General features: G+C 30.4%; 4 protein-coding genes and 1 non-coding gene across 8 annotated transcripts; 4 read left to right on the forward strand and 1 right to left on the reverse strand.

Moving 5' to 3' along the window:
* Nucleotides 1–19,844: 19,844 nt before the first annotated feature.
* LOC130960945 (protein WHAT'S THIS FACTOR 1 homolog, chloroplastic-like) lies at nt 19,845–26,572 on the forward strand. 4 transcript variants are annotated; one of them, XM_057886501.1, is made up of 6 exons: nt 19,845–20,130; nt 20,679–20,784; nt 22,450–22,813; nt 24,615–24,700; nt 24,986–25,625; nt 25,842–26,572. In XM_057886501.1, the coding sequence occupies exons 5-6, from the start codon at nt 25,003–25,005 to the stop codon at nt 26,386–26,388; spliced, it is 1,170 nt and encodes a 389-aa protein (XP_057742484.1). In that variant the 5' UTR covers nt 19,845–20,130; nt 20,679–20,784; nt 22,450–22,813; nt 24,615–24,700; nt 24,986–25,002; the 3' UTR covers nt 26,389–26,572. The 4 variants fall into 4 exon arrangements, with proteins under 4 accessions (XP_057742484.1, XP_057742482.1, XP_057742483.1 ...); XM_057886499.1 differs by having other exon boundaries at nt 20,679–22,813; XM_057886500.1 differs by having other exon boundaries at nt 20,679–22,809.
* A 3,283-nt stretch (nt 26,573–29,855) lies between these two features.
* Nucleotides 29,856–31,767, reverse strand: LOC130960431 (protein VAPYRIN-LIKE-like). The gene has a single exon (XM_057885825.1). It carries the CDS (start codon nt 31,526–31,528, stop codon nt 30,131–30,133), a length of 1,398 nt encoding a protein of 465 aa, XP_057741808.1. The 5' UTR covers nt 31,529–31,767; the 3' UTR covers nt 29,856–30,130.
* Nucleotides 31,768–35,701: 3,934 nt separating this feature from the next.
* Nucleotides 35,702–35,774, forward strand: TRNAA-UGC (transfer RNA alanine (anticodon UGC)). The gene has a single exon. It is a non-coding gene; the product is annotated as a tRNA-Ala (tRNA).
* Nucleotides 35,775–38,226: 2,452 nt separating this feature from the next.
* Nucleotides 38,227–46,175, forward strand: LOC130960948 (serine/threonine-protein phosphatase BSL1). The gene is made up of 21 exons (XM_057886505.1): nt 38,227–38,858; nt 38,949–39,009; nt 39,183–39,261; nt 39,370–39,449; nt 39,537–39,631; nt 39,967–40,066; nt 40,156–40,225; nt 40,433–40,534; nt 41,137–41,218; nt 41,330–41,497; nt 42,122–42,311; nt 42,405–42,603; nt 42,679–42,846; nt 42,982–43,220; nt 44,182–44,266; nt 44,372–44,470; nt 44,553–44,752; nt 44,852–44,927; nt 45,080–45,215; nt 45,291–45,430; nt 45,660–46,175. Exons 1-21 carry the CDS (start codon nt 38,657–38,659, stop codon nt 45,741–45,743), a joined length of 2,655 nt encoding a protein of 884 aa, XP_057742488.1. The 5' UTR covers nt 38,227–38,656; the 3' UTR covers nt 45,744–46,175.
* Nucleotides 46,176–46,671: 496 nt separating this feature from the next.
* Nucleotides 46,672–48,653, forward strand: LOC130960264 (protein SLOW WALKER 1). The gene has a single exon (XM_057885631.1). It carries the CDS (start codon nt 46,755–46,757, stop codon nt 48,378–48,380), a length of 1,626 nt encoding a protein of 541 aa, XP_057741614.1. The 5' UTR covers nt 46,672–46,754; the 3' UTR covers nt 48,381–48,653.
* The last annotated feature ends 8,990 nt before the right edge of the window (nt 48,654–57,643 follow it).

The raw sequence follows: 57,643 nt of genomic DNA on the forward strand, positions 1-57,643 counted from the left end.
TCATGATAACTAAAAATCTTTAAAAGTATAATTATAAAAAAATTAATTTATTTAAAATGAAAGTAATATGATGAAGTGTAATTTACTTATATGTGATTAAAAAATAATTGAATATTATATGTATAGTAAAAAATTGATATTATTGAAGGATAAAATTAAAATTTACTTCTATGTATCATTTTGTCCCCAACGTTTTCGTCCTATTTAAATCCCTAACGTTTCAAAATTGTCTCAAATTTGTTCCGCCGTCAATTCTGTTAACGGATCTCTAATGGCAGGACGGGACAACTTTAAAATTTACCGCAAACGTTAGGGACAAAAACAATGGTAAAAACTCAGGTGCAGTTGACTTCACCTGAAGTTGATACCTGAGAGCCGTTAGATGAAAATTTAGTCAAATCAATCAAATTATCTAACGGTTCTCAGATATCAACTTCATGTGAAATCGACTGCACCTGAGTTTCCACTCAAAAACAATACTTTACTCGTTTTGCTAATATGTATTCCAAATATACTAGTTAAGAATTCCAAAAAAGAAAAGTTTAGGGGCAGTAACTTTATTAAATTCTGACCAGCATGTAACCATCAAAATAAAAATGAGTAATCTCACACCATTGAATGAAATCTTACATTATTAAAAATATCATTGATAACTATTTAATAGCTACAAATTACAAAAATTACTAACCCCTAACACTCCTCTTCCAAAAAAAATAGGTATTAGTCGTATTACTAAGAATGATTAAAAGAAAAAAACCTTTCATATTTTTTTACACTAAGAACATCAAAAAAATCAAAATTTGGTCAACCTTTCATGATGAGAACACAAACACAAATAAAGAAAAATTAAACTCAACAAAGCAATAATAATCACTCTGCACAAATTAAAAATTAAAAATATTATTCATACACTAAAATTAATTACGAATATATTTATATTTTAATATATATTTTATATTAATAATTAATTTTAGTGAATAATTTTAGTGTATATATAACATAATCGATTAAGAATAACATGTTGTTTCTTAATCCCAAGCTCAGTTCTTGAAGGTGAAGTTACCACTCCCTTTAATTAAGGAACAATCAGGTACAACAAATCACACAACCAAACCTATTCAAACCAAAGATGAAAAATAAAAAATAAAAAACTTTTTAAATGGAATTTATCACAATCGTCATACTCTAATGTATAATAGAAAATAAGGAACGGATATTTTTAAATATTGGAAAGTATGCGTGAATTGGAATATATTTTATAATTAAACTTGGAAGTTGACCAATAGTAGGGTTTTTTAAGTAAAATTCAAAGTCATCAAAGTTAACAAGGTTTTTATTTCTAGCCGCTAAATTACTTCTTAAATAATATTAAAATACTTTTATGTACTTAGCTAATGTTAATGTATTTTAAAATAATTAAATTAATGTTAAAAGCTTTTAAATATTAATTTGATGTATATAAACTTTTTCTCCAATGCAAGTATGCAACACACAAATATATTAGTCATTACATATAATGAAAGTAACACGTATTTTATACCAAATTAAGCATAATTTATATCAAGTTAAGTCTAATTATTTCTTCCCATAAGAGTGAAACATATTCACTCTGAAGAGATTTGGATAGTCCTCCGAACAAGATTTCCCAAGCAACCTTAATAGCAAAACAAACTCCCTAAGAGGAAAAAGTCAGGTCTTCTTTTAATTGTAATGATTCAATCTCTGAAAACATGATTGGATCTGAATTGTATTTTACTATTTCTTGATGAATACATATTTTTTTTTTCGATATTGTTCAGTTTGATTGACTATAGATCATAGTTACATAACTAAATTAATAATCAAACTAGTTAAATTATTGATTTACTGATTTAATTAATAAATCATTAGTTAAACTGTTTAAATTATAATTAATAAATATAAACTTTAAAAATATAATTTAAATTTTATATATTATATATTAAAAAAAACAAATATAATAAAAAACAGCTTGGGCTAATGACAACTAAATTGTTATGCAAGCAAAATGATCTAAAGAGGAGGTTTTTTTTTTTAATTGTTGATTTGCATTTCTAATCAATTTGTATCCATTTTGATTAGTTTTAATCGGTTTTTTTTAAATGGTCAGAATGATGGATTAAATTGAAATCCAGTTCTATTTTGCAGCAATTATCGAACCGCCACAAAATATGCACAAATTTGAATCAGTTAAGTTCAGTCACGACGGTTATAAAACTATCGGTAAACATGATGGTAATCGTGGCACTTTTATTTTGCGGCGGTTTTTGACCGCCTGTCGTGAAACACGATTTTAGTGGCGGTTATATCAACGGTCACTACAAGAAAAGAGAACTATTTTAACATGATTTTTTTTAACAACTATAGTTAAGTGTAAAAATTAATATATATTTTTGACAAATATTACAAATGTCAAATTCTCTATATTTTTTTATGAATAATTTGATTATAGAAAATTACTTCTCAATTTTGACATTCATTTTCGTTGAGCTCCGCCAATTTTGGCATCACACTGCTCTCATTTGGGATCATACTACTCATTCTTATCTTCAAAATCTCAGTTTATTCTTCAGTTTTAAGATCTCATCTCATTCTTTGTTAAAAATTTTTGTTGAAAATTTTTTATGGTCAATAAGTGTCAAAATAAATAATATTTTTTACGGTTAATAAGTATCACAAAAAATACATTTTCAAATTTTTCTGACAAATTATTTTTGACGGCCAATATTTATCAAAATAAGATTTAAACTTTTTTTACAATTACTTATATGTTAAAATACTATTTTTGACAAAATTTTTATTAACATATTTTCATAGTTAAAATAGTGTTAAAATTTATTTTTTTGACGAATTTTAATTTTTTTGACACATAATAATCCTAAAAATAGTCTATATTATTGTAGTGAGTTGCTGAAATCGCCGTTAAACCCAATCCACACGCCCATAACCAAGGCGGTTTGGTCAGCCACCGGTGTTTAATTTTGCAGTGATTTAAAAATCGCTGCTAATTAGAAAAAAATCGCCGCTAAATAATGTCTCCGTTGTAGTAATTGGTTTAAAATTTAGTTTATTGATTATTTAGTCAAATCGATCAGTTTAGCTGATTTTTAAAAATTATGTTAAAGACTAATTTTCATAAATTAAAATCTCATTTTAAAAATTTATTACTAATTAATAAATTTAATATGATTGAATTCTTAATATTTATTTAAACAGAAAACGAATGAATTATTCACTCAACCAACCCAAATTAGAACACATAAAATATCTTATGGAAATTAGGCAAATGTAGTTGTATACAATCCTATATTCAACTCGACAATGATGGTGCTACATATTGTATTGATGTATATACCATGCAAGATGCATGCATCATGTTCATTTTATATTAGGTAAATTGCAATAAAGTTAGTTCTCAATGAATTTTATTCACATGTGATATAAATATCTTTTCATTAATATTTGATTGATTCAAAGATTGTTATCCTTTAAAGTAAAGTACGTTTTGCTCCATTCACGAGATTTTTTAAATTTAAATTCATGAGAGTTTTTTATTTTTATTTTTTTAAGACATACAAGCAATAATAGATGGTTTAGAATGATGACTAGTACTTTTCATAATATCTTTTATTATGAAGTATTAAGGTCTAGTACAGTTGAGTAAATAATATAATTAAGTTTTTTTTTTCTGAAAAAAAGTTTAAATAATAAATATTTATATTAAAAATCATTTATAAATATATTATTTTATATTTAATCTTTTAATTCTAAAAATATTTATTTAAAAAAATAATAAAAAAATTATTATAAAAGAAATTATTGTTTTAATTTTTTATAAGTATTTAAATAATTTTTTAAAAAATTACAATTTAATTTTTAAAATTATATCAAATATTAATATTATAACATTTTTTAAATTAAAAATAAAAAATTATTTATTAACTTATCCAAACTAACCAGTAAATTAACGCTACAATATTATAGCAAATTAATTTTCTTTAGTCAATAAAAAAAAGGAAGAGAGAGATGGAAGGAGTGTGTCGTTTGCTTTGCCGTTCTTATTTTATTTTTTATTTTAATATTTTTTTTATAATTTTGTAAAAATAAATTAAAAAAATAACAAACAAAATTATATTTTTTTACCTTTTTTATTTTTTTCACAAAAAATAAAAAATATTAAAAATAAAAACACAAACTATATTATTTTTCTATTTAACCGTGACTCTCAAATTTTAAAATTTCAAGGAATAATTCCATTATGGATGAAATTGTTAACTACATATTAGTTCTTTTATTTTAACTACTCCATATAGGAGTATTTCTATGTTCTATATATTAAAATAAAAAACATTTTACCCCTAGTCCTCTGGTTTGAAGAATGAGGTATTGAGAAAGATGCAACTCTCGAAGACAAGACATAGATAGATTATTAGTGTAACATTTGTTTGGTCAAGGAAGAATCTTTGAGATTAATCAGCAGATGTTGACACAAATGCATACATTGTACCAAGTTCGGTGGGTTTGATTATTTTATAATCAATTTCATTAGTAGGGAACTAATTAATCTACCAAACAACAACCATGGCATATTCATTATTATTGCATATGCTGCTCCCTTTGTCTTTTATATGTACTTGATTGATGCAAAGGTGAAGCCTATTAGACTTCAAAGCCATGCATTTCCTAAAGGAAAATCTTTGTACCACAAATACATTATTAAGGATTTAATTTTTTATTATAAAATAGGTGTAAAGATGTTTTATACATAATTAAAAAACATATATATGTTTTTTATATTTATTATATAAATTTGACTAGGTGATTATTATGTAAAATATTTTAAGAGTAAATATCTAAATTAATCCTTAAAAAGTTCTAAATAAAATATTTTAGTGTCTAACAAATCTTTATTATTTAAAATCTTCAAAAATTATTTTTGTCGGACAAATAATATACATTTTAGATAAATAAATTCCTAATATTTTTTTATTAAACAATTAGATTAAAAAAACATTATAAGAAAACTATTCCTTTTAAAATGACAAAAAACCTAAAGTATCCAATAACCAAAATAAAATAGTTTAAAAACTAATAATTTAAGTATTTATTCCTATTTTAAACTGCTGTTACATTAAAACTAACCTTTATTATTAATATTAAAAACTTTCGGGTTTTATACCATAATGAACATCACTTCATCACTTTGTTTATTAGATGCAATTGGCATACTAATTAAGAGAGTGAATATAGGTTCAGTTTGGTAAATAACTTTTTTTGAAAAAGGAGTTTAAAACATAAGAATTTTTATTAAAAGCAGCTTATAAATAAGTTATTTTGTGTTTGGTTTTTTAGTTATAAAAGTACTTATTTTAAAGTTGTAACGTTTGGATAAATAACGCAAAAGATAAATTTTTTTTATAAAAGAGAATGAATATTAAAATAACCATTATAACAAATATTTTCCAATATTGAATGTTGATTTTACATAACCTAATCACTAATATTGTGTATGATATGGTAGGTAAAAATAAAAAATAAATATAAAATGTGTGTCAATGTATATTTTATTGCTGTTTTTTATTTTTCATTTTTACTCCTATTAGAACTCTCTTCTCCTTTATTGAGGTCAAGAACTTGTTATAGTTAACTATGAAAATAATAATAAGCTATAAAATTACATATGAAAAAAATAAAATTAAAACTGAAATTTCATACCACACTTGAATACAAATTTAATAATAAAAAATAATGATAAAATGATAAAAAAATACTTAGAAGGAATATATGCAGTAAGTTGTTCAGATATAATATTGTCCGAAAATGTGGTGGAGGATCAATACTTCCATAAGATGTTTCATTACGTAAAAATGGTGAGACTTGGAACATTGCGTGAAAATGATGGTGGAAGGCCAATGTTTCTAGCAAACCTTGTGTGAAAATGGTGATGAAGGGTCAGTATTTTTCATAGAATCAAGAAGGAAATAGATTTTTTTTGTTTTAAAATTAATTTTTTTTAAGTAAGTGGTAAAATGACTTCTCGAAAAGCAAGTCATATATTTCTACTTCTTCAAAAAGCTGCAAATTAACTTTTCAAAAAGTTAAAAGTTTTTTTTAAAATAATACAAAACACATATATTATGACTTTTTATAATCCAAAAATTAAAAAAAAGTAGCTTCTGCTATATCCCAAATGGACTCATCGTTCATGATGATGTGATAACTATTACCTATAAACTAAGCAACCATGGTTCCTTGGAGATTATGGTAGGTAATTAGGCAAACATATAGATGATAAATAAAAATAACATAACATACCAATGCAATGCAATATGCTAAATTAAAGTACAAGAAATGAAATTAGCGATGTCAAATTAAAGAGTAAATCATCGATATAGTCTTTTAAAAAATAATATAGGGTGACAATTTAACCCTTTAAATATTGATGATGACACATGTAATAATGTATGGAAAATTAGTTTAATTAATTACCCTATTAGTAGCATAATATAGAGAAGGCTAAGGCAATGCATCAGGAAGAACCGAAGAAGTCATGCTAAGCATGAAAGTGGCGAGATTATTAGCGACTTTCCCCGGCTAATATTTTTTTATATTGAATTATTATCGATAATTTTCATTAATATTATGATGTTTTTAGTATAATACAGTGATATAAGAGGTTGTAGGATAAAAAAAATCGTGAGTAATAATTTTAAATAGCACAAAAAATAAAAACTAAAAATCGTGTATCAGAGTTTTAAATTGGACAAAAAAATTCGTGAGTTATAATTTTAATTTTTTAATTTAAAAAAATTATAATTTATAAAATTGCGAATAACGGATTTTTTTGTTATATAAATAGTGAGTATCGATTTGTGTTACATATCACATTTATGAAATACACTAATTTAAACTCATATTAACTATTACACAACTTCATCCATCATGTAAAAAATAATTAGCGACTTTTTTCATGTTGCTTTAAAAATATCAATGCCATAATTTTACTATTTTAATTAATTTTTTGTAATTTTAAAAATTTTAATTGAATTTTTATATTAAATAAGAAATTTATACAAATTCTACTCGTCTAAATTTCAACAAGATTGACACTGTTACTTAGGAGTGATAATGAGTACAATTTGATAAGATTTAAATTTTATCAATATTTTTTTTATCAAAAATAGAAAGATTTAAATTTGTAATATTTTATATGAGTATTAAAAGATTATATCATTTAATTTATAATTCATTGACCAATTCTACCAAATTTTACTTACACAATTTTATATGTTTTTAATTCAACTTTTATCATATTTGCGAGAGTATAAATTTAACACCGGAATTCTTCGTGCAACATATTTATATACTATGTGTATGCTAAAAATAAGGTGAAACAAATATATATATATATATATATATATATATATATATATATATATATATATATATATACAGAGCTTTATTATCATGTAATAATAAACTTCTAGCCATCACTAACTATATTTTTTTATTTCAGCACAAGGAAACTTTAAATTGGTCTTTTTAAGTTCACTTGTAAGTCAAATTAATTTTTTAAACTTTTTATTGAATCAAATTATCTAGTCCACCTTTTATTTTCACATCTTTTAATTAACTTTATTAACGTAGAATGTCAAATTCCATGTAAATTACAACAAAACGACGTGTTACAATAATGAAAGCCAAATGGTAAAAATTTATATATAATTATTTTTATATAAAATTGATAATTAAAAATTATTAAAAAATAATTTAATTAAATTTATTAAATTATTTAATAATTCTCAAATATAAATTTGACGTAAAAACAACCACATATAAATCTTCGATAAGTCAAATTCTGTGATGACAAAAATTTGATAAGGATGAATTTCATGCAGAAGTTAAAAAAAAAAAATTTAAACATTTACTGATTTAGAAATTAAAAATTATTTGACCATAATTTTAGAGTATTGGTTAATTAACAAAAACCCAAGGGAGCACGCGGATTAGTCACATGATTATAGTGACTAGTGAAAGAATTACAAGCTGTTTGTCCCCTTTATTAAAACTAAGGATTTCAATTTAATTATTAAAATATTTTAACATTATATTTAAAAAAAATAAATTAATTTTTAAAACTTTCATGAATAATTTTACAATTTAAAATTTGTTATGGTTTTATATTTTATATATTTAATTTATTCTTCTACTTTTTATATAAACTCTTGATTTTCTATGATATTAAATATATATAGAATTAAGTTTTGATTAACTATCATTAATTAATACTGTAGTATAAAATTATGTTCAATTTCATTTTTTTAAATTTGGAATTTATAATTTTAATTTATAATGTAAATGGAAATATAGTTTAAAAAATGCAAAATTCTTTAACTAGATGATTACATTTTGAGAAAGGACATAAACCATAAATAAAAAGTTTAATTATTCGTTAGTTGTTATAATCTTACAAAATTTATAATTAAATTTTTATATTTTTTTAATTGAGTCTCTATATTATTTTTTAATTTTATAATTATATTATTTTTATATAAAAAATAATTAACATTTTTTTCAAAAAATATATTGTGTTTATTGTAAAAAATATATTGAAAATGATTTTTACTTATTTTGGGTGTGAATTTACTTGACAGGTGTGATGTGTTTGGTTAGATGTCTATAATAAATTATGATCAATTTCAGAAACAATCAAACAACACTTTGAAAATTGGATAAGAACACCTGTAAAAAAGAAAAAAAACGTAATAGGTAGTTAATTATTTTTTTTCTATTATTTAGAATACGTGATTGGAAATGAATGACAGAATTTTTAAAAATTTAAAAGTAGGAGTCTCAAAAGTTATCAACAAGTTGATCTGAAATTATAAAAAGTAGACTGATCTTGATCCTTAGTTGTTGATTTGGATTAATTTGTATTTGTTTGACTAATAACTCTATGTACTCTAATTATTTTACCTTGCTGTGTTGACCGTTTTGGTTAAAAAATATATATAGTCAAATATTTAATTAAATTTTTAATTATGAATATTTTTAATTTATAAAAAATATTTAATTGATTTTTATATTTTTTTACACTAAAAATAACTTAATTACAGAATTAAAACTAATATAAAAATTTAATTAAAAATTATGAAATTTTAATTATAGATTTAGTAGAATTATAGCTACCATCTCACTAATTAAACCTAAATAAAATGAGATGAGCGTTCAATTCTTTTTCCATTTGGTGGGGATTATTGAACCAATTGGCACAAGAGGCTAAATTGCTAAAAGCTGTTCATAGCTAGTTGTTGACCTAACTCACAAAACGCCAAAACTCTTAATGGTGGCCCTCACGTTATCGATGCTCATACCCCTTTTTTTATTTTATTATTTTACTATAGTACTATATTATACTATATTAAAATGATATTAAATTAAAATACAAAAAAAAAACGAATAAAGAAAAAGAGATGGGAGGATTCATCACCCAAAAAGAAACAAATGGCATGTTTGGATATAAAGAAATGGTTCGGATTGACTTTGGTTTAGATCAACCCAAAAAAATTACTACTAACTTATTATCTATGATATATTTAATTAGGATTTATTAACATGTGTATTAATAACACATTTAAAAATACCATGAAAAATATTTGACAAAAACTTTATGAAAAGTTAAGTTTTTTTTATATTTTTAATACATTATTAAATACATAAAAATCTTTAAAATATTTTATTATTATAGTATATTTTAGCTGTATCCTTTAAAAATAAACATATATTATCTTAGCAATATTTTCGAAACAATAACGTTTGAATAATTAAATATGGGCAAGTGGTCACTATGGCATAAACTCTAAATATTAAAATTAAATAGGTTTAACTTAATTATAAAAACTACTTTAATTTAAGGGAAAAAAGAGTTTTCCATGTACTTATTACAATAGCTATCTTATCAAGGATCTAACAAAATTACGGTTCAATTAATCAATTTTTTATTGTTGTCAGAAATAATTGTAATTAAATATTGTTATTATTAAGTGCATACATTATTATTTTAAAACACGATGATAAATATAGGTCATATGCTCAAGTTTTTCAAATACGAACTGTCCCTTTAAACAAAAACAAACCGGAATGGTTTAATGATCCGAATAAAATGACTAATATATTTAAAGCTAAGAATTTTATCTTTATAGTAAATTAATCCTATTGATAACTGTTATCAATAGTTTATAATAAAAGAAAAAATACCACTAATTTAATTTGGTTAGTTAATTAGTTCACTTATCTATTTAAATAAATAAGTATTAAAATTTTAAATTATATATTATGCATACAATAATTTATGCGGCGTTTGTTTTCAGATATTGATACTAAAATTAGAGAACTGATATTAAAATTCAGTGTTGTATTTGGTGACTATAAATTAAAACTAAAATTTCAGTTTATGTAATATTTTTAGAATTAGTGAAGACATAGAAGATTAAAAATTTTAAAAGTAGACTAAAATTTTAATAATTTTTTTTAAAATATCCTCATTTAATTTTTTAAATTTATTCATAAATTTTTATATTTATGTTAAACTAAATATAATACGCAATTTAGTACATTTTGCACTAAATATAATATAAAATCTTAATTTAGTCTTTCAATTTTTATTTTTTGGTCTTAGTTTTTTAATTTTAATCTCTCTTTTAAGTGTAATTTTATTCATCAATGATAAACTCTTAAACAGAATTCAAATCAGAACGAATTAATTATTAATTGGTCTAGATAGAAGGTACCTTAAGAAATAGAAAAAAAAAAAAAACAAAAATAAGAAGCATACAAAGGAACAAGTTAGTAGTATTCAACACGGCAATGTGTTTGGTATAATTTGTGTGTATGTGTGGCACATGCATAGCCACCACTCTCTTAGTCACAACATATGAAGCCAAATACATAAATGCACGCTGCTCTCTTTTATTTATTTTATTTTACTTCACTTTATGATATGTTCCTTTTCAGTAGCATTGTACCTCTTCTATTCAAATCAAAACCCTACAAAAGGAGCTGCACAAACACAATTTATTTAATGATAATATATTTTTTTTAAAATAGGAAATGGTTTTACCCTTTTGGTGATGCTTCCTTCTGAACATGTGTTGTAAAGGCTAAAGGCCATTCTCAAATGGAGGGAAGAAATGAAGAATATCACTAGGGTATGTAGATAAGAGATGTTCTTTCTTTGAAGTGGGAAAAATATTCTCTCATTCAATTCATTTTTTTAATTCAAATCACTAATTTTTAAGGTCTTTAATCTCCATAACAAATCTAATTCCTTATCATCGGGTTGTATTTGGTTAGAGAAGGTAAGAACTTACCTACAGATATTTTTATATGAATATGAAGTTAATAATTAAAAATTATTTAAATTTATTAAATTATATAATATTTTTAAATATTAATTTCGTATAAAGATATTTGTATATGAGTTTTTATTTTTAAATATTTAAATTTCTAAATCATCATTTAAATGAATTTTGGCATTAATACTTAAATATACAAAATTTATTAACAAAAATATTTGATAACAAAAAAAATTAATAAAAATAATTATAATTTATCTTATTCAATATTTATTAATTATTGTAAAAATTAATAAATATTAAATAAAAAAATTATCTTTCTAACGGAATATCACAATTCATCATCTGTGCTGATTTCGACTTAAATATATTGCTTAAAATAATTTCATATATGATATTCAATTTTGGATAGAATAAATTGACTTATGAACCGTTGAAATGTATGACGCATAGGTTAAAAAATTTTGATATAATAGTAGAATGAGTGTTATACTTTAACGTAGTGATTTTTTGTGTTTTTTAAAATTATGGGGTACACAAATCAGACCCGTCGATTTGTGTTGAAAAAATTTTAAAAATTTGGAGTACACAAATCGGACCCACCGATTTGTGTTGAAAAATAAAAAAAATTTGAAGTACACAAATTGGTGGGTCCGATTTGTGTACTCCAAATTTTTTTAATTTTTTCAACACAAACCAAACGGTCCGAGTACAGAAATCGGACGGTCTGATTTCTGTACTTTTTAAAAATCGGACGGTCCGATTTGTACTCCGTACATTAAATTATCTCATATTTTAGAAAAATACTACAGTAGATCACAATTTAAAAAAACACCATTGTTAATCCAATATTAAAAATAAAAAAATGTGGCGCATAAACCATTTTTTGTCTTTTTTTTCTATCAATTAATAATAACAACAATTTACAAATATCAATTTCGCCCTTTAATACGAAATTTCTTGTTTCTTATTCTTACTATTTCCTACCATGATGATGATAAAGTAAAACCAACGGCTGAGATGGATTGTGAGGGGTGGGTCCCAACAGCATATGGCAAGATGAATGATGGCGCAAGAAGCATGCAAAGAAAAAGAGAACACGTGGCAGGAGACACACGCCCCTTAAAGGGTGTGGATCTAGTGAGAAGGGTGGATTATCAAATATGAATGATCATCGTACAAAACTGGTTTAGTAATTGACTGAGTGGGACTTTGGAGGGAGAGTTATGGGACCCACCAAACACCACCCCAAGGGGCTATGTATATAAACCAAGGTTGCGAGAATCGGACCGGTCAATGAACCAGTAAGACAACTGATTTACTGATTTAATGATCTGATCGAGGTTTAATCGGGATTCAACCGATTTAATTAAATATTAAATAAAATTATTAAAAAATAAAAATTAATATATGTAATGTTTGATCACTATCTAGGGTGTGTTTGGAAACCCGTTTGAAAGGAAGAAGCACGTTTAAATTTCTTGAAAGCTTCAACTTTTGGTTTGGCAAATTTTGTTTCTCATAAACGCAGAAGTGATTTTGCTGCCAAAACCACGTTTACAGGAAGCAACTATTCGTAGCTTCTGTGTTTTCTTAACTGGCTTTTAGCCATAAATACTAACAATTTATTTACCTTTTACCAACTTTATCCTTTGTATATGTTATTGTATTAATTATAAAATTCTTGTTATTTCTATTTATACTTCTATTTTCTATTATTTATTATTTTTATTTTTTTCAATTATTTGTTTAACATTATACACTTTTATAATTGTGATTTTTGTGTATTATGATTGTTATTATTTTTTTATAATATAATTTATTAATTCTATTAGGTAAAGTAAATTAAACAAAAACTTAACTGTAAATAATAATAATAATAAAAGATTATAACATACTAAAAAACAAGTACCAAAAATACTAAAAAAATATTATATAAAAAGATCATCAAAAATTTTTAGATTTGTTTCAATCACTATAAAGTAAATATTTAATTTTTTTAATTATTTTTAGCATTCTCTTTTATAATTGTAATTCTCGTATACTATGTTTTAGTGTAATTTTTTATAATATAGATTATGATTCTATTAAAAAAGATAAATTAAATAAAAAATTAATTATAGATAATAATAAACGTTGGATTCCAAATTAATACTAAGAATAAGATTATTGAGAGTACTAGAATAAGAGTACGATGTAAAAATACTAAAGTAACATTTAATACTTAGAAAATGTAACATATTTGATTAAATATTCTTTTATATATATATATAATTTATATTTTTTTTATTTAAAAATATATTTTATCTATTTTTATATGTTATTTTTATTTTAGTAAGTAAATATTAATTTTATTATAAAATTAACTAATAAGATGTATTTAAATATCTAAATTAAAATAATAGGATAATATAAAAAAAATTTAAGTTGATGTCTATTTTAGTAATTTTTTATCTAAAAGTGATTTTGAATGGTATAAGCCAAACAACATTTATTTTACTATAATCCATTTTGATACAAAAATTACCAAACATAAATCACTTTAACACAAACTTACTTTTGATCAAAATCAAATTTGCAAAATCAATTTTATGCAAACTCCCGTTTGCAAACTGTAATCCAAACACACACCTAGTTGTTCTATCTTTGTTAAGAGTAGTTAGTTGAATGACTTCTAATTAGTATTCTTTTAGTACTCTTACTTTAAATTATGAGAAGAACCTTACTTTGAATTATGAGAAGAACCTGGTGTCACCAGGCATTTGAAATTATTATCCACCAGTTAGAAGAGTACCAATTAAAAGCCATCCAACAAACTACTCTCAACCATCTTCAAAAATAAAAATTTCTAATTAGTAACAACTACAATTTAGTAAACGACTACGCCACATATTCCGATCCGGTTTGGTTTTTAGAGCCATATTATAAACGACTACGCCACATACCCCGCTTCGTTCCTTCCATTATAATACGGCAAATTTTAAAAACTTCACCTCCTCCTTTTTTCCTTTTCTTTTCTTAACTTTTTTAATAGATTTAGAGAAAAGAATTTCGATCCCTGAATTTTGTTTTAGAGAATAAAATATAATTTATTATTATTTATTTTGAAAGTGAAATTAAAAAATAAAAAAATATTTAATAATAAAAAATTTTATTTTATTTTTTAAAATAAAAATTTAAAATTTAAAAAATTTAAATTCAAAGAAAATAATAAATAAATATAAAATAATAAATAAATAAATAAATAAAATTATAATAAAATAAAATTAATTAATGTCTTTATATATTATATATAAATTATAATTCAAAGAATAATTCTGTATTTTTATTTATATTTGTAATTCTCTATTAGCACAACAAAAATTACATCAAACTTTTACGTTAGATTTGATGGACCCATATGAACAGAGAGATATATATGTCTAACTTTTAAAGAGATTAGAAACTTAAATATATTTTCAAATAGTTAGAGACAAAAATATTCGCGACACAAAAAATGAGAGATTTATTTGTCATTTTATCTTATATTTAATTACTCATTTTTTCATTCTATGAACAACATAATTTAATGCCAAGAAAAGAAATATTATAAAGAGATAATTATAGAAAGAGTTATACTAGACAAATTAGTATCAAAATATAAATAAATGCAAAAAAGTAATGTAAAATAAATAACATATCCACGTTATATAATAAAAAAGACAGTATTAATTTTATCGTGTCTATTCAATTTACCCTTTAACTTTCGCCTTTTATCATTGTTATTAAATCCGACTCGATCCGTCCTATTCAATAAAAAAACTCACTAATCCGGTCACCTAATTGGGTCGAGTCACTCATCAGGACCATCTCTGCATTAGACCTAAAAACACCCGAGTCAACCTGTCGAGTTTTGTAAAGAACCAATGACTCGGCCGATTTATACAAGTTGAACCGGGTCATGTTTTATATTTTTAAAATATGAAACCCTATCACCCTTAGAACGTCTCTCTCCTGAGTTCTCATACTCAAAACTCTGTCTTCTTTCTCGCTGTCTAGCCTATTAGAGTCTCTCTCAATCTCACTCAAGTCTCGTTTCTGGGCTCCTCGTCGCCTGCGTGAGAGGCCACTCGTCGGGTCGTTGTCGCTCATCGTCTTCTGGTTTCTATTCGTCGTCGTCGCCGTGGACCGTTGGTGAGTCCCCTGTTCTTTCTTTTTCAGATTTTCCTTTTCCCTGTATTTTGAGATGTTGCTGAATTGCTAAGTGTAACACCCTAATTAACCTAAACTTTACCTCGCGTCGTAAATCAAAGGTTAACCAGAGATTACGACAGTTCTAAACTCATACATATAATATATATAGAAAGAATAGTATAATCTAGAAGCCCGATGAAGAATATAGCTCAAAATAGGATTTACAAAGCGCAAATATACTAACAAAGCTACTAACTTAAAGCACAAGAAACATATGTGATATAACAAAAGATAAAGAGTATAATATCATAATAATCCAGCAACGGCTCACGGAGTTTAAGTCGGCTAGCCATATACAGACCATACATGAAACCAGACAGTAAAAATAGCTTATAGAAGTTTTGTTCTCTCAAAATATGCCTCTAGGCTAAACAAAATACAAAATGAGAGATATGAAAGCAAAATAAACCAAAAAGACTCCAAGAGTAACAGTATCCTCCGCTTCTGTCACCATCCAAGCAACTCATCGAGGTGGGTTGCGACCTGCATCTGAAAAATACAATAGAAATATGGTATGAGAACCAGAGGTTCTCAGTATGGTAACAGTGCCCAGTGATGTAGTATATAAGACCCTGGGACACCAAAGGCAATCCTAAGATCCATATCCATCACAAGATCTCATCTTAAGGCATACTAAAACCATAAAGCATATATATATATATATATATATATATATCTTAACATAAATAAACATGGTACTCTATCTTAGGGGATTTCTATTCTAACCAAACAGCGCTGTCCCACAGCCTTCACCAACCTATCCTCCATGCGATTCCATCGCCACCGCCTTGCGAACCTCCTCAATCCTAGCAAAAATCACAATTATATATAATGCAAGTAATACACAAGTAGAAGCATATAAGACATGTAGTCAAGTAAGCAAATAGGCATGTTGTTCAATTAGGCATAAAATTACAAGTCGGCAAAGCAAACAAACAGATAGAAAATGCACATGATGAATGCCTGTCCTACTGGCTGTGATATCACATTGTCGGTTCAACTGCCAACCCGACACATCTCCATGGAGATGTCGCCCTCCGGAATCATCATTGGGAACCCCCGAGATATAGTGCTCGGATCACTGTCTAGAGTTTTGCGTCTGCACGCTCTATTGATCCGAAGGGATGTGAGCGGGATACTCTTGCCACGGACCTCACATCTCAACGTAAGCGGGATTTAACCACCGTCCTAACATCTCCGCTGCTACCTCGACAGGCAGGATCCAACCGCCGTCTTTGTCGGCGTATAGCGTCTCAACAATCTCACTATAAAGTGATACATCAGTGGTTCTCAGAAAATATTTTCAGTATATCATGGATCCATCATCTCATTCCGAGTCCTTTACTCATTACAACCACTGTCAATCAACATTTTCATTTTCGAGTCCTTGACTCATCTCAACTACTATCAATCAACATTTTCATCTCCGAACTCAACCGTTCATCAGTTCTTATCTCATATACCAATCATTCTTTGTATGCCGTCAAACCACCCTCAGTGCACCATAAACCTAGCCTCCGTTTTCTAACTTTTTAAAACAGCATCAACTAAAACTCTTAGGTTATTTCTCATGTTCTCATACTCAAGATTAAGCCCAAAAATCATAAAATGGTGTTATAGAAACTTACAATCTTATTGGGAAGGTAAAATAGTTGAAAACAAAGTTAAAATTTGAGAAACAGGGCGTGTGCGTACGCACAGGGGTGTGCGCGCACGCCCAGAAGAAATTTTTAAAAGTGTACGTACGCATAGAGGTGTGCGTAGGTACCAAAATTCATAATGTCTGTTCGCTCACACAACCCGTGCTAGCACCCTCAACAGATTGGCCTTCCTAACGTGTGCGTGCGTAGGGTTGTGCGTACGCACAGGTTGCAATTCCTCATTGGGTATGTGCGCGCACAAGCTGTGCTAGCGCTGTAAACAGATTGCTTGCCTCTACGTGTGCGTACGCACAAGTAAAAATTTTCGTAGAGGTGTGCGTGCGCACATACCAGAAATCCCAAAATTCTGCAACTTTGCAGATTTTCAGATTTTAATACCAAACATTGTTTGATCATAACTTCCTCTTCAAAATTCCAAATCTTACAAACTTTATATCGTTTTGAAGAGTTTTCAATAAGCTTTAATTTCATACAATTTTCAACCAATTTTGAAAACTAAGGCAAAAGTTATGATCAGACAAAATTTACCAAAATTCCATTTTTACCAAAAGTTCACAATTTACCAAATTTCTCAATTTTACAACTTAAACCAACCAAAACCAACTAAAGCCATTTCAAAGTCCATTTTTCACCAAAATTTATCCTTTGTGTCATATTACACCCAACTTACCATATTTTTCCTTCACATATTATTCTCGACCTCAATATCACATATATTACATTATAATCAATCCCCTTCCACATTTTTCCAACCACATTACCATTTTATCAATCTCAACATTAAATATATTATCACTATTCACTTTTCAATTCACACAATCAATCATCATCATCAATCCATAATAAATCATCATATATCAATATTCAACAACTCATTAACCATTATAATTCAAACCTATCATATAGGTCACTAGTCTAAGTGTCCATGAATATTATATACTACATAGAGGAAACCGAAACCATACTTTGGCCGATTTCCAATATGTCTTTAAATCCAAATTAAGCACCAAAATTATTTTTAACCACAATCCAAGCTTTCAATTCCACTTCAACAAGCACCAACAAGTTCCAATAGCTCCTAAACCCACAAAAACCAAGCTAAATACACATAAACCATCACAAATCAACCTAAGACTTTAATTTAAACATAATTCACAAGGATTTTAAGAGCTCTTACCTTGACCAACAGTTTTGGAAGCCAAAATTACAAGCAATCGAGTGCTAGAGTGTACCTAAACACCCAAAACACAAGATCTCACTCAAAACCAAATCCTAAAACTCGAAATTCACAAGAGCACGAAAACTGGGCAGAAAAACTTCAGAAACTTAACACAATGTTTAAATAGTTGTGACGGGCTTGGTGAGAGCTTCGCGTAGCCACTGACGGCACGCGAATCGGAGCACCGTAGCTCGAGATATCGTGAAAAGAACATAGGTGTGAATAGTATTTCTTCTCTTCTCCCTTCCCCTTTTTCTTTCAGCTGTATGGTGTGTTTGTGAGTGTGTTATTGCTGATTGGGTTCATTAATAGATCCTTATATATGTTAGGCTTGGGTCCAATCCAACCCGTTAGTATTTTTAGTCCGTTCGACCCGATTTTGGGCCAAACCTTTAAAAATAACGCCTGATTTTCCATTTTTAATATTTTTCTAAGGTTTTTTACTGTTTTCACTTCTCTCGCGCAGTACCGGGCAGACTCGAACCGGTTCGATTGTCGGTTCGCGGTTTTTCACGTTTTTTCGCAGAAAATACATTTTCTGTCTCAGAAAGACCTACTGAGTCCAAAAATCATATAGGTTGAATTTGTTGCTGAAAATATCGTCGGGCTAATTTTTTAGTTGATGAAAATCATCTCTAAGTTGAATATGTTGTTGATTATCACTGAACCTTGAATTTGTTACAGTCTTGCTGAAATAATCACTTAGCTAATTGTTTTAGCTGCTGTAAATTATCTTTGGAGCTAATTTTTTTTGTTACTAAAAATTATCATAGTTGAATTTGTTGTTAAAAATTATCAATGAGTTGAATTTGTTGCTATAAGAATATATTTAATTCTTAGTATTGATTGAGTTGATACTTACATAGGCAGTATTGATTTGGTATAATTAGTTGATAACAATGCGATGCAAGATATAGATGCAAATCAAAATGAAGGCAATGTTGATCAAGTTCTAAATTTGTCCGATAAAAATATACATGCTGATTGAGATTACTCATTGGATTTGATTTATTTATTGTGTTATGTTTTACTCTCTTTATTTAAATTGAACAAGTATTTTGTACTAGTTGACTAGTTTATTTTCTATTTTTACATTATTAGCTATGTTTAAGAATTGATTATAGTTCTGAAAATCGGATCGGATCGGTTAGTCGAACCAGTCTAATTGGAACCAACGAAAAAAAGATCAGATCCGATGCTCATAACGGTCAATTCGAAAACTGTTTAACTGGCCAAGAACCGGTCGGTTGGACCGGACGAATAACTAGCTGGTTTTCGATAAACGGCGCCGTTTTATTTTTTTAATTTTTTTAAAAAACTTCAACGTTTACCCTCACTCACTCACTCACACCCCGTTCCCCCAACACACCCCCTGCCCCGCTATTCGTGAATCACAATCCCTCTGAACTCTGAAGCAAAGTTCAAAATCACCATACCAAAACCCTAGGTTCTCCCTGCAACGGTTCTGCCGCAGTGCCGCCGCCGTCCGTGCTGTCGGTGCCTCCGCGTCCTCTCTTGTAGCCCAGGCCCTCTCTTGTAGCTCGGCGTCCTCCTTCCCCCTGTCCCCGTCCTCCCTGGCTTCTCCGTTCGAGGTTGGAGCAGCTCGCCGCCGTGTCGCCACTCGCCGTCCGTGTCTCCGTCGAAGGTTAGTGGCACTGCTTTCACTTCTTCGGTTCTTCTCTTCCTTTTATGCTCTGTTTGCTGATATTTGAATGTGAAATTGTGAATGGATTAATGGAAAATCAAATAATTGATTATGTGTTGCTGCTCTTTTTTTAATTCCTGAAATTTTTGCTGAAATTTCCTTGCTGCTGCTAAAAATGGAAATCAAATCATTATTGAAATTTTTGTGTAGCTTTATTGATTTCAGGTTTATTGTGATTAGGGATTACTTGTTGCTGTTTTGTAATGTTTGATGCTGAATGCTAAAAATGGAAATCAAATCAAATGCTGTTTGTTGCTGAATGATAATTTTTGTTGCTGAATGCTAAATGTGCTGTTGGTAGTATTAATTTTGTGCTGCTATTAATTTTCTGGCTGTGCTGCTGCTGTGGGTTCTGGGTTCTGGTGTGCTGTTGTGTGTTTTGTGGCTCTGCTGTGTTGATCATCTTTCTCAATGGGTCAATGTTCACTCTTCACTCTTCACTTGCGTTGTGTTGATCATCTTTCTCAATTGTCAATGTTCTTTATCAGAACTGAGAAGGAAAATGGCAATCTGAACCAGCAAAAGGATTTCCGCAGCGTCAGCGCGTGCTCACACTCGCAGGAACAAGAAAACTAACTCTTTTTCTGCCCTCTGGTACCTCTTCATCTTTCCTTCTATTTCTGCACTAGTTCATTGTATAGTAAGTCAACTCTTTGGATTACTGGCATAATTGAATTGGAGATTCAAGAGCACAGTTGATTTCTTAATATTGAAAATTCACCCTTAGTTTTGATCTAATTGTTTTGTTTAGTAGGAACTAATAGAATATCTTCATGGCTTTATCAGTGTTGTTTTCTAAGTTATACTAGTTTCTTGTAAGAGAATTAAAGCTAAGCTAGTCTTGCCTTCCGTTTTGCACAAATAGGAATATGTAAATACGGCCATTTTATCAAAACTATAGTCACAATTAGGAAGTTTAATTTAATAGTATATGATGCAGATACGCCTATGGTACAGATATTTGAGTAGAAACGAAGTATTTGTACATTATAGCTTGCATATGTTGCGGAATAGGATAGTAACAATTAAGAGTATTGAGTATTGATATACTTGTTATCTCTCTTTGAAATGTTACTTTATGGATTTACTGTTTTAATTTAGTTTTGCATTCTCTCAGGACTTCTTGGAATAGCGATTATAGTGTTGTTTATTGGGTTTCTTTCAGTATATCATGGTATTATTTGATATCTTCACACTTTGTACTATTTGAATTGGCATATCTTTCAATAGTCACTCACAAGCTGCTTCTATATTCTAGGATGTTTATTTATAATTTATTTATTATTTTATTTTAAAACGGTTTTTTCTGGTGGAACCACGATTAGACCGGTTGGACCAGTAAACCCGTGACTAGAGCGGTTCGATGACCGGTCTGGTTCTCAGAACCTTGGAATTGATACTTGTTTGTTTTTAATGTGTTTGTGAAGACATGCTTTTGAATTTATAATTTTAAGCTTATTTTTTCTAATTTTATATTTATATTTAATTGTGTCGGATCAACTGGTTCAACCAGTAATCCACTGGTTGAACCAGTGACTCACTCGTATAACTGGATCGATTACCGATTCGGTTTTGATAACTATGCCTTTTTTAAATCAAAATTCACTGGTTCAATTTATGATGGGACCGAACTTTCTCTCTCCTATTTTAGTAAATCGAATTGGGTTAATTCGATTTACTTGGATGCTTGCCAAATTGAATAGGTTAATTTGATTTACGTGGAAATGTTTAAATTGAATTATCCTGATTCGATTTATATAGATTTGTTTAGGACAGATGTGTAACCATTTTCTATTCAGAACATTTGTGTAAATTTGATCTCCAATCAATTTATTTATGTAAATTATCCTATTTATTATTCTTTTCCTATTACAAAATTTACTCTATAAAATATTCTTTTTACTGTACCAATAATATGTATTATTTCCATGGTTCTGAAAACCGGACCGGACCGGCCGGTTCAACCGGAATAACCGAAAACCGGTCAACTAGTCAATCCGGGTAAATCTAAAAACCGTTTGGTAAAAAACCGGTAAAAAATCGGTCGAATCGGCGGTTAACCGGTAAACCGGTAGAACCGTCCGGTTTTTTAGAGGGTTTCCGGTTCGGAAAGCATCCTCTAAACGTCGCCGTTTTGTATAAAAATTTAAAAAAAAAAAAAAAAGAAAAAGGGCAAGTGCTGAACAGCTGAAGTGAAAACCCTAAATCCCAATTGTCAATTGAAGCCAGCCACTCATCTCTCCTCTCTTCTCTGAGAAGTGAGGAGCTGAGAACCATTGCAGCCACCAGCCCACCACCACCAGTCGAGCAGCCCACCGCCACCGCGTCCCGCAGCCACCGCGTCCCGTAGCCACAGCGTCCCGCAGCCTCTGCGTCCAGCAGCCTCCGCATCCCGCAGCCGCCGTTCGTGTGCGTCGTCCATTAGTGGTCGGTCGCTCCTCCTTCTCCTTCGTCGCAGGTATCCCTCTTCTCTGCCGTGCTGGCCGCAATTTCTCCAGCCCCCTCTGCTCTGCCGTGGTCGCCTCCCTCTACTCTGCCGTGCTCGCCGCAATTTCTCCAGCTCCCTCTGCTCTGCCGCGGTCACCTCCATCTGCTCTTCCGTGCTCGCTGAAGATTCTGGTAGGTGAGTCCTCTCCTCTTTGGTGTGTTTTTGCTGTGTTGTGTATTGAAAAGTCGTTCTTGCTGTGTTATGGTATGGAATGGTGTGCTGTTGCAATCCTCTTTGCTGTGTTTTTTGCTGTTATTGTGTTCTTGTTATGGTGTTAATAATTGTTCTTTTTGCTGTGTTATTGATTAATTGTTAATAATTTATATTACACAATAATCTGTATTTTTTTGTTAATAATCTTTGCTGTGTTGTTCTTGGTGTTGTATTTAAACTGCTGCTGGTGTTGTAGTTATTAACAATTTAGACATGAAGCAAAAGCATATGATACTATTGTCATCCACAACAAAATTTGGTTTAAATTGCCAGTGGAAAGAACTTGAGGTGATTAAGGCTTATGACATCCACACTTTTGTCATATCATGGTACTATAATTCATTGAAAATATGTTCAATATGCAGATGAGTAAAGCAAGCTGAAAAGTGACCTTATCACATCACTAGGTTTCTTTATATTCCCCTGCACTGACATTTGTATTTTGAGTAGCAAAAGGAGTTATCTTCACAATACTTTCTCTTATTTGATAACTTCAATTTTGTCAACATTTTATAATACCTATAATATCCTGAAGAAACTATATACAATTATCTAAAATACAAGATGTTGAATTGGCATTATGCTTGCATCATAAGCTGATGTAACTAATAATCTTCATTTTCCGCCCCACTTGAAGGTCATGGAAGAAGTGTTGCTGTTATGTTTGCATTGTTTATGGGTTTGTCATTATGAGTTTGTCATTATGTGCATTTTTTTTGTTTAGTTATAAACTTTGATGTTTGAAGTTGTTTGTGAACTTCTAATATTAAGTAATGGATAATTTATTATGTGAAATTTTAAATTTTAATAAGTTAGAAATTATTGAATTTATATATTTAAAATTATTTTTAGGTTTTTTAATAATTTTATTTAATATTTAATTAAACCGGTTGAACCCCGGTTGAACCCCGGTCGAACCAGTGAACCATTAAACCAGTGACCTCACCGGTTTATTGACCGGTCCGGTTCTCGCAACCTTGATTATTTCCGTGTATATTTTTTATCTTTGTTAGTTGTGATGGTGTTATGTTTATGGTGACTGCAGGTATTAAGTACAGTACTTGCATACTTGTAATAATGTTTCTATTTTAAGTAGTTAAAAAAGATGTAGCATCACTTTGTGTAATTTCCATAATACAAGATACAGGAGAGGAAGTTGATAAGGGAGGAATGGTGGGTTGCAAATTTGAAGGGAAACAATTTGGATACCTGACTTGAAGAGAGGTAGGGACTAAGAACTAACCAACTCGCAAAGTAGATAATGGGGGAACAGGAGCAGCTTAAAATAAGTTTCAAATCAGTATCACTTATGAAGAATTATTAATATTCCATGTGTAATAGGTTAAAATTAAGGCGATAAAGTTCAGCATATCATAGGAGGAATGTTGACCAAATAAAGTTATGGTGTTACTATTAGCATGGTTTTGCTTATTCCATAAGAAAATCTAGGCATCAATTTGAAGTGTGGAAGTTGACTTATAATTAGAATCAATTTTTCAACATTGAAAATAGAAATGAGTTGATACTTAGGTTGATTGATACATAATGGTGGAAGTTTTTTGTATTGACCAGTTTTTTTATACATTAGGATATGTAATATTTTATGCCTTCTATTGATTCTTTATTTGTTCATTCAATATTGTTTTTTGCAATGCTGAATTTGTGATCACAAAGATCCAACCTTCTTTTAAACTCATTAATTTTATTTTATTTATTCTGGAAGGAAAATTATCTAGATGGTTGCTGTTCTACTTGGAGCAATCACATTTGGCCTTGGGACTTGGCAGATTTTTCCGGAGACAAGATAAGGTGTGTTTTTTCTTATACTTAGCTGAGCACCTATATATATATATATATATATATATATATATATATAGGTGCTCAGGTAAAAGAGTTTCACAATGTCATTTAAATATCCGACTATATTCTTCACTGTTTATTTGTATGACAATAGTGCATAGTTTTATATGGAAAGTGTATTGAGATTGAATTCAAATGTGGCACATTGACTTTGTGATTTCATTTTGCTTCATCATTTCATTACGGTGAAGATCTTTTCTTTGTTTCTAACCCCCCACAAAAACCTTTTTGTAGTCGGCCAGATCCTGTTGATGCTTCGCCATGCTTCATTCCGAAGCTCCCATGGCCACTTCCAGTGTTCCCCCATATGGCTTCTACATACTCGGCAGAAATCAAGTGGTGGAAGCAGGCCCAAGAAGAAGGTCTACCACCGGGTTTCTGATCTCGACAGGGTGATGGAGCTTCGTAAGAAGCCCTCCCTCATTCTGGAGCTCTCCTCCATCATCCAATCCCACAAGACCCAGTCCCTCCTCCTCCGGGACCTTGAGAAGAATGTTGGCTTTGTCCGCAAATGGGACTTCATGGCCCTCATTGAAAGGTACCCGACCATCTTCTGTGTCTCCGGATCACCTCCTTCCGTGTCCCTCACCCTTAAGGCCCAGAGTGTTGCCCAGGAGGAAGCCCAAGCCAAGGCCCTGATGGAGCCCCTCTTGGTTAATAATCTTAGGAAGTTGCTGATGCTGTCTGTTGATTGCCGGGTACCCCTGCAGACTCTTGAGTTTGTTGGGCCTGAATTGGGCTTGCCCTGTGATTTCAGGGAGTCTTTGGTTCCTAAGTACCCTCATTTTTTTTCAGTGAAGCGTGTTGCTGGGAAGGATTGCCTTGAGTTGGAGGATTGGGACTCCTCATTAGCTGTCACTGCCAGGGAAGCTAGGTACTTGCTCATTTGTGCATTATTGCTTTTCATCGATTTTGAAGGTGAAAAGAATTTGCTTTTCGTTTGAAAGAAAGCTGTGATGCTTGCTCTTGATAACATTTTCATTATTAGCGGCACCAACTACATAAATTAACTAACCAAAATAGCATAGTAATGGTTTGATTAGAATTTATTTTAAGCACACATCAGCTAGCTAATCCAATTATCACTTAGGTTGGCACAGGAAGGAGTTCTGAGCGCGAACCAAAGTGGGGTTCGGATAAAAGTAAGGATTTCAAAAGATGGCAACTATATGGGTCTCTTTGCTTTCAAAATGAATTTCCCTCCTGGTTTTAGGCCGAACGTTAGTTACCTTGAGAATCTTGAGAGGTGGCAGAGGATGGATTTTCCTTCTCCTTACTTGAATGCAAGGAGGCTTGACCCTACTGCTCTGGAAACCCGAAAGCGTGCTGTGGCTGTGATTCATGAGCTCCTTAGCTTGACCATGGAGAAAAGGATGACATCTGTGCAGCTGGATGCATTTCAGGCCGAGTGTCGTTTGCCGTCTAAGTTGCTGCTTTGCTTGATAAAGCATCATGGGATATTTTACCTTACAAATAAAGGTGTGAGAAGTACGGTCTTCCTCAAAGATGCATACCTTGGTTCAAACTTGATAGATAAGTGTCCTTTGTTACGGTTTAATGATAAGTTTGCGGCCCTCTCTGGTAGAACAAATATGGATCTGTGCAACAGCAACAGTTCTATAGGGGCCATTGTTTAGTAGTTTTTTTGGTTGTCCACGTATCTCTTAATCCGGCAGGGCAATGACTAATCCGCTGCGGATCGGAGCTCCATTTAATATTTTGCCGCTTGCCAATGAGTTGTCATATGCATAAGGCAAGATTGGAACCTTTTAACACTTAAGCAGACTAGTGAACTAACCACTAGTTTTATTTTTTTGACAAGAGTTAGTTCCGTTGAGTTTGGATTTTCAGAAAGCACAAATATTGCACAAATATTGCATATGTAGAAACTAACATTGAAATTTATATGTTGTAGCAAAAAAGATAAAATTACAGTATTCCTCTTATAACATTACATATTCTTTTTATGGAGTTAAAATAAGTGTTAGGTCCTTGATTAAATTGGTTATCTTTAGCCCAATAACCAAACTTGGCTTAAGGCCAAGAAATGGGTTAGGTGCTGAGTGTCTCCATGTTAGGGTAATATAAACCATGTACCAAATCTTTCTTGTTTTCACCTTACCTCCATTACAAATTTGTAAATTAGAGCACATTCATTCACGTTTCAATTTTATCCAAACTTTCGAGATTTATATGCCAAATCAAAACCATTACCTAATTGAAGGGAACCACGTCTGCACATCACAATCATCACCATGGTCGTTTTCTTTCCATATTTCATCCATTTCGTAATATCTCCATTTGTAATTTTTAACATATTAAAATATCTTATGTAGCATTGATTTCTTTTTTCCATATTTACTCTAATAATAGCAATGTAATTTCTAAGAAAGGTAGTAAATATATTATTAAATAAAATTTGTCTTTTTATATGGATATTAGAACAGATATTATGAAACAAATTGAGTACTTATTTCTATTTTAAGTATCATATCAGTGGCTTGTAATGATCATATATCATGAGAACATGATATATACTTTATTTTTGGAAGTTCACATAGTGTTTGGAAGCTACATCTGAACCAACGTTTTTTTTCCGTAATAGAAAAGTTTATTTACCTATCCGCTAAATGGCTCACAAAAGCCTTATAGCTCAGTAACCATGAAATCTATACATCAATTTTGCAAAACTAAAAACTATAGTTTTTAATTGATTAGAAATGTAGATTTAATTTAAACTTGATTGTTGATCTAGATTGTAAAAAGTCCCTTAGTGTGGCTATAAATATATACAATGCCTTTATTTTTAATTAATGAAGAGGTGAATTCTACCGTACATTTTATAAAGTAACATGTAATTTATCCTATGAGATGTGTCACTTATTAATTGGTTATTAGGTTAATCATGGTTAGACTATTTTATGATTAAATTAATTTTTAAAATGAATAATTATACAATTTTTTAAAGTATTAAAAATTAAAATATGACTTTTTCCCCAAATCATTTTCAAAAGATGTATATTAATCCTTTGCCATGGCTTTCGGCCTTTCGTTCTTCCCCCATTCATTCATCCTCGTTGAGCCTCCCAAGTAGCATTGTCTCGTTGACCGTAATCAAATTATAAGCCAACTGAATAATTAAAAAAATTGATAGGGAGTTTCAAGAACACAGAGAAGAAAGAAAACCAACTTGTCCAAGCACGGCGAATCAGACTTTGGCCAAGGGTGACAGCAGCGACGGACGAGGACGCGACGACGTAAACCAGGAGCCACAGACGCGATCGTGACTTCTGGACTTTGGAGTTCGGCCGTTCGAGACTTCGAGAGAGGTTGACTCGTGAGAAAGAGTTGTTGAGTGACATTGAGAGAAAACGAGAAAGAAGAATTTAGGATTAGAGCCACTGTTTACGTGATTTGGAAAATTAAAAAAATTAGTTTTTAATCTTTTAATAAATTATACATTTATCCTTTTTAAAAATTTAATTATAATATAATCTAACTATGGTTAAGATAGTAACTCAAATTAAAAACAAATATCCAATTAAGATGTGACATAACATAGAGAATAATTTACATATTATTTTAGAGAGAGCTGGATAAAAATTCACCTATAAAAAATTATGAGAAACAAAAAAATAAAAAATTCTATACTAAATTATCCTCCCCCACCCCTTCCATTTTTTTCCTTTTTAATTCTTTTATAGCCTCGTAATACGCTTGAAAATTTATTTTAGTATTGAGTTACAATCTCTTTAAAAAGCTTAAAATCAAGTGATATTATTTCTAGGGTTCCAAAATCCAAAATAAAGTTTTAAACTATATATATATATATATATATATATATATATATATATATATATATATATATATATATATATATTGTACATGAATAATATTACAAATAAGTTATTCCATTAGACTCAAGAAAAATATAGATAGATAATAAAAATATTAAATAATGTGAACAATGGATATATTAGATATTCAATTCATAGGAATGGATCCTCTCCAGTGAATAAAAAACTGGATGGTGTGTAGTGTTTAATATAACCATTCATCATACTCTCTCTTATTTATTTCTGGTCCCACTATTAAAATCAAAGGTGAGAGATTACACTGTATTTTGTCAAGTGTTGAAAAAACTGGAGAGGATCCATTTCCTTCAATTCATTAGGTGTCCGGATGGTTATCCTAATATTAAGATTTAGGTGAATAATTTTAGGGTGTAGTATATTTTTATTTTATTGGGCTAATTTTAGAGTCCATTACTCATATTGTTCACAAAAACTATTGTCTATCTAACAAAGTTTTCAACATTTTTTTTTTATATAATAGTCAGCTGTTACCTGAAAACAAATTACAATCAAGCTAAGGAAGTTTTAGCTAAGAGCATAAATTCACAATGGACTAAAAATATATTTAGAACTAGGCTCAACATTAGGGCTTTAATTTTCAAATAGTGGAGAATAACAATCCCCAAAAATCAAGATATGAAAATGGTTTTAAGTTTTAACAATGAAGAGGTCATGGATCTAAGAGAGCATTGTATCAGTTTTTGGCCAGTGTTATTAAACTCTATAGTAGCTCTGCCATGACCCAAAAAAATAAAAAATCTATAGTAGCTCTAACAAAATTCCTTATTTCATCAACTACCATACTTAGGATAAAATTTACAAAGAAAACTGAAGAGGTCCCCTCTTGAATTCAACTTATATATGATATCCCTTTCTCTTTATAGTTATTATATGTTATCAATTATGACTATAAAAATATTACACTATATTTTTCATTAATTAAACTAATTGATTGTATTCAAAAGGTAAAAGAAAAAAACCAATAAGAAATTCTTAAGTGCACTTAAAATATTGAACCACCTCTTGTATTGTAATTCATTCATTATATACTATTAGTGTTAAAGAGCTCACTTATTAATTCTCTAATCATTTCACTATCTCGTTCATAAGGTTTGTATAGAGAATTAGAGATTAACAAATGAGAAGAGAAAAGAGAGTATTTTTTACTCAAAGCACTAAAAATATGTAACAGTTATAAAATTGGAAGAAAATAGAACAAAATGAAGTATAAATCTTAGTCCATCATACAATTCAAATATTTCCCTTTCCTACAAAATCAAAACTTGTAAACATATCCTAAAAATATCCCAAAAACAACAATTTACAAAATTGATATACCAAATTACAAGAGTGTACATCATTTTCTTACTCTAAACACATTTAGATATTTGGTTATAAGTGAGAAATGAAACAAAATTTTTCATGGATGAAAATTTAGTGTACAAAATTACATACATAGCTAATCCATACAAAAATTTTGTGCCATTATTCCAACCCTTTCAAAAAAAAAAAAATATCTAAGAATTTATGATGATGATCTAAGAGTAACATGTTTTTCAAGAGAATCCAAATCAAGAGTTGCAACAACACCTTGGAAGCTCTTAAGGCTAACTTGGGACCCACCATGACCAATAAGCAAAATAGCAACTTGCAAGTGCCCTGCCTCAACAGCACAATGTAACGGAGTGTAACCTGCATCATCAACCGCGTCAACCCACGCGCCATGATCAACCAACACCTTCACGCTCTTAATCCGACCCTTAAACGCAGCCCAATGCAGCGCCGTCCACCCATTCTGGTCCCTCCGATTGACCCACGCGCCTTCTCCCAACAACCTCTTCAGCGCGTGAACATCGTCCACCCTCGCAGCGCGGAATACCAAGTCACCGAAACGCAGCATTTCGGCTAAGTGAAAGTGCTTATTCTCTTCGGTTAAAGAAAACGCCGTTTTCCCGAACCGATTCTTAACGTATTTCACGTTCGAGCATTCTAACAAACACTCAACGGCGTTTAAGTTCCCGTTATAAGCTGCAAAGTGAAGCGCCGTGGAGCCGTTAATGTCGACGGCGTTAGGGTTTACGCCGATGGAAACGCTGAACTCGATTGCTTCGACGTTGTCGTGAATCGCAGCCACATGAATCGGCGTTTCGCCGTTATGATTCACTAAATTCACGTCCAATTCGTCACGGAAAGAGTCCAATAGAAGCTCCATGAAATCGATTCTGTTCATCGCCGCGGCTTCGTGAAGAACTAGGTCAACCGAGTTTTCAATTCGGGTTCCAGAGTCTACCAGAAGCTTCAGAATATCGAAATTCCCGTGCCGAATCGCGTAAGGGATTAAGGATTTTCCCGTTGAGTCTCTGAAATTAGGGTTCGCGCCGGCTTTGATCAAAACGGCTACGGTTTCTACGTTTCTTTGTTCAATTGCGGGTTTTATAAGGTTCGTAAGTTGGGGCTTTGTGCATTGGGATAGTGAATTGGTGAAAAGCTTGAAGCTTTCGGGGATTTGGGTATGGTGGGTGGTGATGAGGAATTCGGCGACGGTGGGTCCGACGAGGGAGATGGTCAAAACGGCGTCGCGGAAGACGTGGGGGCCAGGCTTGGAGAAGAGGCGGCGGAGGTCGTCATGGTGGGCCTTTCCGACGGGAAGCATGGCGGTGCGGACGGTGACGGCATCAGGAGGGTCGGAGAGTGGTGGGTGGTGGTGATGAGTGAGTTGGAGAGTGTAATTGGATGATGAGAGTGGTGGGATTATGGAAAAGGGTTTATTGATTGAAAAGATTGATGGGTTTGTTGTTGTTAGTGACACTGCCACTGTCATTGTGTGCATTAGGTTTGTGAGCTTGAAAGTGGAGCTGCACTTTTGTGACTTGATGAACACAACTTCCACTTCATTTCTGTCTGGTTTCACAAGCCTATCCATGTTGTTGGATTTGAGGATTTTGAGTTTGTAGATTGTGTTGTTGAGATTAAGAATTTATGGAGAAATTGTTGTTTTATGTTATTGTTGTGTGAGTTTATATGGTGTTTGTGTGTCGGGGGGATTTGAGTCAATGAATTGGATCATTGGATGAGAAAAAAGTGTGCTTGCAGCAATGGAGGCCCTTGTTTTCTTTCTTTATTTTTATGTTATTTTATTTCTGGTTTATGGTTGATTGTTTATATCTATTGGACTGGTTTTGATTAATAATATATATACGTTTGTATTGTTGTAGCATGCCTGTTGCTTATCAGCTTATGGTTTGATGGTGATAGGAAAAGTGTGGGAAAAGGGTGCATTGACAATGAGAAAATGAAGTTGGATGGTGTTTGTGTGTGTTGCGTGTGAAGACCAATATGAGGATGCCATCCATGGATATATGTCATATCAATACATATTCTCAACCTCAAATGCCAACACACAAATATTCTAAATTTTTTAAATAATAAGATATATAATATCAATTTAATTTTTATATAATTTTAATCTAAGAAAGTTTTACATAATTACTTAAACATGTAAAGTCTAAATGCATGAATTTAATCAAATAATTTTTTATATTAGTATATTAAAATTAAACTCATATAATATTTAAGTATTTATTACTACTAATATTAGAATTTTGAATTATATTTAATATTTTAATTCGGATTTAAAGTGTCTTTCTTATTTAAAAAAATTAAATTATATATATATATATATATATATATATACTCAAATACCCAGACACTTAAGGACTTAAGGTGTATTTGATTTGTATTTGTATTTTTTTAATATTTTCTATTTTTAAGATTTTTTGAAAGAAAAAAATAGTAAACTAATAATATTATACTTTTTTATTTTCACAAAATAAAAAAAAAATAAAAAAAAAATAAAAAAAAAATGCCCGTTTAATATATTTTTTTCTCTAATGTATACAGTAGGATGCTATTGTTGTTGACCAAGTGGACAGAGCAAAGACAAGGTAAAATGGTGGGTAGTGTAAGTTAAAAGATCAGAACCAATTCAACTGTAATAGAATATTTTACTATGCAAAATCTCCACTAGGTTGATTTTATTATCATAACATGAACTAACAATCTCGCTAGCACGTTTTGTGCCAAGTGAAGACAAGGAATCTAATATAACCTTCAAAAGATATTCTGTTATGTATACTGTTTTTGGCCATATGTGAATACAAATACCAACTCTATTATATTTGGATTATAATGGCTACAACTTCGGAGAAACATTTTATGAAAATAATTTATAATGTGGTCGTAATCAGCAACCATGCGTCATTTACTTGTAAGTTTTAGTCATAAAAAAATTGCACCATGATGTTTAATTCAAATAAAAATCAAACTACTAAAGTGAAAGGAATAATATCAAAACATGAAATAAATTGGATTAGTTTAGGGATTAGTTCAATAGTCCGCTTAAATAAATATTAGGAGTTCAAAATTTATCTTGTGCATGCAGTAACTAATTGGTCGATAACAAACCCTTAAATAGAGTTCCAATTTTCGATAGATTAATCATTGTCCTGTTGTGCCGGAGGATATTATGAAAACCCATAAAAAAAAATTCAAAACATATCATCCACCTTATTGTGTAACATAACACACAAGTGTTGCTGTAACAATTTTAAATTGCCATATAAGAGTTTGTTAGTATTTTAATTTATTGTACATTAATAAAGATGATGAAATGAAAGCAATAGCAATTAAGCTGACATTTTTGAAGAAACTAGAACTTTGAGAATATCATATTATCTTCAAATAAGTCTTCAATGGCCTGCTTAATTAAGCCTTAAGCCATTCATAAATTGACTAAGAAACAGACGGTCTAAATTCCTAAATAATATATAGGTCCTTGGTGGCTATGTAATATAGAATGTCTTGACTCTTGTGGTTGCTACATTTTTCTTTAACTGAATTTGCACGATATTTTATTTATAATTTGTGTTAGTTTTTTTTGTTTCCTTTCCAAAGTATGATTTATAATATGATATTAACACGCGATATGTTTTCCATCGTATAAAATATCAAGAGTCTCCTAATAAATCTTATTTGTTTGACCTGATGTATTACGAATTGGCACATTATTAATTAATAACTTATTTAACGTAACGATTTGAATTTGGGTGGTTTATTCCAAAAAATACCTTTTTTGAATTATTTATTATCAATATTAAATTCATTTCATAATATTCAATAATGACATGAATTATTATATATAGACCACAAAGTCCACCTAATATTGAAATTAATGAGAAGAGAATATTAAGAAGAAAAATAATTAGAAGTGTAAAAATAGAAGAAAATGATTAAATTCAAATAATGTGAAAAATGATCAATACATAAAAATGTTAAAATGTAAAAATGGAGGGATATATATATAGAAGAAAGCACGTATGTATGAATGTTTCTTTACCATATTATATTTTGTTTCAACTATACGATGAGTTCAACCACAGTCATCAATTTCAAAAGTTTGCACTGGTATCCCGTGAATTTATGACCCAATTTCTTAATTTGCATGTATGCCTAACGCATTATCGTCTCACCCCATCTACCTTGCCATATTCTTTAGTATTTCATTGCCATGGTAATTTTCATTTAGGTACTTTATGAGTTAAGTTATAAAGTAATTTTTGAAATTGGTCATATACATTAAAATATTTTATAAAATTTTAACTGCATTAATTATGTTTTTGATATTAATAAAAAAGTATTACGTTAGTCTCTAATAACGTGATGAGTTACTCAATAGATAAAAAATTAAGAGACTAACATAACACATTTTTTCCAATTTTACAAATGTAATTGGAATCTAAAGGCTGTTTTAGTACAGCGACTAATATATTTTTTTTTCTCTATTTTTCTCTCTCTCTCTATATATATATATATATATATATATATATATATATATATGAGGAGTGCTAGGGGTCAGCAGATTTTGTGAATTGTAGTCATCAATTAGCTATCAATAGTGTATTTAATGGTGTGAGATTTTATCTAATGCTGAAGAATTACTCATTTTTATTTTACTAGCTAAGTACTCATCAAATTTTAACAAATTTGCTGGTCTCCTAGACTTTTCTTATATATATTTTTGCTCTTGTTTATTGAGTTAGTGTGGGTGTTTTTTTCCTCCAAATATTAGAGCCTTTGGTGAAGTCCATTTTTTTTTTCAAAAAAAGAAAAGTGCAATTATTGGCTCTGTTTTTTGCCAATCTAGGCGCATAACATTTGATATTGGAACTATCTTCTCAAGTTTTATTTTGGTGGAAGAGATTCAAGTAGAGTTTGTATTCTTGTGAAAATTTTTGACTTGGGCAGCGATGGAAATCAACCTAGTTATCAATTTCATAGTCTTCAATTAACATGTCCGGGGACTATATACAGATAAAAGAAAGTGATTCAAACACAGTTGATTAAACGGACTAATAAATTAACCCTTAATCCGAGGTATTACTACACACTCACATTACACACTTACCTACACAACACTAAAGGATCGGATGCAGCGTATTAAGAGGCACATGATTTACCATACGAGGCTAATCCTACTTGTTAACTTTTTGTTGTTTTAACTTATAAGGCTTTGTTGTTTATAATGTTTTTGGTCAAGGGCTTTGTTGTTTAGTTTTTTTTTTGGGTCAGGATTTGTTGTTTAGTTTAAAATTGTTTCGGTTTTCCATGTTCTTCATTTTATTTGGGCTACCTATAATTAACATTGGGTTTGTTTTTTGTTGAAGCTGCGTACGAAATTTTCTTTTTTTTGTCTGTCATGTCTCTTGGGCTCTTGGCTTTTGAAGTTTAGCATTTCACCAAAGGCTGACAAAGAGGTAAAGAAAAGTAAACCAAAAAAAAAAAGAGGTAAAGAAAAAAACAAAGAATCTACTTAGAACACAATAAACCAGAAATACAAATGCTATAACAAAAAAAAACTTCAACACAAAAAAAAGAACTTCTCATACAAAGAAATTTATCAAGTGATAAAATAAGAATTAATATCATTAAATTTATAATTTTTTTTATCATATTAAATCCTGTTATTTTAATTTAATGATGATTAAGTTTTTATTTTTTATTTTATCAAAATATTTTATTTTAGAAAGTCTCAGCATCTGGGGATGTAGCTCAAATGGTAGAGCGCTCGCTTTGCATGCGAGAGGCACGGGGTTCGATCCCCCGCATCTCCATTTTATATATGAAATTTTCTGTTGACATAAGAGATAATCTCATTTAACTTCTATACTAAAATATCTATAATCATTTCTTATTATTATTACAACCATTCTATGCGATTCTTTTTTGGTAACTAGTGGAACAGCAGAACAATACAAATTTTACAAAGAAGAAAAATGGCACAAGGGTTTTCTGTCTTCTAAGTATTATAATGATAATGATGCATGGTTCATAGCAATGTAGATATTCTCTTCCAATTTTCCAAACAAATACTCAACAAAGCCTCTACTATTTTGGATTTTCTTTAGTCAATTTAGAAAACACATGAATCAAGTGAGTGCTTTTTTTGGATATTGCTTATATTATTCTCTTTACCTTCTTTCCTCTATTATTTTGTTTAATAAGTTTAATTTTAATATAGACATTGTCGTATAATTACAACCGTTCTTTTGGATGACCATTCATATCGTCAAGCATTAATGTAAAAAGTATTTATTTTTATTGATGTCGTATTATGTGATTAGATGTATGTGAAAAATGGTTTTAAATTCTTGTTTAATTTGCAATGTTCATTAAAAAAATGATATATTGTAAATATTAGCTAAAAGACAATAAGTGAGCATAATATTAAAGTATCTTAGTCTTCAAATTGTTCTTTCAGATAAATAATTAAATAATGATATTGATACCAATGAAGTGAACTGACCCAAAGAGCAATACCATTTCAACATTTCTGCACAAATTAGTTGCATTTAAACTTAAATAATTAAAATTTAATGTATTTTTCCATTAAAATACTTTATTCATCCAAACAAATACATGTTTAGTCGCTCGTAGAAGTTGTCATTTTAGAATTTGTTCTTTAGATAAAAAAATATTCTTTTTCATTAACTGATGAATTCTAGTTCGAACCATAGATACACAAAAATTGACTTTAAAAAAATCATTTTATTTATAAAATTCTAATAATTATATTACATGTATACAAAAAAAATTATATAGAATACATATTAACATATCATAAATCCTTTTATCAAATTATTATAAACAAATTTAATTATTGGTCTATTATTATAAGTTTGATTGTTCTAGTGGTTAATTATTTAGTTAAAAAGTTATATAAATTAATATGTATAAATATATAATAACTGATTTTTAGTGCATGTATAATATTTTTAAATATTTGAATAGAATTATTTCTAAAATAAATAACATATTCCAACAAAAACAAAAAATAACGTGGGGACAATTAGAAGTGCATGCAAATGGAAATGGCAATAATAATTAGGGTTGATGCATCATGCATGTGATGTGCGCTTGCTAGCATGGAAAAGTGGCATCATCTCACGCGATTCACAACCACATTGGAGTCTAGTTAAATTATTCAATTGTTTACTTTTATTCAAATTATTCATTAAATTTGGTTTAATGAAAGTTTAACTTCTAAAATGAAATGTCTATATGTGAATGCAACAGCAAAGTGACACAATGTATGTGCAATGTTACCCTTCCCTCTTTTATCTTCTCTATTTTAGTTTTTTTTTTTTCATTTCATAATTTTTCTACATTCATAACTTAATTTATAAATAAATATATCAAATTTATAAACAAAGTAATTTTGAGACTGTTTATCAAATATGAAAATTTTTTGTTATTTATAACAAATATAATATTTATTAAATTTTTTATCGTATTTTTAAATTATTTAAAAACTGTTTTGTTTTTCAGAAACTTTTCGTCAATGACTGAATTTTTTGAATATTAAATTGATAGTTAACCTCTTAAAATATAGTTGTAAGGTAAATTATTTAGCAAATGGCAATACTTAATGTATTGCAACACTTTTTGTTTGAAGCAATTAAAAAATGTTGCCTAAACCTGTCCAAACTGTTGCCTTTGATCAAAGGCAAACTTTCCCAACCTAAGGCAATATGCTTTTGACTAGATCTATCAAACCACAAGTGAAAAAAACAAATACTTTTGACCTCCTCTTATGATATCTTCATTAAGTTCATATTGTATTCTCAATTCTTTGGGCAAACTCATAACTTTGTCAACATTTGAATTCTTTTGAATGGAGACAATATCTTAATGCTATTATTCCATTTCTAGACAACAATATAAAAATATATAATTTTCACCTCTTTTATATCTAGGAAGTTATTTTTGCAATGTTTTTCTTTTAGCATGTAAACATGATTTCACTTATGTAATTATCCATAATGAAACTTCTTATATTTCTCATAGAAAATATCAAAAATTCATTAGAGTGCATAAAAACTTACAATCTTAAAAAGAAAAATATCCAATTTAGCCAGCCGCCTAAGATTGCCCCCCCAAAAAAAAAATTGTAAAGACAACCCTTAAAAGACCATTTTGGCCTTTGACTTTAGGACCATAGCTGTCTTAAAATTTAGTACTAATAAAAATATAAAAAATCTTCTTACTTTTTCAAAAGGGTTCTCTCTCTCTCATGCAATGCTTCAATGGAAACCACTTGGCACCCAAAAAGAAATTGAGACTCTCAAATCTCAATCCTAAAATACACTGACACACACATAAAGCTTTCTCCTCTTCCTTCTTTTTTTCTCTGAATTCTAAGTTTCTAACTTCAAACACTTCCCTATTTAACTTCCCAACGCCATTTCCATTTTTTCCCCAATGATCTATTAAATTAAAAATAAAAAGAATGATTTTTTAAGAAAAAAATAAAGAAAAAACGAAGAAAAAGAGAGACCCAATATAGGTTTTTGATTGGGTCCGGAGCTGGTCCGGGCCCCCTCCGTAATCGGCGGCGCCACCGTGTTTGCCACCGTCAATGCCCAATTAGGGTTTTTGTTCTTCATTTCTTTGTTGTAAATCGGAGGATTTTCGTTCAAAATTGTTTGGAATTGTGATGGGTTCGAAACCGTGGCTCTACCCTGCTCCTACGTATCGGCCATTAGAGACGTTTTGGGACACTGATGAAGACGCGCCGGGGCCACGATGCGGCCACACACTCACCGCCGTCGCCGCCACCAAATCTCACGGACCAAGGCTCATCCTTTTCGGCGGCGCCACCGCCATCGAGGGAGGATCTTCCTCAGCTCCCGGAATCAGTAACAAGCTTCCTCATTTGAGTTTATTCGTTGAGCTAGGAGGTGCTCAATTTGGTTAATTTTGGGTGTTTTTGAATTTCATTTTTGCAGGGTTAGCTGGAGTTACCAATTCGGTTCATTCGTATGATGTTCTAACGAGAAAATGGAGTAGGTGAGTTGAATGAATTGAATACCCTATTTTCTGAATTATTGAAAAGTTTAAAGTTTTGGATAATTTGGGGACTTTTTGTTTTGGGTGTATGAGTAATTGAGTATATTGGGTAGTTGAATTGAAGCTCAAGTTATGATCTTTTGCCGCTTTTGTTGTTGTTTTGAGTGTTTCAGTCTTAAACCTGCCGGAGAGCCTCCATCTCCTCGGGCAGCTCATGCTGCTGCCGCCGTTGGTACTATGGTTGTTTTTCAGGTAATTGCGTGAATGATATTGCTTCTGTGGTCACTGGTTTTGGTTCTGATGGAGTTTTAGTGTTGAAATGATCTGTTTGATTATTTATTTATTATTTGTTTTGTATAGGGTGGCATAGGGCCTGCTGGGCATTCTACTGATGATCTCTATGTGCTTGACATGACCAATGATAAATTCAAATGGCACAGGTGAGCTTTGTTGATATCAAACAAACTTTTATCCTTTTTGCTGTTGCTCTAGGGATCTTGGCAAAATTATGATATTCTTGAATGCAGAGTTGTTGTACAAGGGCAAGGACCTGGGCCTCGCTATGGCCATGTAATGGATTTGGTTGCTCAGAGATATCTTGTTACTGTCAGCGGAAATGATGGTGAGGGAAGCTTGGCACCATTTTGTAGATAAACTTTTTTGTTTGCATTTTCTTTTTATAATTGAGGTTTAAACTTTCAATAAGATAGGCATTAATAGTTTTCTACTTGAAACCATTGAGTAGGCAAAATGATGAAGTGAAACATGAATAATAATATCAACTTAGAATGCCATGCATATGGGGAGTACACGTTGGTTCCGGGTTTATCAAATTTTGGGAGATACTGAAGCATTGTTTTGATTTTGGTTTACATTCCATTCTTAATAATTATGTTGGCAGATATTGTCATGTAATATATAATAAATAGTTTCTCTGTTTTTTTAACCATGCGATAGGGAAAAGAGTTGTTTCTGATGCTTGGGCTTTGGATACGGCACAAAAACCTTACATGTGGCAGAAGCTGAACCCAGAAGGCGATAGACCTTCTGCTAGAATGTAAGCATGTCTAATACTGTTTTTGACTCTCTGTTTCTCAACGTACATGAAGGCATGTCAGTTTTAAATTTGTCTACCTCAATCTATAGGTATGCTACTGCTAGTGCTCGTTCAGATGGAATGTTTTTGCTTTGTGGTGGAAGAGACTCTTCTGGAGCGGTATGATCTGTGTTGCTGTTTTCATCTTGTTATTGTTTCTTGTCGCTTTTAGGAAGCTGTGTGTGCTAATCTGTGCTCAAGTAGGTTATAAGTGATTCTATGGGAGCAAAATGATACGCTTCTTTGTAAAATTGTTATCTTCATGAATCTCTTACTTGAGCATTATTCGGTGAAATATGAATACATTTATTGTATTTATGTGAGCAGCCACTAGCAGATGCATATGGACTGCTCATGCATAGGAATGGCCAGTGGGAATGGACACTCGCACCTGGAGTTTCCCCTTCACCAAGGTATCAACATGCTGCGGTAAGTGAGATATTCCTGTAATGGGGAAAAATGATTTTTGTCATCATGGGGATGCCTTTAACATTGTTATTTTTAAATAATGAAGTTATTTGACACATTAATTATGACCATATATGTTCTTATTTATGCACGTGCGAGCAGTCAGTAATGCATTGACCTTACTAAAATCTTGATCTAATGGCTAAAAGGAACTTCGGTAGATTGTGGGTCTCACTTTCATCGAGGAAGAGATTTCCTTCTTAAATGCAATCAAGCTTTATCTTCATCTAATAGCTAACATTAATGCGCATGAAACATTTATGATCCCGATAATGTTTTAATTAGTTTTATATCTATATCTTGAAGTAATCCGCACTCTCATAATTAATGAAGAGGGACCGTTGCGAAGTTCTAGAAATATTTTAAGTGGATTTCTCTCCTAGTAAATGGCAGATTCCATGCTATTTCTAGATGTCTTTTAGTTGTTTTATGAAAATATGGTCAATGGCTTAGAACTGGTATGTCGATTTGATTTTATAATCGTGTCAAATGTCGATTATGTTAACCAATTTATTCATTCCACTTAAAGCATTTTGGTAATGGGTTGTGGCATTGCATTCTAGGTTTTTGTTGGTGCACGATTGCACGTTACAGGAGGCGTTCTCAAAGGTGGACGGGCTGTAGAAGGTGAAGCAGCCATTGCAGGTAGTCTGTATTTCTGTTATTATCAATTTTTTTTGTTTCATTTTTTTTTCTTCAAATGCTTTTTTAGCCAATACATATTAATATTTAATCTTCCTTTACTTGTTTTGACAGTACTCGACACAGCGGCTGGGGTTTGGTTGGATAGAAATGGCATTGTGGCCTCGTCACGCCCAAACAAAGGTCATGATTATGACCCTCCTTTGGATCTTTTGCGTCGTTGTCGCCATGCAGCAGCGGCTGTTGGTGTTCGTATATACATCTATGGTGGTCTTAGAGGAGGTGAGTACTCATGTTACAGAATTCAAAGTTGAAAACTAAACGTGGCATATTCACTTGGGTTATTAGAAAAACAGTCAGGATCACATGAATTGATTTCCACCTTTTTCACAATAAAGAAAATCTACTTTCTTAATATGCTGTTTTGTTCTTCTGGTCTAAATTTAAATGACTTAAATAAACAATGATCATTTGATAGAAGTCGGTATACTTAATTAATGGAAGAAGGGGGAAAAAACAAAGAGTGGTACTGGTGTCCAGATTCGAGAAGGGAGGCCCCAATATATGTTGACTGCCCGTCCCTCGGGGTCATAGCGTTGCAGCTCAACTCCTCCTTGCTTCTAGTCTATAATCTAGTATGTGTACGGGATAAAGGTGAATCATTGTCCCTTTAAGGATGATTGGCAGTTGTGTAGAGCTCTAGTCTTGAATACCCTCTTGGCAAAAAAGATCAAAAGTCCTACTCGGAACTAGTTAAGATCTTACAGTGATTCATTGAGAAATGGTCATTGTCGTTGGCCCTAAGTAATCTTGTGATTTTCCCCCAAATAAGTTGATTGTCTTAGAAATTACAAAATTTGTTATATTGGTTATGATGTTCTAATATAACCATGTTATTTTCTGCAGATTCACTACTAGATGATTTATTAGTGGCAGAAAATTCACCCTTTCAATCTGACACTAATTCTCCTGTGTTAACATCTGAGAGAACTTCACCTATTTCAAGCCCCAAATTCGGCCAGTCTAATGTAAATTATAGCGTAACAACACCAAGTTCAGATTCTGGGCCAGATGTTCCCTCATCTGGCGGCTTAGGGTATATAACTCTTCCTGTTATTGCAAGCTTAACATATCTACCTCATGCTTATGATATTTCAATTTTATAACTGATGTATTTAATTATTACCAGAATGGACAGAAACTCCATGGAGAAGCTTAGGGAAGCATCAGCTGCAGAAGCTGAGGTAGCGAATGCAGTCTGGCAAGCTGTGCAGGCGTCAAATAGTCCTGCTGAAGAAACATCGCTATCAGATGACAACTCACAAGCTGCAGAAACAGTTTCAGATGGCAGTGACACAGAAGGCGATGTTCGCCTTCATCCCAGAGCGGTATGTGCTTTGGATCTTTGTTTATAACTCAATTATTCCTCTCAAGACTGCGAAATCATATATATTTCATTACAGGTTGTAGTTGCTAAAGAGGCCGTAGGTAACCTAGGTGGAATGGTGAGACAGCTATCGCTGGATCAATTTGAAAATGAAAGCAGACGCATGGTTCCTGTAAATAATGATACACCATATCCTACCAAAAAATTCACTAGGCAGAAATCCCCTCAGGGATTACATAAAAAGGCAAGTGTTATTTGATGCATGTTTTTGTTTCCTTTTTGTTACTGGCTTTGCAATATTTATATCTACCTTTTTAATTATCATGTCACTGCACTAAATGTTTAAATCAATAACTTATTATCATTTCTTTCCTGCCAGATAATTTCGAATTTGCTTAGGCCACGCAACTGGAAAGCACCTGCAAACAGACGATTCTTCTTGGATTCTTATGAAGTCGGTGAATTATGCTATGCTGCCGAGCAAATATTTATGCAAGAACCAACTGTTCTTCAGTTAAAAGCTCCTATCAAAGTATTTGGTGATCTTCATGGTCAGTTTGGTGATTTGATGCGACTATTTGATGAATATGGATTTCCTTCAACTGCGGGAGACATCACGTACGTATGCTATTTATTCATTGGTAGATTAGTGGTGTTTTTGTGTCAAAACTGCTTATGTATAAGATTGGTTATCAATCAGATCATGTCTCTTCTGGTGATTTTCCAATGGTTTTAGTGATCCCCTCATGCATTAATTGGAAAAACACAGTTTCTAGGTATTCAAGAGCATAATGCAGTAATGTGAACCTGATAATATTTAAAGATGAAACTGAAACTGATATATATTAATGTGGCCATATATAATACAAGTATGGATATTGAAAATAAAGGATCTGGCCTGGACAAAAGGGGACCTTTACCCTCCTAATTCCTTTCGAAGTTGTGTGTACCCATGGTTCCCTCATATAGCAGTAATTTACTTCCAAAAATACCCACAACTTCCTATGCATGATCTCTAGTGTATACCTACAACATAGCCCTTAGTAATACAGGGTTCTATTATGTAATATGTGAAATTGTCTGAGCTGTATAATAAGCATTAACATTCAGTTTTTGGAGGCATATACTATGAATTTGGTTTATCGGGATTTACTTGAAATATGTCCATTAGCTATACTCTGAGGTGACCTGTTTTGTGGAGAATTACAATATTGAATTGACGATTTGGGGTAAATAAATTAAGGTGGCTATCTTCATTGGAAGGTTTTTTTAGCTAAGAGATTGACATGTGTTATGTTAAGCAGTTTAGTCTAACATATCAAAACATCTAATAATTTTTAGCTATCATCTTCACATGAAGATGTCTTTGTATAAGTAGTCACCTTAAGTTAATTATGTGACATTTCCTTTAATAGCAAAGTTCATCTGTTCTCTCTGGTGCTATAAGTAAATAACACTTTCACTCTTGGTAATGGTTCAATTAGAACTTATTGGCGACATTGATCTCTTGCTATGTGCCTATGTCCTTCGTATTATTCATTTATTTATTATTTTTAATTTGGTACTCATAATGTTTCAGGTATATTGACTACCTGTTTTTGGGAGATTATGTTGATAGAGGACAGCACAGCTTGGAAACCATTACCTTGCTGCTTGCGCTTAAGGTAAGCTACTTCAATTATATTAATATGTATATGCAGTTGTATTTTAATTATTATTTTTGTTTTTATCTTTATAACCGATCACGTACTGCCCTTGTGATTCTGCAGATTGAGTATCCTGAGAATGTTCACCTGATACGTGGTAACCATGAAGCTGCCGACATAAATGCACTATTTGGTTTTCGTATTGAGTGTATTGAAAGGATGGTACGGATAGAATGTGCATATAGTCATTAATTGGATTTAACTCTACATTCTATTATTCTACAATTAACTGGTGTTCCTATAGGGGGAAAATGATGGAATCTGGGCATGGACGAGGTTCAATCAACTTTTCAACTATCTTCCACTTGCAGCTCTTATTGAAAAGAAAATTATCTGTATGCATGGTGGCATTGGAAGGTCTATCAATTCTGTAGAACAGATAGAGAAGCTTGAAAGGCCCATAACAATGGATGCAGGATCTATTATTTTGATGGACCTTCTGTGGTATGCTTTCCTTCTCTCTCGTTTTGCTGGGTTGAACATGCGGTTTTTACAGTTTTTAAGTGTTTTCATTCCTTTTTTATAACATTTACATGTTTGTAGGTCCGATCCTACAGAAAATGATAGTGTAGAGGGTTTGAGACCAAATGCCAGAGGACCAGGCCTTGTCACTTTTGGGGTACGTAGTGGTTCATCATGCATTGCGAACATAGACCTTTCGTACTATATGTGCAGTTGGTTATTGAATATTAGTTAATTAACCACAGACAAGTCTCCATGTTTGATCAACGACAAGGCACAACTGACCTGTTGAATATTTATTTTGTGCAGCCTGACCGTGTAACCGAGTTCTGCAAGAAAAATAAACTACAGCTAATTATAAGGGCCCATGAATGTGTCATGGATGGCTTTGAACGATTCGCACAGGGACAATTGATTACGCTTTTTTCTGCAACTAACTATTGTGGTAAGTGTAATTCCCCACCAGTTCTCTCCTTTGTCCGTATTTGCATTTGAGTCTCACACAGCGCGTGTTGTTTAGGAACGGCAAACAATGCTGGTGCCATACTGGTCGTTGGCCGTGGCTTGGTAGTGGTTCCAAAATTGATCCACCCCCTACCGCCACCCCTTCAGTCTCCAGAGACATCTCCTGAGCGCGTCATGGATGAAACATGGATGCAGGTGAGGACCTTAATGCAGTTTCGTGCTTTCGTGTACTGTGTTTGTTTAAGGTTAAATTACTTTGGAGATTTTTTTAGATTCACTCAATTTTTAATTAGGTCTCTACATTTTGTATTGAAGTCTTTATATTATATATTGTATGAAAGTTTGAAAACAAAATCCATATGATATTTAAACGTTTCAAATCAAGTCTCTAAATGTTTATCTTTTTTTGTTCTTGTTACAATAGGAACTTAATATTCAGAGGCCACCAACTCCGACACGCGGTCGACCACAGCCAGACCTTGACCGCGGCTCGCTAGCATACATATGATGTATAGTTCATGACATGGAGTTCAGCAGAATTTGAGGCTAGCCACCCCCTAATGTTGTGTTCTTTGTATCCGCCAATGTTGAAAGAACAAAGACATATTTTGTACTGTTTCTGAAATAGTTGCAGCAAGTAAGGAAGTTCTTGTTTTCAGTGTACAAATAGCTTTGAGAGAGGTTGGAGAGTTTTGTGATAGCAAATTAGTGAAATGGGTGATTTAATTTATCTTTTTATGGAGGTGTTGAATTTGTAAGGAATGTGACATGTATAAAGTGGAAGAGATGTTAGTAACTAATCTTCTACCACCCTCAACTTAGGATGTGACTTAGGGAGGGAATATAGTTGCTCAGCGTGTATATTGTATCATAAAAAATGTCAAGGAATATATAATTCTTCTTTTATATAAAATGTTTATAACATTTTGATTTTGTTCAAGGCTCTCCTAAGTTTTGCATTTCTTGATTTATTTCTCTATGGTGTCATCACAACTTCCATGTTTCTTTCCGTATAATTTGATTATGCCAGATGAATGAGTTGATGTGCATCCTTTTTTTCAATAAATTATCGTAACTTTGTGAAGTACAACAATTATTAGGAAATAATCGAATTACGGCTGAAGCTATGATCACTACCAACGGTCTAATACTCTAATGAGAGGAATGAAGTGATTGATATATATTAAAGTTATCAATTGAATTTTTTTTTCCAAAAGATATGTAAAATTCTTAATAAATTTATTATTTATTATGTATTTATTAAAATAAAATTTAACATGTATTTGTTAGTTTTTTTTTTGTCTGTCAGGGATTTTAATTTTGGTATGTTTTTCCTTTATTTTAGTTGTTTTAGCAAAAACGACGCCGTAACACTCCAACCCTAATATACCCAAAAGGCCAAAACACAAGACAGCATATATGAAGATCATCGTTGGTTCCAACTTCCCTTAAACCCTAAACCTCTTTCACTTTCACTTCCACTTCCACTTTCTCTCTCTGCTTCGAAGCTCCATCGTCAATGGCGGAACCACTACATTCTTCCCAACCGAAAATCTTCCCTGTCAAGCCTAAACAAAAACCCAAACCCAGAACCCAAAATCAAACCCCAGAATCAAAGTACTGGTCCTCCTTCAAGAACACTCAGATTCAAAACCTCATCTCGGTCCCTTCCCTCACCTTCTCCCCTTCCTCTCCTCACCCCTTCGCGGCTGCACACTCCGCCACCGTCTCAATCTACAAACCCCAAAACGATCCCCTCGATTCGCCAACCACCACCATCACCTCCTTCAAGGACGTCGTCAGCTCCCTTTCGTTTCGATCCGACGGCCGCCTCCTAGCCGCCGGCGATCTCTCCGGTCTTGTCCAGGTCTTTGACGTCGGCGGGGGCTCTGCCGCCGCACGCTCCGCCCTCCGCCGCCTCAGGTCGCACGTACGCCCGGTCAGGTTTGTTCACTACCCGAAACTCCAACGTCTCCGAGTCATCTCCGCCGGCGATGATGCACTTGTGAAGGTGTGGGACGTCGCCGCTGGTGATTCCCCGGTGATGGAGCTACGCGGCCACCGGGATTACGTCCGCTGCGGAGATTCCTCTCCGGTGGACGCCGATACTTTTATCACCGGTTCCTATGATCACACGGTGAAGCTTTGGGATGTTAGGGTTGGGGATTCGAAACCGGCGATTGAGGTGAATCATGGAAATCCGGTGGAGGATGTTGTGTTCTTGCCGGCGGGAGGGATGGTTGCCACCGCAGGTGGGAATTCGGTGAAATTTTGGGACTTGATCTCCGGTGGGAAGCTCGTGTGTTCCATGGAAGGACACAACAAAACGGTTACTTCGTTATGTGTTGGAAGAATTGGAAGTGATTCTGATGAGGAATTGAATCAATTTAGGGTTTTGAGTGTTGGGTTAGATGGGTACATGAAAGTGTTTGATTATTCATCAATGAAGGTTACACATTCAATGAGGTTCCCTGCGCCACTTTTATCTGTTGCTTATTCACCAGATTGTAAAACTAGGGTTATTGGAACCTCTAATGGGATCATATATGTTGGGAAGAGGAAGATTAAGGAAGAGGAAATCGAAGGCAGGGTTAGTGAAAAGAGCTTGTTTTGGAGGATTAGGCCTTTGGAGCACACTAAGAAGAAGGTTTTCCGGCCCTCCCATTTAAGGTACTTTCAGAGGGGGCAAGGTGAGAAACCCTCCGAAGGCGATTACTTGATTATGAGGCCGAAGAAGGAGAAGCTTGGTGAGCACGATAAACTTTTGAAGAACTTTAGGCATGGGGAAGCTCTGGTTTCAGTATTGGAGGGGAAAAATCCCGGGAATGTTTTGGCTGTGATGGAGGAACTAGTTTCAAGGAAGAAGCTAATGGTGTGCGTGTCGAATTTGGATGCAGAGAAGCTGGAGTTGTTGCTGGTGTTCTTGAGGAAGTATTGCACTGTGCCTAGATATTCCGGCTTGTTGATGGGGTTGACAAGGAAGGTTCTCAAAATGAGAGTCAATGAAATTAGAGGCTCTGAAGCTCTCAGGGCTCATATCCAAAATCTCAAACGGTCTATAGAGGAGGAGATAAAGATTCAGCAGTCATTGCAAGAGATTCAGGGTATAATATCTCCTTTGTTGAAGATTGCAGGAAGGAGATAATTTTGGCCTTCTTTCATTTATGTATGAGGTGGTTTTTCTCACTTGTTTTGTGTCATTTTTTTCTCACTATAGAATGTATTCGGTTTAGTTTGATGAGAAATTTTGTTGGCAATGATATGCTGTTAAAGCCCCCAGGAAACTTTTACAGTATCCCTTGTTATATTTAAGGGTATAATGATTTATATTATTTCATTTAGAAACTATGGGAATTTTGGAAGAAATCATGTGGTTAGTAACATAATACACTGCATAGCTGAATCATTAGCTTCATCATATTCATGTTTGTGCTTGCAGAAGCTAGCTATCTGGTTGCTTATACAAACATGACATCCTAATTTTGTATAACCTAGAGCCTTGTCATATACACTAAAGTAGTGAATATTGGATTGCTGGTTGCTGCACGCATACCATTCTGTCTAGAAATATGTAATACTCTGAAATTTTGTATTCTTTGGCATTATATTTCAACTTTATGCTTCCTTGATATTAAATAGTATCAAGTTAACTTACAGTGCGCCTGAGTCTGAAACCATAGTGATGCTGGATTCAATTTAGTTTAAGATATTACCTTTATAATCTGCCCTATTACAATAATTTGATAAAGTTTCAAGAACTGCCTGATTTACTTTATGTTATATTTGATACAGCTTTGCTTCAAAAGAGTGGTTTCTCTTGAAAGAATTTTAATAGAGGATAGACAGTTTCATTTCAGTTATATACAGAGTTTGATATTATCAAATGTAAGCTGCAATAATTGGTATCAACAGAGCAAATAAACAAATGAAGATAAGACACAAATAGAGTGAATATCTAATTAATTTGAGTTGACCATTGAGCACTTGACCATAATCTCCCCAGAGTTTCCTGTGAGGAACTGAATGCCTCCTGAATTCTTCATTGGTTTAGCAAACTTTCTGAAGAACCTTTTTTATTAACCGTTTCTTTGGCAATATTTACTGCATCCTTATTTGTTAAAAGTGTAGCATCTGATATGAAGAAACCCTTGTTCTGAAGAAGAATAGGATCATAGTGACTACCAAATTTGGTAGAGCTATTAGGATCCATCTCCACATTTGTGGCTCTGTTACCAAGAAACTTGCATTTTGTCTTCAAGTAGGGTTCAAATAAGGGTCTTGATCACCTCTTCCGGTGAAGTTATAAAGCCTCCTACGAGTAAATAGTTGATTTGGCCACTGAAATTTAAGTTTAGAATGTCGTACTCAATTTAACTCTTAAAATTTAAGTGAATTCAAATTGGATCCCAAAATTTACTACTATAACTCGCATTAATCCTTGAAAGTGTGACTGCTGCCTCCTAAGCTTTTAGGAGATTTAGTAGTTCTCAATCACATAAAATTTATGCGGAAGAGTCTAAATTTTAGCAAGTTAATATGTAAAATCAATACACCATCTACTGAAATCAAGAGTTAACGCAAGTTACTATTGTAAAATTTAAGGTCTAAATTAAGTCAATTATAATTTTAAGGACCAATTTAAATTGGTCCTTAAAATTCAAAAGCCAAATTGAGTATTACTTAGCCTCCTACTAACCAAGTTGCAATGGGCTATTCCAATTGTGTGCGCCCCTACACACATGCTTATCCAATATTAATTCACATGGTGATGAATATTAATCTGCATAGTAAACACAATTTTACTGTAAACAATATATGATAGTACTTAATAATGGCGTTAGATTTTTTTTTGTACGTCGTGATTTATGGTAAATCGCCATTTAAAATGAACCTCGTTCAATATTTTTAAATTGTCTATTCTGAATTGACTTTCATTACTAATATGGCGTATATAAATTGTTCTAAACTAGAACGATTTAGTAATAACTACTAGGTAGTCATTTTAACCGAAAATGATTTACTAGGAGAGAAGAATAGAAACACCAACAATAAATTGTTCCAAGTTAAAATGATTTAGTAAAAATGTAAAATGGAAACATAATTGTAAATCATTCTTAGATAGAACGATTTTCTAGTCCCGCTATAAGGTTCAAATATATTTCTTAAACGCTCTTTGTCGGGGTGAGAATGCAAATCAGGAACCCATTATTCATTAATTTTCTCATTTGTTAGACACTTAATTTAATATTGAGTTAGTGACATATATTTTATAATTTATTTATATTTTAAAAGAAGACATCATTTATCCTTTAATCTATTACTGCGGTATTTAACGTATTGGTTTAATTTTCACATGAACGTTTCAAAACTATTGGTAGTCTTTAAACTTTAAAAGTAATAAGGAGAACATAATGTAGAGAACATTTATTTTTTAATTAGAACTCAATCTAATTTTAATTCATTACACTTAGCGTATTATTCGTAAAATGTCTATTATTCATTAAAAAAAAACTATATATATATATATATATATATATATATATATATATATATGTAGAGAGAGAGAGAGAGAGAGAGAGAGAGAGAGAGAGAGAGAGAGATTGGACAACGTTGGTAAAAATCTTTCCATGCAAATTTTTTATAGTATTATTTAATTTGAAAACATAAGTATAGAACAACAATTTATAATTAAATAATATCAACCAAAACTTTTCCAAGACATGAAGCTGTTTATTTGAAATTTTGAATAGCCTTTGAGGAATATATTGGAATGTCAAACTTTACTATAGCGGGCCTAGTAAATCGTTTTATATAGGAATAATTTATAGTTATGTTTTATTTTTACTAAATTATTTTAATTTGGAACGACTTACTATTGGTGTTTTTACTCTCTTCTTCTAGTAAACTGAATTATATACAATCATGCTATTTATTAAATCTTTTACTTTTGTCTTTATCTCCTACATAAATTATTAGAGTTTAATTAGGATTATTTACTAACAACTATTATTAAATCGTTCTAGTTCGAAACAATTTGAATAACACATATTAGTAACGAAGGTCAATTCAATACACATAAATATTAAACAGATATTCATTTTAAATAAGTGATTTACCCTATATTTTCTTCCGTATATGAAATAGTGCTCACCAAACTCAAAACCTTTGGCCTTGTGTTGTAAATATATGTAGCTAGCTATTAATGCTTGGTGCCATAACCCAAAAAAAGTTCATAGGGCCACGTCTGGCCTTAAATTACGACATATTATGTAAGGACAAAAAGGGAAAAAACTGAAGATGTTTGGTGTAACCATAAGTTTAACTTGTAATTTTAAAACACGTTCATAGAAAACTTAGTAAAATCTATAAATAATAAATGTAGCCTGAATAAAATTGATAAGATCTATTTCTATCGTAAATAAACTTGAGAATAATTAATTACATTCGTGCATATGCAATAACATCTCAAAACGTACAAAAATCTCACATTCAATTCCTTTAATCACGCGAATGGCATAAAAAGGACCATAGTGTTGGGAAATAGGAAAGTTGTCTCTAATGATATAATATAAGAAAGATGAAGAATAATGCAAACGAAGAAAGGAATATTGATGAGTGTGGTGACTTGGGCCAATAACAATAATTTCATCACCTACTAATACTTAACAAGAACTGAAGAACCCTCTCTTATGGCCCCAGAAACAAAATCAACTTTCCAGCAACGGTCTCTTCCATTGTACAAGAGACCCCAACAAGCATGTCCTTCTAATGAAAAATTCATAGAAATTGGTAGTAATTTGTCATTGTGAAAAATTAGTACGTTTTCACTTGCATCAAATAAGGCACGCAATCTTTTACATCCGAGGAAAGTTGTCGTAACATATGTATAGTAATATATTTTTGGGGTTTTTATAGCAAATAAAAAATGTTATTTATATACTAAAATTAGTTATTAAAATTAGTTATTATATATTTATGTATAATTATATATTATGTTTAATTTATTTTTAATATATATTTTATATTTTAATATGTATTTTATATTTTTTAGCTAATTTTAATATATACCTAATATGATTAATAATAAATATATTAATTAATTTTTACATCCAAGTCATTTAACCAATTAAATTTAACTAAATAGCTTTAACCTAATATTCTTTTATGCACAATGAGCCAAATTTATAACTGTATTTTTTGAATTATTACATTTTATATATTATGTACTCTTTGTATATTTTCATTATAAAAATTTTACAATAAATAAATTTATATTTACTATTAATAAAAAAATAATTTAAATAATACTCTCTCACAAATGAGAATGGTATAAATCTGCTTTGTCTAAGAAAATACAATACAAATTACTGAATCAGAGAACAATAAATGACTTACAACGTGTCAAACCTGACGCACAACAACACATACTTAACCAAAATTCATCTCTCTCCATTTTTTTTTTCTCTTTCCAATATTTCTGCTTTTCTAGGCAGCCAAACACGCTTCTTCCCAAAATGTGAAGAAATGCAGTCTCTTCCTAATTTCCGTTGTGACATCGCCCACCACGTTTCTGTTTCATCCTCTACGCACGTCACCGTTTAGGATGTGTTTGAAAAATTCGTTGGAAGAGAAGAAATACGTTTAGACTTTTTGAAAGTTTTAATTTTTAGTTTGGCAAATTTTTTTTTCTATAAACGTAGAAGTGATTTTGCTGCCAAAAAAGCAATTATTTTTAACTTCTGCATTTTTCTAACGGACTTTTAGCTATGGATACTAACCATTTATTTATTTTTTACCAACTTTATCTTTCATGTATGTTATTATATTATTTATAAAATTCTTGTTATTTCTATTTATATGAACTCTATTTTTTTATTTTTTATTTTTTTCAACTGTTTATTTGATATTATACACTTTTATAATTGTGATTTTTGTGTATTATGTTTGTTATTATATTTTTATAATATGATTTATTAATTCTATCAGGTAAAGTAAATTAAACAAAAATTTAACTGAAAATAATAATAATAGTAAAAAATTATAGCATATAAAAAAAGTACTAAAAATACTAAAAATATACTATATAAAAAGATCATTAAGAATGTTCAGATTTGTTTCAATTACTATAAAGTAAATATTTAATTTTTCATTATTTTTAGTACTCTCTTTTATAATTGTAATTTTTATATACTATGTTTTAGTGTAATTTTTTATAATATAGATTATGCTTCCATTAAAAAAATAAATTAAATAAAAAATTAATCATAGATAATAATAAAATCATAAACGTTGGATTCCAAATTAATATTAAGAATAAGATTATTGAGAGTATTAGAATAAGAGTACGATGTAAAAAAATACTAAAGTACATTCTTAGTTAATACTTAAAAAAATGTAACATATTTGATTAAATATTTTTTTATATATATATATCTAAAATTTATATTGTTTTATTTTTATTTACAAATATATTTTATCTATTTTTATATGTTATTTTTATTTTAGTAAGTAAATATTAATTTTATTATAAAATTAACTAATAAGATCTATTTAAATATCTAAATTAAAATGATAGGATAATATAAAAAATTATTTAAGTTGAGGTCTATTTTAATAATTTTTTATCTAAAAGTGATTTTAAATAGTATAAGCCAAATAACATTTATTTTACTATAATCAATTTTGATACAAAAAATTACCAAACATAAATCACTTTAACACAAATTTATTTTTTATCAAAATCAAGTTTACAAAATTAATTTTATGCAAATTCCCATTCACAAACTGTAATCTAAACACACACTTAGAATTCATTGAGATCTTAGTCATTGTTCATGGATGAAATTTTTGTTTTCTAGGAATAAGAATTTTGAAACTTCTTGCTTAATTATCAGTAGTACTATTTTTATTTGTTTGTTTACAATTTGTTTTGTCCCGTTAATCTTTTTTATTTTGCGTTATCTAAAAAGTAAGTATTTAATCATAAAAAAATTTTAATTTTCTTTTTTTGGTAGAATTTATTATAATTAGAAAGGGAAATTGAGAGAGAAATTATAACGTTGCCGAATTGTTTTGTTTCCATGTTCTTGTTATTTCTACTTTTTTTTACCTGAAGTTATGATGTGCTTTCGTGATTCTTCTACGTGAATTATTTTTCAAAAAATAATAAAAAAATTCTACCAAAAAAGTTCGTTAAATTATTACATTATATATATTATGTATTTTTATTATAAAAAATTATAATAAAAAAACTTACATCTATTATTGATAAAAAATAATTTAAATAAAATTATTAAAAATTTTATTTATAGCTCAATCTAAATAAACAGAATATAACTTTTATGTTTTGCGATCGAAATGAAAAAGAAAAAAATAAAAAAATGTTTTTCGGTGGAGATTTTAAACTTCACTTGTAGATTTTCTTAAATTTTTACGACGATTTTGACAATTTTTCCAAAAATTTTGAGAGTTTTTAATTTGGGGTTCAAACCCTTGTCTTCTACGAAGAAAATGTCCTTTATCATCACCTCGAACTATCGTACTTCTTACCAATATATATGTAAATTATAATATATATAGACATTTTTTATCAAATAATTTTTTATTTAATTTATTTTAATTTTAATTATAAGTTTACTCATTTTTAAATTAATTATATTTTTATTTATTAATAATTATACTTTTTTTTATAATTATATAATATCTATTATTATTATTTTTAATAAATACTTGTAGTATATAATAGTATAATAGATATAAACTAATTAATAAATTATAAAAATTTGAAATTAATAGGTATTTTAATATAAAAATATTTATGATAGGATAAAATTAACAAAATACTTATAGTTCTTGTTTTATATTATTTTAGAATAGTTAGATATTCTAAAAATATTAGTGAAAATATATATTTTAAATTTTTTATTATTTTTTATTTTTTATTTATATAGAATTGAATTAATTAGTTCAATTAGTAACCTACCGATTGAACCAATAATACAGTAATTCAATAGCCTGATTAGTTTAATTATCGATTCGGATCTAAAAAACTATCAACGTGTGCTTACATATTCTTTAATGTGAGATTGGTTTTTATTGGATTTGGACGAACTTAATTAAAATTAGTTGTCCAAAAAACTTATATGCTACTAGACCTCTAAATATATATGATATTATGTTATAAGTATATTCAAAGTATCTCTAATAAATCAACTTTGATTTCTCTTTTAACCCCAAATTTATCATTTATGAATGAACTAATAGTAAATTTGATATTTTTGTTTACCTTTAAAGAACGATCTGAGTTTTCATTTCTTATGAATTTTCTTATGAATAGTTTGTGTGAGGAGCTGTTGCTGGAGCTTTTGCGAGAAGAATGATGCATCCAGTTGACACCATTAATATCCGAATACAATGCCAAGCTGGCATGGTGATGGAATAAAAGGCTTTTACAGGGGTGTTATAGAGTCCACTTGTGATTGGAACCACATTTTCTTTCCATCAAAATTTTTACACCTGAATTCTTATACATTTTCATATCTTAGACCCCAATTATTTAGAACTCGATATTTCTATGATGAAATTTTCACATGAAAATAATATTATAAATTATTAAATGAGTTGATGTATTTGATTAAATATGTTTGGTTAATTATTTAAAGGTTTATAATATCATCTTTATATAAAGATATCATGTGAGTATTCTTTTTATTTGGAACATGCAAAATTTTTCCATCGAAATTTTGGCCGTGGTGGTTTGGCTTATGTAAGAGTGAATTACTAATCCGATCCTTATTTATTTTTTAGAATGATAACGCAACTCCTCAAGATAAAATGATCTACTTTAGCGTCTATTCTTATTCAACTTTGAACAAAAAACGCTGACGTATCAGTTTTAAAATTGCATAGAGACTTAATTATTTCTAAATTTAAATTGGCTAAGAATTTATTATTTTATTTATCTTTATTCTTTAAATAATATTTTTTTTAATTATTTTTATTCATTATATTAATATTTTTTAATAAATTATTGAATATATAGTATAATAAGTACACACTAATTAAAAATTTTGAATTTAAAAATATCATTTATGAAATTGAATAAATAATTCTTAAATATAACTTTTAAATATATAAATAATAAATATTAAAATACGATTAATACATTAATAATAATAAGTCTATGATATACTATTAGTATTATGATCTAGATAATTTTCACAATAAAATAAAAATTAGTGAATACATTATTTAATATATAGTAAAATTTTTTTGAATGATAATAAATTTAATTTTTATCTCTTTAAACTAAATTAATAATTCTATTTGATATATTTACACTAATATATATATATATATATATATATTATGTTTTATTTCATTTAGTATTAGTAACCTACTTATTGTGTATTTTATTGTAAAAATATCAAATAGAATTATCAATTTAGTTTAAAAAGATAAAAAATTAAATGTTATTACTCAAAAATTTTTTACTATATATCAAATAATGTGTTCATTAATTTTTATTTTATTGTAAAAATTATCTAGATCGTAATACTAATAGTATATCTTATGGTTATTATTATTATTCATGTACTAACTATATTTTAATGTTTATTATTTATATATTTAAAAATTATTTATTTAGTTTCATAGTAAATGATATTTTTAAATTTAAAAAAATTATTAATTAGTTTGTACTTATTATACCATATATTTAATAATTTATTAAAAATTATTAATATAATAAATAAAAAAATAATTTAAAAAAATATTATTTAAAAAATAAAAATAAATAAATTTTTAACTAATTTAAATTTAAAGACAATTATATCTATACCTATTTCTAAATTTCACACGTCAACATGTTTTTTAGAGTTGACGAAAAAACAGCATTGTTCACAAAAGTAAAAAAGAGAAATCGAAATGGATCATTGGGTTGAGAGAATCACGCATCTTCTAAAGTTTCTCTTAAAAATGCATGAACCTCAATTAAAAAAAAATTAACCAAAAAAATAAAAAGATATTATTTAAATTATTTTCTAATAATAATATATTAATGAGAGTACATAAAAAATAAATAATATATTAATAAAAAAATTTAAATAACACCCTTTCTCTAACAAAATTTATATAAATATAACAATTCTAACTTAAAAATTTGTCCAAAAATGCACAATGCAAATCACTGAAATCAAAGAACAATTAATGACTTGCGAAAGACTTGTGACGTGTCTTACCTCGTTCTCAGCATGTATAAGCTGTCAAACCCTACTCGCAACAACACATCTTTCTTCCCTCACCATGTATAAGCTGTCAAACCCTACTCGCAACAACACACGCTTCACCAAAATTCATCTCTCTCTCTTTCCTTTATTTTCTCCTTTCAATTTTCATGCGAAAATCTAT

Source organism: Arachis stenosperma, chromosome 2, assembly GCF_014773155.1.
Source record: "Arachis stenosperma cultivar V10309 chromosome 2, arast.V10309.gnm1.PFL2, whole genome shotgun sequence".
Lineage (NCBI taxonomy): Eukaryota > Viridiplantae > Streptophyta > Magnoliopsida > Fabales > Fabaceae > Arachis > Arachis stenosperma.

Bases quoted from the DNA above. Each gene is read 5' to 3' on its own strand.
- LOC130960264 (XM_057885631.1), top strand. From the start codon at position 46,755: ATGGCGGAACCACTACATTCTTCCCAACCGAAAATCTTCCCTGTCAAG.
- LOC130960948 (XM_057886505.1), top strand. From the start codon at position 38,657: ATGGGTTCGAAACCGTGGCTCTACCCTGCTCCTACGTATCGGCCATTA. The intron at 38,859-38,948 runs GTAACAAGCTTC...TCATTTTTGCAG, and splicing joins TTCCTCAGCTCCCGGAATCA to GGTTAGCTGGAGTTACCAAT. The intron at 40,067-40,155 runs GTAAGCATGTCT...CTCAATCTATAG, and splicing joins GATAGACCTTCTGCTAGAAT to GTATGCTACTGCTAGTGCTC.
- LOC130960945 (XM_057886499.1), top strand. From the start codon at position 25,003: ATGCTTCGCCATGCTTCATTCCGAAGCTCCCATGGCCACTTCCAGTGT. The intron at 25,626-25,841 runs GTACTTGCTCAT...ATTATCACTTAG, and splicing joins GTCACTGCCAGGGAAGCTAG to GTTGGCACAGGAAGGAGTTC.
- LOC130960431 (XM_057885825.1), bottom strand. From the start codon at position 31,528: ATGGATAGGCTTGTGAAACCAGACAGAAATGAAGTGGAAGTTGTGTTC.